General features: G+C 33.6%; 2 long non-coding RNA genes across 2 annotated transcripts; one reads left to right on the forward strand and one right to left on the reverse strand.

Moving 5' to 3' along the window:
• Positions 1-1507: 1507 nt before the first annotated feature.
• Positions 1508-46698, reverse strand: LOC136274841 (uncharacterized). The gene is made up of 5 exons (XR_010713266.1): positions 46622-46698; positions 28998-29047; positions 2439-2510; positions 2052-2192; positions 1508-1597 (listed from the first exon to the last, which is right to left on the reverse strand). It is a non-coding gene; the product is annotated as an uncharacterized lncRNA (long non-coding RNA).
• On the forward strand, positions 4540-6968 carry LOC136274840 (uncharacterized). Its single transcript, XR_010713265.1, has 2 exons — positions 4540-6452; positions 6870-6968. It is a non-coding gene; the product is annotated as an uncharacterized lncRNA (long non-coding RNA).
• Positions 46699-72089: the final 25391 nt, after the last annotated feature.

Consider the following 72089-nt stretch of genomic DNA (forward strand, 5'->3'; position numbering starts at 1 on the left):
CTACTTAATCCATTTTTACTCATACTAACAATCGTCTGCTTTTGCCCTGTTGATATTGTCCATTTATTCATACGTTTTAACTTACCAAATTTCTTGAAAAGAATCTATCTCCTAGTAGAACAAGATGAAATTTGTTCAAACTCGATAATCCTGACAATGGTAGAATGGTTGGAAATTCCTGTCTGTTTACTTCCGACGATCAACAATACCCTGTAAATGATACCCTCTGGGAGCCATTTTGTATGACGTATTTTTTATTCTAAGAATAGACTAGTGGAACCCTTATTGCAAGTGACGTCAGTTATGACGCTAATGTATGGATGCGTGTGACTGTCAAAACTTGTTACTCTACAACAACTGAAAAATCAAGAAAGGAAATTTGTGTATATTTGTTTTGATTTTACGGCGGCCATTTTGCCTACTGTATTATGGCCAGGTACTGTAGATCGATCATTTGTACGACTTGATAATGACGATATACGACATACATACGTTTCCAAAAAAAATTTACCTAACAATAATCAAAGAATTGGACAATAATTAATCAATGAACTATAACCACTATTATAACAGTACTCTTTATACACACAAGGATATACACAAGGAGTGAAATTGCCACATAGATCTCAGCCTTAGGGCAAGATTATTAACACAACCTATTGTATAAACAGTAGTATTGATAATTGCCGATTACGTATTTTAAGATTGAATTTGACCTTAAAATATTTCTGATTTATACTTTCCACTAACAACTCTTTACTAATAAAATAAATAAATTTAAAAAACATCCCCCGGACCTACTGCAATATTTTCTTCCATTCAAATTTGGTTTCAATTTTACTGCGCAATGTTATCTTATACTACTAGTGATACATAGAACCATGAAACAATGTGTTTATAAAAACGGAACGGTAAAACTTTTAATAACTGTTGTTATTATTATGTATTTAAGTGTTAACAGATGAGTGAAATGATAATTATTAAAGATGAACAGTGAATTCAACAACGTAATTTTCAATCACACAGCCAACTCAAGATTATTAAAACCAAGATTTTAAATGCTATTTTTAACAATTTTCTGACCTCGAGCCTACGACAAGTCAAACAAGACGATAAGTCGGGTGATCTGCTTCAGAGAAAAAAAATACCGACTAATCGTCGGAAAAATACGGTACCTTTGATGAAACGGGCCATGTAAATTGCTGTCCGTTCCATCATCAGCTGCTACCAAGGACAACTTCATTTCTTCTCCTGTCGCGGACTGAAAAACAACAAGTGGAACTCTTCAGTGTTGCCTCGTGACTTTGAATTAAGCATGACAGAAGAAGACATGTGCTTGTTAAAAGACTGTGTAAATCTGACTTTAAGACTTAATAATCTTGATAGAATTAAATATCACACTTGTACACAAAAATCTGAATCTGTTAATAGGGCATATTTAAAATCAAATCCAAAATGTATTACAAGTAGTAGAAATTTTGAAAGTAGAATACATAAAGTTGTGCACTCACTCAATCAGGGTCATGGAAATTCAACATTGGAACTTTGTGAATCTGTAGGGGCACCTGTTGTAAAAGGAAGTAGAGTGGTCCATCATCTAAAACAACAGCAAAATAGGCAAAATTACTTTAAAATGAAACAAAAACTATTAAAATATAAATTCCAAAGAAAATTTCATAGATCTAAAAGATATCAGCTCTATGATAAAAAGTCTAAAGACACTTATAGTAAGTCACTAACAGATCCAAAGTTAAACAGGAAGTAGCTAAGTGGGGAGGGGGGGGGGGTTATCATAGGTGGGTGGGTGGGGGGGGTGTAGTTAGCATGTTTGAAATGTTTGTTATATTATACCTATCATATGAATTTTGTATTACATTTAATGATTGCTCTGTTTAAATAATGTGCACTTAATGTATGGTAATGTGTGAATGATGAGAGTGTGTAAAATGTGAAATGTCCTTTTATAGGGTTCTCAGTTCATGTAAATATGTTATATTTTTCATTGTTTATCTGATTAAAATGATTGCAAACAATTATCTTGATTTTCTTACCTGTCTGATGTACACAACAACGAGGACTGAGACTGTTGATTGAAATACGGGTATACAGGTGTCAAATTTCACCGTTGGTGACAAGACAGCATCCCGCATTGTTTATCCGCCATTGTTGATCTTTAACAAGGGAGACAACTCCTGAAATTCGAAAAAATGCAATTCAAATAAAAGTTCATGTTTCTCTTTAGGTCTCACACAAGGAATTAATTTCACTATATGTTACAATATAGCTTTAATTCAGTTACGGTAATTAATTAACTATACTCTCAGCATATAATTCATGAACGAGAAATTTTAGTTAAATGCTTCAAGAAAAATTTTAGATCAGAAAAATAACGCCTTATGCGGTTTCTAAGAGAGATAATTGAGAGTAAACATAACTACCCCTAAATACACGTGGGTTCCACATGTTGACAAACAGGCTCAGCACCATCCAGGAAGTTGCATCATGCCCATCTAAAAAAATAATTCCATTGAAATTAGTGTGACAATTCCAATAATTCTCCTCGCCACTGAGTCCAAAATCAATACTATAGGCCTAAAATAAGGTGCCAAAAAAGGAAGAAAGAAAAGAAATTGTCTCCATATATATGGAACTACAATTGACTAAGTTCAGTTTGATTGGCTATTTCCATGCGTAAGACCTCTAACACGATTATAAATAAGGTTTATCATGAACATTGTTTATCCTTTCCAATGGTGTATCACTCCTAATGTATCGTGCACGTATACTGTTCTATCGTGCATTAATCCTATCTGATCATGCGTGAATCCTATTCTATTGTTTATCTTGTAAAAAATAACTTTGTTGGTATTGAACAGCTAGATTATAACCAGCCTGGAGAAAACAGTTGATATATGTTTATTTTCTTCATTCAGAATCGGGTATTATTTTTCATATAAAACATTAAAAAATCAGTTTTCCATTTTCATTATGTCATAAACTTTTTTTTTCTTTTATTGTTTTGTTATCTTCTACCTTTCTTGTCAGGGCTAGTTGACATAATAATTATTCTGTAACATCATGTCTAAGAACTCTCACATGTCACTTGAAGTTACACTCTACTTGAATTAAATGCTTGTTTTGATAGATGTTAAGGTGGAAGGCTACATCGTCACAACATGTCTGACTTCCGTTCGAAACGCCATTGTGTTCCGGATTGATAACATTATGTCGTGGTACAAAATAGCTATACACCGTTTAATTGAACTCTTCTAACTAAGGAGATAAGATAGGAAATCACCAAAACGCTTAGAAAATATGTCAATTTTCTTCCTGTTTAAAGCTTTTAACTAACATTGATTATCAGCTGTTTTGTACGGAAAACGTGGAATCTAAATTATATACAGTTTCCCTGCTCTGCTGCTATATTGGCAATACATTTTTGTCATGTCATCTGCAACAGACGATCATACATATGTGACGGATTATCGATATAGGTAAGCAGATGTCAAATTTTCATTTAAACTATATATGTATGATGAATATAAAACGAAAGTACCGTAGTACGATCTCTTGAATTGATTCTAACTTTCCAAATTAAAACATAGGTAATCACAGATTACAAAGCTCACCGAGACGAGGCATCAACTTGATGAGGCATCACCTTTAAAACCACCTTTATCATATGATATGAAAATCATAGTTAATGATCTTGGATATTCATGGATACTGTTTTGACACAATATCGTATATCATATGTAAAAAATTGTATGATAATCCTATGTTCATTTCATACATTATTATAAGATACAATGTTTATCAATACAATAATATAAAATATGATATTGCATCCAATGATACTTACAATATATATCATTTAATACAATATAATACTGTAATAAATATTGATGCAATATGATTTTGTAACATATAATATGACATTGTATCGTGTTATACATTATTGTATTTAATCACATAATACAATATCATAATATCTAATATAAATACAATATAGCATTATTTGATACTATATCATATCACATAATACATCACAATATTGTAACATATGATATTATATTGTATAATATAGTATAATTTTGTATTGTATGATATTGTATCATATTTGATACACAATATTGTATCATATGATACAATATAATTTGATAAAACATTGTTTCATATCATATGATACAATATCATCTGATACAGTACGATATTATATAATACAATATCATTTTATACAATATCATATCATATGATACAATATCATATTATACAATATCATATTATATGATATCTTATAATATCATATAATACAATTTCATGTATTATATAACAATATATTATATAAACCAATATCATATTATACAATATTTTATCATACGATATGCTATAATTATAATATACAATATCGTATCATATGATACAATATCATATATTGCAATATAATATGAAACAATATCATTCGATAAAATAATATATTATACAATATCATATTCTACAATATTGTATAATAATATACAATACTATACATAACAATATCATAATACAATATCATATAATAATGTACAAAAAAATTGATACAATATCATATCATATCATATAACTTTTTACAATATAATGTATGATATTACATTGTATCATATAAAACAATAGTGTATCATATCATAGAATACTATATCATAGGAATCATGTTAAATCATTTAACAACAAACACATCTATCAAGCAGGTTTGAGTGAGGTAGGAGAATTTTTAGCATCCTTGATAATGGAGATCAGGCTCTGCATCTGAAGCTACCTCTGCAATTCATTTATATTATAGTTAAATCAATTATGCAAGCTATTATCTATAAAACATGTAACCTGTTCCAAAAAACTAAACCTCATCCAGCATCCGAAACCTATGGCTCAGATTCAGCATTCAAGCCTGTCAGATGCATCAGTATCATGAGATGCATCATCCCTGCAAGTTTGGTGATGTAAGGACCAGTAATAACTAAGATATAATCATCAGAGGGCACCTGCTCTAAAAACTTTAACCAGCTCTTAAAACCTTAACCTCATCCAGCATCCGAAACCTATGGCTCAGATTCAGCATTCATGCCTGTCAGGTGCATCAGTATCGTAAGACGCACCATCCTTGCAAGTTTGGTGAAGTTAGGACCAGAAATAACTAAGATATATTTTTTAGCATCCTTGATAATGGAGATCAGGATCTGCATCTGAAGCTACCTCTGCCATTCATTTATATTATAGTTAGATCATATATGCAAGTTTGAAATAGTGCTATTACCTACATATATTAAACATGTGACCTGTTCCAAAAAAACTAAACCTCATCCAGCATCCGAAACCTATGGCTCAGATTCAGCATTCAAGCCTGTCAGGTGCATCAGTATCATAAGACACACCATCCATGTAAGTTTGGTAAAGTTAGGACCAGTAATAACTAAGATATGATCATCAGAGGGCACCTGCTCTAAAAACTTTAACCAGCTCTTAAAACCTTAACCTCATCCAGCATCCGAAACCTATGGCTCAGATTCAGCATTCAAGCCTGTCAGGTGCATCAGTATCATAAGACGCACCATCTATGCAAGTTTGGTGAAGTTGGGACCAGTAGTAACTTAGAAATGGCTATCAAAGGGCACCTGCAACAAAAACTTTAACCTGCTCGAAAAACCTAACTTCATCTAGCATCCGAAACCTTCGGCTCAGATTCAGCATTCAAGCCTGTCAGGTGCAAAAGTATCATAAGACACACCATCCATGCAAGTTTGGTGAAGTAAGGACCAGTAGTAAGTAAGATATAATCATCAGAGGGCACCTGCTCCAAAAACTTTAACCAGCTCTAAAAACCTTAACCTCATCCAGCATCCGAAACCTATGGCTCAGATTCAGCATTCAAGCCTGTCAGGTGCATCAGTATCATAAGACACACCATCTATGCAAGTTTGGTGAAGTTTGGACCAGTAGTAACTTAGAAATGGCTATCAAAGGGCACCTGCAACAAAAACTTTAACCTGCTCCAAACACCTTAACCTCCTCCAGCATCTGAAATTCATGGCCCAGATTCAGCATCCAAGTCTCTCAAGTCCATTAGTAGGTCCAGATGCATCATTCATGCAAGTTTGGTGAAGATAGGACAAGTAATAAGTTAGATACAGGACCTGCAACAAAAACTTTAACCAGGTCCGGACGCCGACGCCGACGCCGAGGGTATAGCATAAGCTCCCCCCGACTTCGTCTCGGTGAGCTAAAAAAACATTTGCAGTAAAAGACTTTCATTGAAACTTTGACATTAAACTAATGTATTTTGATTAACATAAATACAGCTAGGTAGCAATAGCAGTGGAAGCCCGGATTTGCAAGCCAAATGAGGGAAAGACAGAAGTCTGAAAAGGAGCATGTTTTTCATTTCCACACATGCATGTGTATCACTATGGACATCTAATGTATGTATTAATATACGTATGGTTGTTGTTTATAATTGCTATTGTATATAAAAAAGTAAAAGGCAATTTATAATATAATTAACTACTTATATTTTGTTTTAAAGAGTTAAATATATATAATGCATTCATCAAAAGTATAATTTTTCAGCTTCAAACATTATCAGAAGCACTACCAATCTTATATCTACATATTTAGCATAGACTTGTTCCTTTTTTTAATTTTTCTTCGTGATTTTTCTTAATTAAAAAATTGATCCCAAGATATTTGAGACCATGTAAAATAAAGAAAGACAACTCTTAAACAGGATCTTTCATACCAAGATTTTTGCAATAATTAAGTATTTCCTTTAATTTTTCAATTTCATTCAATTTCTTTTCTTCATCCCATTGACCGACGAATATTGATTATATTTTCAGGCTTTTGTGGGATTTTGTCCAGCAGTTTGCCTTAAAAGAATTTTTTTATATTTTAGTTTCATATTTATGTGGATTCCAATAAAAATCATACAAACTTTATTCATGATTTTTTTGTTTTTCATTTCTAAACTTAATAACATTTCACTTTCATAAGAATTTTAAAACAGAAATGTTTAAAATTTTGATAAATAAGGGGTTATCTGGAACCAGACTGATATTTTAAAAATTCTCTAGAAAATAGTGTACTGTATTTTGAGGTCTATTATTGTTGAATACTGTGCCTAGTATTGGTAACAATTGCATGCAACAAAAATCTCCTACACTTATTTGGTGTAGAGATCCACCTTAATGACCATTAAAGGAAAGCATAAGTGTGACTAAGATTTAATCAATTAAAAAGTCTTAAATCGCTGATCCCCACATTATATACGCTTTGCAAAAATAAAAAAAATACCCCGTCCAGTCCAGTGCTCATATAAACTAATTTGTTTGTCCGTGCCAAAAAAAAAACACCTCTCCACTATACCTAAATTTCATAGATTTCAAGATAGCCTTTGACAGTATTCACAGAAACACACTTTGAAAATAGTAAGAGCTTATGAAGTGCCAGAGAAATTTGTATCCTTCATCAAGTACATACACATTTTGTATGTGCAGTCATTTTAACTAACAAGGAGACTGGTTCTCAGTCAAGTCAGGAGTCAGATATAGATGGATTATCTCTGCCATTTTGTTTCTGATTGCCATCAACTGGGTATTGTAGAAAACAAGAGATGAGGCATTACTTGGTTTATAGTGTCAATTTTAGAGGACCTCGATTTTGCCGATGAAATTGCACTACTGTCATCTCAACAAGACCATATGCAAGAGAAATCATAATTATTTAGCCATTAATATGCCATTCAAATTGGCCTTGAACTGAATACCAAGAAAACTAAAAAAAAGGGTTCTGAATCAATACTTTGAATCTGAAAAAAACATAGGTAATCACAAATTACAGATAATTTATTGTATCATATACAATATATGATATTATATATAATGCAATATTGTATAATTAATATGATACAATAATAACAATTATATCATGTATTGCAATATCATATGAAATAATATCATGTACAGTAATAAAATAATAAATAAACCAATATCATACAATATTGTATCATAATATACAATACTATACATAACAATATCATGATACAATATCATATCATCAAAAAATTGATACAATATCATATCGTATCATATAACTTTTCACAATATAACATTTCATATTATATTGTTAGTATCATATTAAACAATTAGTGTATCATATCATAAATAACCATATCATAGGAATCATGTTATATCATTTAACCAAACACATCTATCAAGTTAGTTTGAGTAAGGTTGGAGATTTTTTTAGCATCCTTGATAATTGAGATCAGGGGCTGCATCTGAAGCAACCTCTGCAATTCAATTACTGTAATGTCTCGTGTATAACACGCACTCGTGTATAATACGCACCCCCAAAGTTGACCAAAAATTGGTAAAAAAACAGCAGGTTTTATGTATAACACGCACCCAAAAAATGACAAAAATCAGCGACCACCATTCTCTCCAAAATTATCGATGTTAAATGATAATATTAAAATCCAAGCGTAAATTCTGTTATTTTGTGATCGGAACATAGCAAATACAATGAAAATCGACGGCCGCCATTTTCCCAAGAACTATCGATGTTTAATGATAATTTTATAACCCAAGAGCAATTTTTGTAATTTTCCCACAGAACTATCGATGTTTAATAATAATTTTATAACACAAGCGCAATTTTTGCCCAAGCGATATAAGTGTCAGTGTCTCATCTTAAAAAAACACAAGCCGTTTTTATCGTAATGAAACCCAAGCGCAATCACTGCAATTTCGTGATCGGAACTTAGCCCAAGCGATATTAGTGTCAGTGTCTCATCTAAAAAAACACAAGCCGCTTTTTATCATAATTAAATGGGCGGAGTTACAAAATATGTATTGTTTTTCGTTCTTACAATTTTACATAAATATGGGGGGTATGATTTACATCGGTATCAAACATCATCTGAGAATTTAATGATGGGTAAAGAAAGAGTTTCCTACACGACGGAGGAGAAGTTGAAGATCATCAAGTATGCTGAGACGAAAGGCAACTGAGCTGCGGGTAGATAATTCAATGTCAACGAGGCGAACATCAGACAGGGGCGGCTGAAGAAAGACCGGCTTCAACAACTCCCAAAGAAGAAGATGGCAGAGAGAGGCAGAGAGAGGCAGAGAGACCTTCCACCCACAGATGGAAGAACAGCTCAACGCCTGGATCCAGGACATGCGGCAGCAGGGGGTTGGCGTATCCATGGGAGAAGTAAAGATCAAGGCAAAGATCATCGCCAAACAGATGAAGATTGCGAACTTCAAGGCCTCCCAGGGATGGTGTTACAGATTTTTCCAGCGACACAAACTGTCAATGAGAAGAAGAACGCACATAGCCCAGCGCCTGCCTGAAGAGTACGAGGAAAAAGTCACAGATTTCCAGCGGTTCATTATACAGCAAAGAAAAAGGAACGACTACACCCCTGATCAGATCGGGAATGCTGATCAAACGCCACTAACCTTCGACATTCCCTACACCACTACAGTCGCCACCAAAGGAGACTGAGAACTATCAACATTAAGTCAACGGGAAATGAAAAAAACAGATTCACAGTCATGCTTGCGTGTACAGCCGATGGAGGGAAGCTGCCGCCATACGTCATCTTCAAGAGGAAAACTCTGCCTAAAGAGAAATTTCCTGACGGAGTGATAGTTAAAGTACACGAAAAAGGATGGATGGATGAAGACCTGACGCACGACTGGATCAAGACTGTATGGGGGAAGAGGACAAGACCCAGCGAGCCAAGCCTACTTGTACTGGACGCCTTCAGATGTCACAAGACAGAGAAGACAAAGAAATTACTAAAGAAGACGACACCAGCGATCATCCCCGGAGGAATGACCGAGGAATGACCAGCATACTGCAACCACTAGATGTGAGCATCAACAAGCCCATGAAGAACAGTCTACGGAGAAAATGGAACGAGTGGATGCTGAATGGGGACCATAGCTACACCAAAGGGGGACTACGCAGGAAGCCAGATCTCCCTACCATATGCCAGTGGATTCTAGATGCGTGGTTGGAGCTTCCTAAGAAGTAGTGTGGGATCTCCAACGCCATGGACGGGATTGAGGACGACCTGCTTTGGGATGACAAGAGTGACAATGAGAAAGAAGAAGACGAGGATGAAGACGACGATCCTATCTACGCAGACAGCGATTTCCCATGGACAGAGGAAGAATACGAACATGTATTTGACAGCGACTGTGAGAAAGAAGAATTCTACGGATTCACAGAAGAAGACGTGGCGATGGGTCAACAATGAAATAAACGAAATAATTGTTGAAAGCGTATTAACCGTACATGTACATCAAAGCTAGAGCTGAGTGTTTACGAGTTACATAATGTTTGAGTGTGTCGTGTATTATATGTATACAATCAAGATATTCCTTGTCTTACCTGTTCTTATTGTGCTATTGTTATTACTAAATAAACAATGATCAAGTATAACGGTGTTCTATGTGAAGCGGAGCATATAATGAGTCCTATCAGTGACACTGTCTATTTAATTACCGTAAAACGTTTTAAGTTGAATTCATTATTCAATAACTAAACTTAAAAGAAATCGAACATAAAATGGGAAACAAAATTTTATTTTAAAACTTCTTTTACCTTACTTACCAAAGTTCATGTAATATCACTATACTACAATATATCGTCGGGCACGAGACACAAAATATGCTACCGAAAATTGTTGTGTAACTATTGATCACGCATTAGGTGCTTTGTCAAAATGGTGATCTTGAACATAACACAGGAGCACAATAAACAACAAAGTTTGCTAAATTTATTTGTTAATGTATGTTTTTTTAAAGGATTTGTAAATTAGATGTTTTAATCGACCCGATCGTTAATAAGATGTTTTAATCGACCCGATCGTTTTGTAAACGGTAGATCACAGTACATGACATGATATGGGTTGTCTTAGTGTAGCTGGGGATAGCTGAATATGTCCTAAAAAAAACGGGGTAGAAATTAGGTCCTATGTATAACACGCACCCCCCACTTTTGTGTAAATTTGGGGTGAAAAAAAGTGTGTGTTATACACGAGACATTATGGTAGATTATAGTGAAATCAACTATTCAAGCTATTATTTATAAAATGTGACCTGTTCCAAAAAACTAAACCTCATCCAGCATCCGTAACTTATGGCTCAGATTCAGCATTCAAGCCTGTCAGGTGCATCAGTATCATAAGACGCATCACCCATGCAAGTTTAGTGAAGTTAGGACCTGTAATAACTAAGATTTATCTTTTAGCATCCTTGATAATGGAGATCAAGCTCTGCGTCTGAAGCTTCCTCTGCGATTTATTCATATTACAGTTTAATCGACTATGCAAGTTTGAAATAGTACTATTATCTATGTAACATGTGACCTGTTAAAAAAAACTTAACCTCATCCAGCATCCGAAACCTAGTCTGCCTCAGACTCAGCTTCAAGCCTGTCAGATGCATCAGTATCATAAAACGCACCATCCATGGAAGTCTGGTGAAGTTAGGACACGTAATAACTAAGATATCATCATCAGAGGGCACCTGTTTCAAAAACTTTAACCAGCTCTTAAAACCTTAACCTCCTCCAGCATCCAAAACCTATGGCTCAGATTCAGTATTCAAGCCGTTCAGGTGCATCAGTATAATAAGACGCACCATCCACACAAGTTTGATGAAGTTTGGACCAGGAGTACCTAAGATATAATCATTAGAGGACACCTGCTCAAAAAATATTAACCAGCTCCAAAAACCTTAACCTCCTCCAGCATCCAAAACCTTATGCCTCAGACTCAGCATTCAAGCCTGTCCGGTGCATCAGTATCATAAGACGCACCATCCATGCAAGTTTGGTGAAGTAAGGACCAAGAGTAACTAAGATATTATCATCAGAGGGCACCTGCAACAAAAACTTTATTCAGCTCTTAAAACCACCTCCAGCATCCAAAACCTATAGCTCAGATTCAGCACTGAAGCCTGTCTGGTGCATCAGTATTATAAGACACACCATCCATGCAAGATTGGTGAAGTACGGACCAGCAGTAACTTGGATATTGCTATCAAAGAGCACCTGCAACAAAAACTTTAACCAACTCCAAACACCTTAACCTCCTTCAGCATCTGAAATTTAGGACCCAGATTCAGCATCCAAGTCTTTCAAGTCCATAAGTAGGTCCACATAGCCACATATCATTCTTGGCCAAGTAGTAGTTACCCCATATAATATTGTTGGTTATGTTAGCGTAGCTCCCGAGTGTCGTTATGACCACGCCCAGCGGGTATCTGCACATAATCAACAATATTACATGGGTTAAGTTACTTGTACCATATAGTTTACGATTATTCATTATATCTTATTACCGTAATCCGGTGAATATAATACGCAGTAGTGTACAATACGCACCCCCCACTTTGAGCCTGAAAATGGTGAAAAAAGCTTGTTGGGATGTATAATACGCATAAAAAAAAAATGACCAAACGGTAATCCTGAGTATCAACAAAGCAGTTACACTTTGTATGCACGCTCAACTTCATCGCGGGAATACACTACCGGAAATAAGAAAACAATATTTTCTTAGATACGGATTTATTGTAACTAATACATCGCAGTAATATCTTTAATTCATAATCAATGTTTTAAAAAGACCTAGTATTAAATATTCTAACGTAAATAAAATCAACTACTTTTAACAAGCGTTATATAATTGTTTAGTCATTACAATCCATGTGAAGTGAAAAACGGACGATGTTCAGGTATGGAGATAACGGACCTAATTAAATTCTTAAATGATTCCGATGATGATCAAAGTGATCAATTATAGGTCTGGAACATAATAAAATATGTGCACAAATAGTTGTGTTGTGTATAGTACACTTATAGCCTAAGGGGGATGTCTGAGATACTCAAGGTGTCAAGCGTTAGCGGTGGGGAAGCACAACTGTTTCAATGGCTTCAATTAACGGAATAGGTTATAGAATTATTTATATTCATAATTATTTGCAATAAATCAGTTAGCATTACATGAAAATGGTTAAAAATGAGCCAAATGATGTGTAAGCTGTTTTCAAAGATCGGTTACAAATAGCACGTGGCCATCCAAGTCCGCATTCTATTAATAACATCTGTAATGGCGGCGTACACGGAGATAAAGAATAGGCAGTTCAAATTAATTTTTAAAGGCCATTTTGAAACAGTTTATTTATTAACAGACTTCAAGTATACATTTTCTTTAATTACATGCTATAACAATGATTTCCTAAGGGTTAAATAATAATATATATGTGATAATGAAGGAATGTTACGATGTATAGCGGGGTATCGGTCCTGTCTGTGAACAGCATAGGTAATACGGCAGTATGATACCCCGTGCTTCAGCTAGGGAAAAAATATGTCCAAATCCTATAGGGATGTATAATACGCACCCCTTTCTCACGGTAAAAAATGCTGGGAAAAAAGTGCGTATTATATTCACCGGATTACGGTATATATTCCTGTATAAAAAATGTATCCCCCAATTGTGGCCCCACCCTATTCACGGGGTCCATGATTTGAACAAACTTGAATCTACACTATCTCTGGAATTGCTTCCACACAAAATTGAGCTTTCTTGGCCACATAAATTTTAAAAGAATTTTTTTTCAAGATTTTCTCTATATATTCCTGTGTAAAAAGTTTATCCCCAAATTGTGGCCCCACCCTATCCACGTGGACCATGATTTGAACAAACTTGAATCAACACTATCTGAGGATGCTTCCACTCAAATTTGAGCTTTCTTGCCCTAATAGTTTTTGAGAAGAAGATTTTTAAAGATTTTCACTATATATTACTATGTAAGACTTGATCCCCCCCTTGTGGCCCCACCCTACCCCAGGGGACCATGATTTGAACAAACTTGAATCTACACTACCTGAGGATGCATCCACTTTAATTTGAGCTTTTCTGGCCTAATAGTTTTTTAGAGGAAGATTTTTTTAAAGATTTTCTCTATATATTCCTATGTAAAACTTGATCCCCAATTGTGGCCCCACCCTACCCCCGGGGACCATGATTTGAACAAACTTGAATCTACACTATCTGAGGATACTCCCATTTTAATTTTAGCTTTTATGGCCTGATAGTTTTTGAGAAGAAGATTTTTAAAGATTTTCTCTACCGGGTATATATTCCTATGTAAAACTTGATCCCCCTCTTGTAGCCACTCCCTACCACCGGGGACCATGATGAACAAACTTGAATCTACACTACCTGAGGATGCCTCCACACAAGTTTAAGCTTTTCAGGCCGAATAGTTTTTGAGAAGAGATTTTTGAAAAATACCAACAAATTTTCAATAATTCTCAATTATCTCCTCTTTAAAGAGGGCATGGCCCTTCATTTGAACAAACTTGAATCCCCTTCACCTAGTGGTGCTTTGTGCCAAATTTGGTTGAAATCTGCCCTGTGGTTCTTGAGAAGAAGATGAAAATTTGAAAAGTTTACAACAACGATGACAACGCCGATAACGACGACAACGACAGACAACGGACAAATTGTGATCAGAAAAGCTCACTTGAGCCTTTGGTTCTGAATGAAAATGTAGGAAAACAGAAAAAACAATATTATAAGCCGAAAGAACGGAGTGCGCAAGGTGAACGCTTTGTGAACACACGGTGAGCACTTTGTGAACGGTGAGCATGAAAGGAGCAGAGCAGAGAGCCAACTGAATGCACTGTGAGCGCATAAAAAAAATGGGAAAGTAGAACGTTTCTAGGGACTGTAACATAATTTTTACTTGCTTGCTATGAATTATTTAAGCGTTTAAGACAATGTCAATAAATTCCAGATAGTGAATCCACAGTACACAGTGAATTCACAATACACAATCTCTCTCTCTCTCTCTCTCTCTTTCTCTTTCTCTCTCTCTCTTGCATTAGGAGTAAATGTTACATAAAAATATTCCTTACATGACAAATGGATTTTCTTTTTTTATTTAATTGAGAAGATTATACTCCAGCAGCTAACTGCTATAAAACACCAGGTTTTGAATGAAAATATCAAAGCCTTAATTATTGAAAGAAAGAAAATATCCATGCTGAATAAAGCACGCAGACTATAATAAATCGAAATCCATGATTGATCAGTATCTTTGTTAAAACCAATTACTGTACTTTAGTCACATTCATTCATCAATAATTTATTATAATATCAGATTATCGGTATAATCCTATGCTTTTCCCCCAGTAATGTCTCCCTGTGAAACACTGCAGACACTTAACATTACTTCATGCAGTTTAAGATTGTAGAAAAAAGAGCTTTGAAGACAACGACATATTTGATTGCGCCCATGAGAAAAGGGTGCTAAAATTATGACATTTTTGACAAAACAGAGAAATAATGTCACAAACATGACGTTACGTCATAACGTTGTCTGAAAAACGTAAAATATATAACCTGACATTTTCATCGCATATAGTTTTTATACCTTTTTCTAAATTTAGTTGTCACATTATTTTAAATAATCTCTTATCATACTCTATTTGCACACAAATTTGATTAACTACATGTATTTCTGTTTTTTCTCGATATTAGGTTATTATTTGCTCCAGCTTGGCTATGATTTGGTGAAGTTTTACAGAAATATTTTGCTATTAATTTTATGTCTGCTTCACCCATTTTTTTTATAGCGCATTGATATTTACATATTTGCACCACAAATAAAAAAATAATCTTATTTTTAATGAAATTAAAAAAATAATCTTATTTTTAATGAACGAAATCATTATTCAGACCATATACTGTTGATTCATTATTTTACGCGAGTACTTAATTCCGCGATTCAGCAAGCAGTTTTCCATCAACTTGCAAGAACATAAAATCGCAAAGGCCGAGTTTTTATCATAGTTTAATGTAGGTTACATATTGTCTAAAAATAAAAGCGAGATTTTAAAATTTGCGAGATGCGCTTCTCACGATTTTACGCGGATATTAATTCCTCTCGTTTAAATACATGTAGGAACCTACGCTAATAGTATGTGGATTAAGAAAGCAAAAAAAAAAATGAACCTAACAAATAAATGTACTTGAATCGTCTTTATTCAGCAAGTACCGTTGCCGGTATTGTTTTTACTTTAAACTTATTTTCCTAAATCCTTTTTCTGATAAATTGCTAAAAATACAGTTTCTAGAAACATTTCTGGTTAAACAAGCTGAAAGAACACAGTAATAATCTATCTTAAGATAAGACAGATGAAAGTCTGCAGTTCTGCACACATCTCACTGATTCGGTAATTACTTGTATTGTTTAATTTCTCATAAGTTTAGATAACTTGTGTTTGTGTTTCCTCACGCACTCTTAATATTAAGTAAAACGCTGTATTTACATGAACAAAATGAATCTGATATGCTCTTAAAAAAACACAATTCCTTGTTTTTATTCTTAATGTGGTCGAGTCTAATTATTTCAAATCTACCCTTTATCTACCCAATATATTTTTATGAAATATCTTGCATGAAGTTTTACTGTTATATCAATTGTTTTTTTTAGATAAAAAATTAACGGCCCCTATTTCCTATGTAGTCTTGAATGTTATCAAATTTTTAGAAGGCACTATGGGAATTAGTTGAAAATGCGCTAAATCTCACTTTTTCCGCAAATGCCCATGATTTTTTCGATGGATCGATTTAATGTTTAGAACTGGATCGTGAGGGGTTCAGCTCTGTCAGTATCTATATAGCTATGATTCACACCTGTTTTTTTTATGAATTAGAGAGGCACAACTTGGTGTGTATATTAAGCCCAAATCAAACAATTAAATGCTTTCTCTGGTGATTTATGCACAATATGAAGGTGGCAACATTGCAAAAAAAAAAATAAAATAAAATAAAAAAATAAATATAATTAACATAACACGCCCTAGTGGTTTATGTAATTTTTTTCTGCGAGGATCGCTACCATCATAACCCGAATGAATCATCAATGAAAGTATTTTGTTGTTTTTATTTACATCCTCATTTTAACAAATTTATGCATTGTTCGTAAAGAGTAGGTAAAATTAACTAAAACATTCTTAATGTACTTTAATATGTTAAATAAACGGAAAGGGTAAATCATCTTAAATGGGAGGTTGAGTCTGACATCATCAAGATTCTTTCGTGCAGTCCAGATTTTTCCTAGCTAGGTCGATTAATGTTTCGACCAATTGATAAACATAGCGTGTATATTTCAGTCCTGTCAGTTTCAACAGAGCTATGAATTACAATTAATTTTCTTTAGAAATAGAGGGAATCATACTTGGTTGATGTGATTATAAACAAAGAAGTTAACTCAATGTACAACTTAATAAAAACACCATTTCATGTTCCTATCGGCTGTGTTTTTTGTTAAAAAGAACGTTTTAAATATAAGTTTTCTTCTATTGCTATGTAAATATTTAAGTTTTGTTTTTAATTCTTTCCTTATGATGTCGATTTTGTTTATAATACTGTTGTATGTGTTTTAAAGGTGTTAAACAGTCAAAATCTTTAGTGGTCCGATTCAATGTAATGAACACGAGTGAATTTAAATATGCATAACATCACTATCTGGATGTTGGTTCCTGAGAATGATTCAGAAATGATGTAATTATACTCTTACACTTTTAAAAGAAATTAAAACTTCCTATTTCAAGTTATATTATATTTTAACAAAGAGCCAGAACAAAAATGGTCATGGAAAAGAACCAAATATTTAAAAGGAAAGAGTGATTTCTATTACCTCCTAATTATACATTGACATGATTTCTAAATATACGTTACAAACAAAAATTAGACGATAAACAAAATTGTACATTATGTTCATGCATGTTTTTTTTTAATACAAGATTCTTTAAGTCGCACGCATTATGCTTAAAAAAGTGAGAAACTGTTATCGTGCCAGTACCTACGGTGTCGCAAGAGTTCGGTACATTTTTCCAAACATGAGTCATATTTAGTGATAATGTATTACTAAAAATGTATGACATAATTACAACTCATATTTTTACTACCATATTTAAAATTATTGACTCGCTATTTTCTGCTATAATACTGATAAATCATGATAAAAAAAACCTGTATAATATTATAAACGTTGAACCTACTTCATATTTTTTATCTGAACTTATTTTTTAATTCGATTAGCATTAATTAATCAATAACTTTGTAATCATCAAGATATTTATTTTCTTGTAACCATTACTGAAGAACTTGAGAATATCAGACGGTTTCACGATCCCGTCCGAACCTTGGCTTCATTTTCACGATTATTTTAGTCGATAGGGCGGATTCATTAAATTATTTACGACTTTGATGAAGTGTGTAAGATTTACAAACTAGAGCAGAGCTCGTGGCAAAGCCACGAGTAGGTCTTCCGTTGTCGCTGCTGGTTGAAAATATATGTGATATGGTGTCAAACAATTATAATGACTAAACTTTCAGTTCTGCTTTTGTTATAAAAACGTGTTGTGATTGAAAGCCTGTATATAAAACGTGTTTTGAAAAAGAAAGGAAGAAAATGTTTTAGGAAAACTATTTGTTGAACACAGTTTGTGTAATCGTTTCAAAAATTCTTTAAAAAATGAGATGTTTAATGGCGAGTTAAATTTTCAAAGGGTAGCAAGCATTGTTATAAACAGTATGTACTCAAGATTCATATCAGGAATTGTATATTTTTTTAAAAAACCAAACCCGCCTACAAAACACGTAACCTTTTCTATGGGATAACTTCTTTATTTAAATCTTTATAAATTTTTGAAGACTATGTGCAAGTTTAGAATTATTACGTGCTGACAAAATTTAGTAATTTGTCAAAATTGATGGCTTCTCTGAACTTTTCTACAGGGAAATGTGTGTCGTCTGATATTATTTAATGATACGAGTAGACTTGGAAATTCAAAAAACATTCAGCTAAAAAAAAAATCAGCGGGAGAATTTATGCAAAAGCGAGCATCTAAATTTTACACCAGATGGTGCTGTTTCATAGAGACACTGCTATGTAGCTTGAATTAAATAACCTTATTTACAGAAATGAATATAACTTCTCTCGACAATGTAATAATATGCAAAATCCTTATTTTTATGTCAGTGGGTTGACTAATTAAATTGAAAAAAAAACTTCAATTGCGGTTGCATAATTGGAATTCTGGGAAGGAATTAGACAGTCCGTGTTAGAGAAATTCGAAGAAGTTATGAAACTGGTCACTTTCTATATCAAACTGTGCATTAATGTATTAAAGGACTATCATGGGTATCGTCTGTACCCACGGTCCGGAATCCGTATGTGCAGTCATACATTGTATGTACATCGATACACTTTTACCTCCCCACCTACAGCCATACAAATCAGGGTGCAACCGCATAGTATTTTGTTTTCCCTTGGACTGAAATGTCACATTTTCATTGGTTTAAACATAGCACGTGATTGCCTCATATATCTCTATATTTGTTCTGTGAGAAATAATATTAGGCAATATGGCCGTCATTGGTCGACGCTTCGCTTACTCATTTCGACATTTCATAGTATTTTATACATAAACTGCATGCTGTAAGTTCTTAAAGTATTTGGAGTTGTTGCCCTTTGAAATTCTTTAAAATTAGAGTAGTTGCCCTTAGAATATTGACGTCACATTGTTTTGTCTGGAGCAGAACAAAATGGCAGCGACGAAATTTGCTCAAATCTCTGCAGAGGAAAGGGAGAAAACATTTGAAATTAAATACCAACAAAACATTGTATTAGTAAACATGGGTAAAGCAAAGATTTTGAAAGAGTATTTGAAAGGTGAGATGAAAATTTTGAAGAGTTTAAATGAGTTAAATTGGACGAGATGTAAGACGTCTTGTACATGGCTTTGCGTAGATCATCGCTATTTGTGAATAAATATGTCGCTTGATAGTCCTCGAGAAAACAAAACACTTATTAGGTTAGTTACTGACTCACTACGGAAATATATTGGGTTGATCAATCTCATAGATGGCGAGGCGAAGCCTCGCCATCTATGAGATTGATCAACCCAATATATTTCCGTAGTGAGTCAGTAACTAACCTAATAAGTAATAATAGTTCTAGAAACTATTTATCTTGTATTTTAATATATTGGGTATTTATTGTTCAGCTAAAATTAGTATTCCACTGGCTGTAGCTAACCTTGTAAGTAAATTAAGTTGCATTACAACCTCATAATACACAACTTCAATTAGAAGTTTTTTTTTTATCAATTTTCATACAATTAGCAATAAATAAAATCCCCAATAACGCACATCTATCTCACTTAACGTAGCTCGCGAGTTTACTGACGTCACAATAGGATTTGGCGTACAGAGTTGACCGTCATAGCAAACTCATACATTTCTTTTGAAAATAACAAATGATCTTAAAAACATAAAATGAAATATTTTAAAAAGCTAAATTGCACACTTTATACAAACATTTATAATTATCAAGTGCGAAAAATTTAAAGATGTGACATACATTGTCGCATTTAGGTCTATAAGGTATGAGTGTGCGTTGGAACTATTTAATCTGATTTATGTTTAGACAAGTACATTGTAAAAAAAAATTGAACCATATGCATTAACTTTGGTCGTTCTGTATATTCAAATACTGATATAACTATTAAAATTATTTTGGCTTTAGCTAGTTATCCTATATGATTACAAACTTATCAATATGCCAATAGTTGTATGGTAATTGTTTTTGCAATGAATGCATGCTTGACTGATTTAGTTTCATGAAAAGAAAAGATTGAATTAACACAGACTGACCGAATAAATAAACCGGTGGGAAAACGAAACACGTTGAGGAGAAAATGTTACACATAAGGAGAAGTCACCAAAAATGTTTTTCGACAGATCTGGATATCTTTTCGCAAACTTTAAAAAAATCCAGCGCGAGCACTTGTCAGCGGGGCGGGAGGGGGGAGGGGGGGCGCAGCAATGAGTTCGCTTCCACACTGAAACGAACAACCCTGTAGAAAAAACTACAGAGTGATTAATATGTGGCCGATAGAACCTAATCTTAAGTTGTTTAAAACTCATGTGAATATTCTTTAATATAATCATCAAATGCCTCAATTCAGGACAATTCAGGACATTCTTTTATCGTGCTAGCACCTACCGCAAACATGTAACATGGAACTTTGATTATAATTTGACTTGGTTTTTAAACTACCTTGTACGCTATCGCTTAATCAAATCAATGCTTAATCAACAAAATAAATTTATCTTTTCATCTTAAACCTATATAATACCGGTAGTTGAAAACATAATAAAATATTTTATAGTTCTGTCCGTACAAAATATGAAACATGAACGCTTAATAAGGTATATGTAGAAGATCAAGAGCCGACCGCGGATCACTTGCCAACTCGCGCTGGATCTCCTCGGCCATGTGCGAGGGATGATCATCATTTAATATTTGTGTAGGGGGGGGGGGTGTTAAATTTTTTTAGATATACAAACCAACCATTAATTCATGTCTGACGATGTTTCCGATTTGGAGTAATATCGTTCATTAATATTCACTTACACTCAAATTTTTAATAAAATAAATACAAGATGGACAAACTTAATAATAAACATAAATTTAAAACAGTTCTTGTATTTACGGCTATATAAACTCAAACACGTTCATATTCATCTAAGTGTGCGTCGCGGTGTGCGAAACTTGTGTATTAGATAACCATTTACCGCTAGGTAGTGCAGCCGTGGCTGATCTCCTCGGCCGTGGACGAAGGATACATTACGTAAAGGCACAACGCACAGACACGCCGGCTCAGAACCCAGGAAGATTTGAAAAGTTTGCAGTATAATGACCATATTCTATCAAATAGACAGGGCTCGACATTAACGCTTGTCCGCTTGTCCGGTACCAGTTAAAAAAATATACGGACAAGTGAATATTGCTTGCCACTTGTCCGACTGGACAAGTGCATTTTTATGTAAAGAAGTCTCCAACATTTTAAAAAGTAAAGAAAGTTTTGTGATAAGTATATCGGTAGTCCCGTTATAAGTTTATCGATTAGTTATTTTGAATTTCGATCCCGACTTCAAATTGAAATGCAGCTAAGCCGCGACCATGGTGACCGGTTTTCTCGGCCGCGGGCAAGGGAGAGTTTCGTTAACTTGGCCAAATTGCCGCGTGAACTGGTCAACACATATTACTTTTTACCCTCATATTATGCAATACCTGAACACAAAAACAGTTTTATGAGATCAATAAAGTCACAAACAACATTTTTTGCAGCGACGCCCATATCGAAAAATTTACCGTTTTTAAGGGATCTAGACCCCTCATTTTAGGGGCTAGCCCCTTTTTTATGGTATCAAATGAAAGCTCTTAATATTCTGCACAACTTTTGTTCTATGTGTGACTAGAAAAAATATACAACTAACAAGAGGCCCAGGGGCCACATCGCTCACCTGAGCAACAATTGCCTTAATTCTGATCAAATTAGCATTACAGTATCAAAATATCTTGACAACTAAGTACAGTAGATCTTGCTAAAAAAAATAGAAAATCTGTCAATTTTTATCCACCTCTTTTTTTGGGTAAATACCAAGCCCCTTTTGTTGTTGTACCTGTAAGAAGATTTTTCTCTATTCCAATTTACCCCCCCCCCCCCTCCATTTCGTGGCCCCCCTTTTCTCTAGGGAATCATGGTTTCATCAAACTTAAATCTGCATAACCTGTGCTTTCACACTAAGTACTGAGTTTTGGACCGAAAACTTTCCCAGAATATTTTTAAAGATTTTTCTCTATATATTCCTATGTAAAAATTCAAACTGCCGTCACGGCCCAGCCCTATCACTAGGGACTGTGATTTTGCAAACTTGAATTTACACTATCCGAGGATGCCTCTACACAAGTTTAGGCTTTTCTGGCCAAATAGTTTTTAAAAAGAAGATATTAAAGATTTTCTCTATATATTCCTATGTAAAAATTCATCCCCCATTGTGGCCTCACCATACCCCATGACTATTATTTAAACAAACTTGAATCTTTACGATCTTGGGATGCTTCCACTTAAATTTGGGCTTTCCTGGCCTTATAGTTTTGAGAAGAAGATTTTTAAAGATTTTCTCTATATATAAAAATTTATCCCCCATTGTGGCCCCGCCCTACCCCCAGGGACCATGATTTGAACAAACTTGAATCTACATTATCTGAGGATGGTTACAATTTGAGCTTTCTTGGCCAAAAAGTTTTGAAAAGAAATTTTTTTAAAGATTTTCTCTATATATTCCTATATAAAAATTTATCCCCTAATTGTGGCCCCACCCTACCCCTGGGGACCATGATTTGAACAAACTTGAATCTACACTATCTGAGGATGCTTCCACTCAAATTTAAGCTTTTCTGGCCTTATAGTTTTTGAGAAGAAGATTTTAAAAAAAAAATTCGATATATTCCTATGTAAAACATGACCCCCCTCTTGTGGCCCCATCCTACCCCTGGGGACCATAATTTGAACAAACTTGAATCTACACTACCTGAGGATGCTTCCATTTTAATTTGAGCTTTTCTGGCCTGATAGTTTTTTAGAAGAAGATTTTTAAAGATTTTGTCTATATATTTCTATGCAAAACTTGATCCCCTAATTGTGGCCCCACCCTACCCCTGGGGACCATGATTTGAACAAACTTGAATCTACACTATCTGAGGATGCTTCCACTCAAATTTAAGCTTTTCTGACCTTATAGTTTTTGAGAAGAAGATTTTTAAAAAAAAATTCTGTATATTCCTATGTAAAACATGACCCCCCTCTTGTGGCCCCACCCTACCCCCGGGGACCATAATTTGAACAAACTTGAATCTACACTACCTGAGGATGCTTCCATTTTAATTTGAGCTTTTCTGGCCTGATAGTTTTTTAGAAGAAGGTTTTTAAAGATTTTGTCTATATATTTCTATGTAAAACTTGATCCCCTAATTGTGGCCCCACCCTAGCCCCGGAGACCATGATTTGAACAAACTTGAATCTACACTACCTGAGGAAGCTTCCACTTTTATTTGAGCTTTTCTGGCCTAATAATTTTTTAGAAGAAGATTTTTAAAGATTTTCTCTATATATTCCTATGTAAAACTTGATCCCCCCATTGTGGCCCCACCCTACCCCTGGGGACCATGATTTGAACAAACTTGAATCTACACTATCTGAGGATGCTTCCACTTTTATTTGAGCTTCTCTGGCCTAATAATGTTTTAGAAGAAGATTTTTAAAGATTTTCTCTATATATTCCTATGTAAAACTTGATCCCCCCATTGTGGCCCCACCCTACCCCTGGGGACCATGATTTGAACAAACTTGAATCTACACTACCTGAGGAGGCTCCCATTTTAATTTGAGCTTTTCTGGCCTGATAGTTTTTTAGAAGAAGATTTTTAAGGATTTTGTCTATATATTTCTATGTAAAACTTGATCCCCCCATTGTGGCCCCTCCCTACCCCTGGGGACCATAATTTGAACAAACTTGAATCTACACTACCTGAGGATGCCACCACACAAGTTTGAGCTTTTCAGGCCGAATAGTTTTTGAGAAGAAGATTTTTGAAAAATACCAACAAATTTTCAATAATTCTCAATTATCTCCCCTTTAAAGAGGGCGTGGCCCTTCATTTGAACAAACTTGAATCCCCTTCACCTAGTGGTGCTTTGTGCCAAATTTGGTTGAAATCTGCCCAGTGGTTCTTGAGAAGAAGATGAAAATGTGAAAAGTTTACAACGCCAACGCCGACAACGACGACAACGACGACAGACAACGGACAAATTGTGATCAGAAAAGCTCACTTGAGCCTTTGGCTCAGGTGAGCTAAAAAGTTATTGAGCAAATATATTAGCAAAATTTTACATTTTTGGAAACATAAAGGACTATATATGGTTTGAGCCTAAAATGGCCCCCTAAAATGAACATTGTCATTTTACTGTAATTCTTTGTTTTAATTATACAAATATACATTTGAAGTTTTTTCATAATTTTCATTTTGATTTTAGTGCCCACAATTTAAAAATATGACATCATAAAGTTTACCTTTTCTCGCCATTTTCTCATTTTTAGCATAAAATGGCTTGTTTTGAGGCAGTTTTTCTTTAAGGAAACATTGAGCGACTACTTGAACAAACAAAATATTTTCACCAAAGATGTATCTTTCCAATACTTATAAGTGACAAAAAGTTCGTTCTTGTTCAAAGAATCGCTCTATATTTCCCATTCGAAAAAAGATAAGAAAAATGTCAATTTTTGGTTGATTTTGATTGAATTATAAAAATAGCGTCACCTCTGACGTCATATACTGCCAGTGAGTGCATATAAATCAAATAAATAGGTGAAAAACATATTTCATGATAACTCTTTTATAAAATAACACAACAAATTAATGTACCTGAATCATTTTAAAAATAGCGAATTTTGGGGGCCAAATTTGACTAAAATCATATATAGTTCTTTCGATGTAATTTTTTAAGAAGTAAACATGGGTAAATCAAACATGTAAAACAAGGAGGACAACGTTCAAGATGTCTACATTAAAGATTTGTAAATTAAAACTACTTGCTACGAATCAACTCGGAGCCTTTGCAGGTACACGAGACCCACTTAAAAAATATTCAAAGGGGAATAACTCAAAACCGGAAGTAGCGATTTCACAATATTTTGTGCTATAGTAGGCTATTGCCATTTCCAATAAACCCTGAAAATTTGAATAAAATCTAATGACAATCAAGCGAGATATTACAGTTTAAAGAAATGTCTAGAAGAAAAAGAAGATGAAAAATAATAATGAAGAATTTCCAACAGAATCAGTACAAGGTCTTCCTTTGGAAACGGAGGACCTTAATGATTTTGGAATGTGTACATGTAGGATACATAAAGACTTATTGTAAAGCTTGAATACAGCGCACTGACGGTGTATTTATATGCATGCATAAGCTTTGGATTATGTGTAATGGACGGTTGAGAGTTATCGTAAACCGAAGGTGAAATATAAAAATCAAAACACGGAGTCAATCTTTGCATACTGCATGTTCTCTCTATGATACTAGACCTAGGTATTTGCTGTGGAATAGTCACACACAGATGAAAAGTGTCTGGATGTTATTTTTCAGGTGTGGGCATGCCCGAAATGTGTATAAGCAAAGGGGGGGGGGGGGGCTTAACAATTGTAGAAAAACATTCACAGTAGTTCGAAAAAAATGTGTGTAGAAGCGACCGGAAAGTAAAAATATCCCACATACACTAAAAAAAATACCTTTTTAAATTACTGGTATGTGAAATTTATCAATATTGGATGGGGATGAATATCATCTGATCCAGGGAAGGGGCGCTCTTTTCCATCAATAAAGTCGAATGGAAAAAATCTTTTGAACAGAAAGGGTGTTTTTGTAAAGGGCATGATCCCAGCAGTAGTAGAATTAAACTACTTTTTACTTATTGTGTTTATCTGTGAATATACAGGTTAAAGTCTAGTTACCGTGGTGAAAACTTCAAAAGAATAGTTCAGTGCTGCTACTATAATTGCATCAATAAGTTGACTTGTACAATGGATCATGATTAAACAAAATTGTATAATACGTTACCTCTGATATTGTTTTCAAAATTCATTACTAAAGTATGACATATTTAATAATGTCACAAAAATCTCATAATTTATGTTGTTTAAAGTAGATCCAGTGTTCTGTGACATCACACTTTTTTGTAAAACTTTGAATTCTTTAAAAATTGTGCAAGATAGTTTTATTTATTTTATGTGAATATAATCACATGGATGTAATTAGAATTATTGGTAGGTTAAAGATATTTTTGCACTTAATTTTATTCTAAATTTCCAAATTTTTATATATTTTATCTATGCAAAGGGGAAATAACTCTTTTTCTGACCTTTCTCTCAGTTGTATGTCTAAATGCTATAGTTTTTCTTATTCCAATGATTAATTTTAAAATATTTTTGTAATTTTAGTTTTCTGATAAAGTTGACATTAAAATTAAACAAGAAAAACAAATTTCTGCCTACAAGATTTTACTTTAAACAGAAAAAAATACATTTTTCTAATGCTAAAGTATGCTTTAGTTTATGTTTATCTGGCATCTCAAAAAGTGTGATGACATGTATATTTTTTCTAACAATTGATGACATTTAAGTCTATTAAGTCGAAATCAGTTCGGTTTTTCAACTTTCCTCAGAGAATTTTACGAGTATGGAGCTACCTTAAGAACAAAAGCTTCTAATATATTTTAGCTATTGATTGTTTATATGGAAAAGACTGTGTTTATGTAAATGAAATATGTTCACATAGAATATGCCACTAACTAGTTTCTCGTTGATATCCTAAAATAAACTGAAACTAAACAACCGCCATTTTTTGGAATAATCACTTTTCACTGGCAGACAACTGCGCTGACAGTAGAAATAACAACAAACCTTTGTTTCTGAAATAAATGAATAGCATAGATGCAAGCATATAACTACATGTATAGGCAGCAATGTGAAAAGATACTGATAACAAAGTGCTGTATTTTACGTTTATTAAACGACTCATTCACAGTAATAATTGTTGACGTTCCGTATGTGAAACACGACGTGATGATTTTCCTATTGAAAAAGCATCACTGTAAATGGGCAAAAAACTCTACTTAGAATAAGCGTATAGCCATAAAATTATAGATTTGAGAACTTTAAAATGTGTTTAATTCAATTATGTAAAAATCTAAAAATGTGCAAAAAATGTCATAAGCACCCTTTTTTCATGGGCGCAATCATTTATAAGAATCGCCGTAATATTGACCTTCACCCCACTCATCCCTGTATTTTAAAAACCTAATTGTATAACTGCTTTTTATATCATTTTCATAAATAATTCTTTTTATATAAGATAATTTTTTTTAAAATTTCAATTGCTAAATTGCTTTTTCTGCCTAAAAACCCTGAGTTTGTGTTCAATGAGTTGACACAGCTTCACAATGCAAGAATTTAATGAATTTCAAGTCATGCCTAGGTTTATCATTTCATGGCCTTTCTTTGCAAAAAATGACATCTGCCTTGCATTTTTTTATCAAATTGTGCCATATTGTATACTCTGATTAAAAAACACACAATGTTTACATTTTAGTAACTTAGGTATAATTGATACTCTCCCCTGAGAGATTCACAACAGTTACACATTAGTATTCTTGGCTATTGACATTGTCTACCAAGAGGTTTATATGGGTCAGACTCCCGAGATGATCACAATAAGTTCACATTAGTACCCTTCGCTGTTGATAAAGTCCCCTGACAATATCACAATAGTTACACATTTGTAAAGTAAGCAAATGATAAAGTCCTCTGTGATAATTGGAACAGTTACTCATTAGTACTAACCTTTACACCTTAGTGCCCTGAATACTGAGTGTCTTCTGAGAGGATTATAACAATTACACATTAGGACATTGCATGGGCTATAGATAAAGTCCACTAAGAGGATCATAATAGTTACACATTAGTAATAGTTACTCATGAGTACCCTAGGCTATAGGATTTATCCTTTGAGAGGATTACAACATTTATACATTAATACCCTATAGGCTATTGCCCTGCCCCTTAAGTTTCTTTGGGGCTACATGCATCATTCCACATTTTTAAATATTGGACATCTAGATTTGAAGGAGTTAAAACTTAAAAGTTAACACACAATGTAAAATCTGAGCGCATAATGACGGACGAAAACCAATTGCAATAGGTCTCCGGAGTCATTTTTGGTGACCTAATAAAGCTACTTTTGGAGATTCATGCAGGCTCTAGAAAGAATCATCGCAGAAAATATTTAGATAACTCTCTAATGCAGGTTATGTATTTTTTCTGCAATGCAAACTAACTTCATTCCAGCATGAATCACCAAAAATAGCATTTCTTTTTTTTAAATGAAATCTATAATTTCTACTCAAAATATAGTTTTTGACTAATATATCTCAAATCATGACAGTGCAAAAATCTACACTATACCTTTATCAATACTGTATGGACTGGACTGGTTTGAATGATTGTAATCGCATCTACAATATACAATTGTGTAAAAAGTAAACTTATACTACCAATTAGACTTCATTTCAAGGGTGTTATACAATCATACATAGACCATGACATCATTACTTCAACATTCTTCAACCTCTGTTACTGTTGTACTAAACAGTTTTAAAGTTAACAGTAGAACTCGGTTCAGTTATTACAGAGTCCTAGGGAGCAAAGGATTTACTTCGTTATACTTCGTTATATCTGTCTCACTTTCAAGATTTTTATCTAAATTAAAACTTTGATAGAACCCCCCCCCCCCCCCCCCAAAAAAAAAAAAAAAAAAAAAAAAAAAAACATAGGTAATCATAGATTACAAAGCTCACCAAGATGATGCATCATCTTTCTAAGAACAACTTGATCATAAAACATGAATTATGAAAATCATAGTTAATGATCTTATACTAAAATATAATACAATATCAAATCAACAGATCATATGCTATGATATATCATATGTTATTATATGATTGATTAATTCCTAGCTCTCTGATTGGCTCATACCAAACAATGTAGAAAAAACGGAATGTTATGTTCACCTGCACGTGAGGAGGTCAATATAACATTTGATTTTTGCTACATAGGACTAAAAATAGATTGGTGATTTCCAAACTGATATGATTCGTTATCGTTATTCTATGATCCAATGAAATTTCATGTTTCTCACTGCATTCAGTTGGATCATTTGCAGGCGAAACAAAATGGCACAATTTGCATCACTTGATGAAGAACAATTCGATATACTTCTTACCAATAAAGATGCCGACAATAATCAAAAGGCAACAAAATTGGCAGTTAAAACAATGCGAAGTTATTTAGGCAGCTGTGTCTGCCATGTATGATGTTTAATCATTTGAATTTCTCAACAAAACAGATTCATTGTATTAAACAGATATTACAAGGTTAAGAGGAATGACAGTGTTGAATTTAGAGCTCAGTGCTATATTATTATATAGATTTCATCGAAATAAGAATTTGTTTTCGGTTTGAAATAACACATACTTGTTTCCTTCAAGCCTTTGATGAGACTGCTTAAACACACTTTTTGTAGTTTCATGTTGTTTGATTTACTTTTAGTACCTTTATTACCTTTATCATTTATCACAGTGCCCTTTATATAATTGAGTTGTACTTTATATACGTGCCATCTAATTAGCAAACAAATTATGGGAAAGTGCAAGAACAGCTGATTTAAAGAAATGCACAAGAGCAAAATTAATATCAATTATATAAACGTGAAGGGTGTCAATCAAATTCGCAATGCAACTTTAAATGAAAACATGATCGCAAGTTATTCTACGAAAAATTACGCAAAAGCTAGGTTGCAAATGTTTTAATCCATTATCTTGTAATTTCGCAAGATAAATCGAAATATGATCAGTGCAGATATGTGGGTATAATGGCTATCTTTGTACTTCGACCTACTGATAGAATAAAAAATTCTCTTTATACAGGTGGACAGACGTGTCTTTATGATTGTTTTGCATGTCCACTTCACTGGAAAATATAATGCACATCTATCAGCTGAAAGATATGGGCAGGACATGAATTCTGCACAGACAGACAGACAGACAAGGTGATTCCAATATACCCCCTAAAATTCGTTTGCGGGGGCTATAACAAAGTCCTATTTAACAGGAAGTTGACGTCTGATTGGTAATAAAATATATACCACGATATGACATGCCTAAAAAAATAGTGTGTTAAAATGTCAAGCATCTGCGATAAATAGTTGCTGAGAAATCTGTGACGAAAATGGTTTAATAATTCTGGCTTGAAATAAACAAAGTCATATTTAACAGGAAGTTGACGTTTTATTGGTACAAAAATATATCCCACAATATGGCATGCCTAAACAAACAGTGTTTTAAAATTTCAAGCATCTGCTATAAATAGTTGGAGAAATCTTTAACGAAAATTTGTTTAAAAATTTTGGCTAAAACAAAAAATCTGTCATTTAACAGGAAGTTGATGTCCGATTGGTACAAAAATATATCCCAAGATATGGCATGCCTAATTCAAAAAGTTTGTTAGAACTTCAAGCATATGCGATAAACGCTTGCTGAGAAAAATGCGACAGAAATGTTTGTTACGGACAGTCAGACGGACAGTCAGACACAAAAGGGTAAAACAGTTTACCCCCTTCTCCTTCGGAACTGGGGTATAAAAATCTCAACTAGCTTTTAAGGCTGCAACCAAAGAATCAAAACTAAACAGGAAGGGAGAATTTCACATTACCCTACTATTGAAAAGAATGACTTAAAACTGATGTACCAATCATCTGATTTAGAAAACAACTTAAAACTCCTGGAGAATTTTTTGTAAATGTTGTTCTTTATTTTGGCGGTAAAGGTCGTAAAAATTTACAACAGTTCAGGATCTCAGATTTCAGCGCTGGGCATGATGCGGATAAGAATCTTTACATATACATGGACAAGGACGAACTCAGGTAAAACCATCATCTGGAAGCCAACACAGCTGAAGGAAGAATGTACGCAATGCCAGGTTTGTAAGCTATTTATAATAACATTTTTCTAGATATAAGAACCTATAGATGAATAGAAGTTAATTAAGTATCAGAATTTGGTCATTTATATATACATTTAGGCCATATTTACGATTTATTATGGTAGTACTCCTAATACATTATACATAAAATATTCAATGTCTTCTAAAAGTTCTCAAAATTTACATGATATTTTATAGATGATGATACAGTGAAATAGTTCATGAAGTACAAAAGGCATTTAAATCCAAAGTGTGATAGATTTTTCAAAGGCCACAAAGAACATTTAATGTAAATTCACATATTTGGTACTATAACATACCTCTGGGACACAATACTCTAGGAAACATGATGTCAAGGATACCTGAAAAAGCAGGCTTATCGCATAGGTACACTAATCATTCAACACTGGTACACACCCTGGACTCAACAGGTTTGTTTGCAGGTCGACACATTATGTGCATCACGGGGCACCGAGCAGAGTCCAGTCTTAAAACCTACTCTGTTCAGATTAAACGAGATTAAACGCAGGATGTCGGATAAAATATCAAAAACTCTCCGTGCTGAAACTTGTGTGAAAGAGGTAAAGGAAGGAGACCAATAACCCGAAAATTTCAGCACTAATTTTGATGTGTCAGAAGTGGAACTGAAGGTGTCATCAAATTCTTAGTATGACCATGTTTTGACTGATTTGTTGGACGATGACTTTAATAGTGTTTTGAGTAGTTTGATTTACTCATGGAATCATATAATAAAACAAGTGAAAAGCTGTCAATGTGACAGCAAACCGGGTTTTCTTTTATGTGAACTGTATCCATAATCCATGTCAACCCGAATCCAGTGAAATGGAGTCACCTATATGCAATATTTTGACAAAAAATGTTCAAAAGCCGGTACTTTTTTCATAAATAATCAGAAATCAATATCCTAGCAATATGCACACCTCTGATATATGTACAATAAATCTGCAAAAGAACAACTTCCTATCTTGAAAACTGTAGGAGGAGTTATCCGTACAATGTGGGTACCCTATATGCAATATCTTGCCAAAAAAATGACTATTTAAAGTTCAAAAGCTGGTATTTTTTTCATAAATTATCGGCAATCAAAATCCTAGCAATATGCACACCTCTGATATATACATGTACAATTGATCTGCAAAAGAACAATTTCCTATCTTGAAAACTGTAGGAGGAGTTATCCGTACTATAAGGGTACCCTATATGCAATATTTTGCCAAAAGATGACTAAGTTCAAAAGCTGGTATTTTTTTCATAAATTGACAGAAATCAAAATCTTAGCAATATGCACACCTCTGATATATGTACAATTGATCTGCAAAAGAACAACTTCCTATCTTGAAAACTGTAGGAGGAGTCAGTGATTTTGCATGGCGGTAACGCCATGCAGAGAATTTCCCCCGCCATGCATCACACAGTGCCGCCATGCTTCCCGCTATGCATGTTTTTTTCAAAGCAAAATTCTTTTTCCAATTATTACACATCTTAACTGTAATTAGTAGATATAAAATTGTCGTTTCTCCGTTCAAACTTCAGAAAACCACTTGCACCCGCAGCGAGGGCAGTTAACTTGGACATCGATCTCAGCAAGGGTGCACACGTGGTTTACTGTTAAAGGACTTAGCTTATGATTGAAATATATCAAAACTGATTTTATAAATTGGTGATTAATGCATAAATAGAGACGTGATTACTTCTTGTTTTAATATAATATGCATTTTTTGTCATCTCCGTCATTATCGAATGTTGTGGATTTACATGTTCACTCGATGGTGTTACAGTGGTCACAACATTTGTTGACAAGCCAATCGTGTTAAATCGTTCGTGTAACGTGGGTGATCGTGCGTGTAACGTGCGGGATCGTGCGTGTATCAGGAAAATTGGTTTGCGTTTTTTACCGTGCGTGTTCGTGCGTGATCGTGCGGTTTTTTCGTTTTGAATTTTTTTTTACGGAATGCCAGGATTTATTCTTAAATCAAAGACAAGTAGTTTTTGTAAAACAATGTGAATTTAAAACGTTTTATTATATAAGAACATTGACAGTTGTTAACATTCATTCTCTCTTTCGTCCTTACATACATTTTTTTTATTTCTATAGCTCATTCAATCCTTTGTTCGGTCGAGTTAGTTTTGCTTAATTTTATAATCAGCTTATATCAAGCATCGATTGTGTCTTGACAAATACTTTCAATTATATTAGCAAAAGCGACACGTTGAATGAAAGCGGCCAAGCTTACCCATTCCCCGTTTTAAACTAAACGATTATTCCCAACGTTTTTCTTTCAAATGAAAATACGATACGCATTATTATCTAGTATATTGTATACACATTTGTTTGAAAACAAATTTATTTAGACGCTTTAAAATTTAGAATAAATTGAAATAAATCAATTATTTACTGTAGATTATGAAAATATTGGATGTGAAAAATCGAAATTCTATGGAACAAGGTAACAAATTTACCTGTATCAGGCATAATTAAATCGTACGTAAGAGAATTAAATTACAAAAACAGTCAACTCGTATGTAAATAATTTCGTGTAGTTTATACATTATCTTCATTTCAATTACACGTAATTTTCTTTAACTTATGATTGAAGTTAATATTTGTAATGGAGACAAAAAATTAATTTGTGTGTGAATCCTTTATATTTGTGTATTGATGTGTAAAAGTGTTAACTCGTAAAATACAAAACAGTGCATGACTAAAGTACATAACGCTTTTCAATCACACACACACATTAAACAATACAAATTAAAGTAACACGTTTCCTTAATTCTAATCTTAAAAATTAATTTTGATTTTGCGTGTTTAATGGTGTAGAATCGTTCGGTTGCGTGTTTTATCGTTTTTGTTCGTGTATCGTGAAGATTCAGTAAGTTAGTGATCGTCCGTGTATCGTGCGTGATCGTTCATGTATCGTGCGTGATCGTTCGTGTATCAGAATCATGCGTGTCGTTTGTCAACAATAACGTTGCTACCACTGTAGCTTGGATTCGATATTCTCTTTATTTGCCGCAAGGATATTGATGTACATAATAAAGAAAAACAAGAGGCCCATGGGCCACATCGCTCACCTGAGGAACAATAGGTATGATAAAATCAGCTTAATGTAGTCATAATACGAACTATCTGGACAATGTACAATAATACATGTAGATACTGTATAAATAAAATCCATTTTCCCCTGGATATTCTTATGTTTATAATCATTAGTCCCTTTTCTAACAGGATGATTTTATAGTCATATCATATGTTGAGTATTACAGTTCTCAAAAAGATCCCTAACAATAGTTTATATATGGGATATAAACGTACATCAAACTCTGAACCTTCTCGTGAGGCCAAAGGATTGTCCTGGGCCAAAGTCTTAACAATTATAAAGAATCATCTGGCTGATTAGTTTCTGAGAAGATTTTTAAAGATTTACCCTATATATTCCTTTGTTAAACTTTGACCCCCCCCCCCCATTGTGGCCCCACCCTACCCCTGGGGATCATTATTTTCACAAATTTGAATCTACACTACCTGAGGATGCTTTCACACAAGTTTCAGCTTTCCTGCCTGATTAGTTTCTGAGAAGAAGATTTTTAAAGATTTACTCTGTTTATTCCTATGTAAAACATCGACCTCCCATTGTGGCCCAAACCTACCCCCAGGGGTCATGATTTTCACAAATTTGAATCTACACTACCTGAGGATGCTTCCACACAAGTTTCAGCTTTCCTGGCTAATTAGTTTCTGAGCAAAAGATTTTTAAAGATTTACTCTTTATATTCCTATGTAAAACTTTCATACCCCCCCCCCCCCATTGTGGCCCCAACCTACCCCTAGGGGTTATTATTTTCACAACTTTGAATCTACACTACCTGAGGATGCTTCCAAACAAGTTCCAGCTTTGCCGGCAGATTAGTTTCTGAAAAGAAGATTTTTAAAGATTTACTGTATATATTCCTATGTTAAACTACGATACCCCATTGTGCCCCAACCTACCCCTAGGGGTTATTATTTTCACAACTTTGAATCTACACTACCTGAGGATGCATCCACACAAGTGTCAGCTTTCCTGGCTGATTAGTTTCTGAGAAGAAGATTTTTAAAGATTTACTGTATATATTCCTATGTAAAACGTCGATCCGCCATTGTGGCCCCATCCTACCCCTGGGGGTCATGATTTTCAGCTTTCCTGGCCGATTAGTTTCTGAGAAGAAGATTTTTAAAAGATTTACTCTATATATTCATTTGTTAAACTTCGACCCCCCATTGTGACCCCACCCTCGGGTGAGCTAAAAAGGTTAAGTTTACAATTCAATAAGTTGGTTTCCGGAAGAACAGACTTTGAAAATTTTCGTAATAAATATTGACAATTTTTTTTACTTTTTTATTCTTTAGCTTTTAAGATCTGTGTACAAACATAGAATTGTGAGCAAATCTCTGTATCTTGCCTAAAATTCGAAGCTTAACACTCAAATATGGTTAGTAAATAGAAATTGTAAACAATTAAACACAAGAAACATGCACTACATGTCTAACAAATAAAGAACACAATTTAGAATGGGGCCTAACAAAAAAATATGTTTGTTTACGGTTTCCCGACCGACCCTATATTTAATTGCCGACCCTAATTGTTTTTATCCATCGTTAGAAATCCGGAAGTCACACGTGGGTTCGTTTAACTTTTATATTCATCTTAATCTGTCAAGCGTTTGAAATCGAAATCGAAAGTGAAAAAAAACATGGCGTCAATATCTACGTCCACATGTTCTCTGCAGTTTGAAGAATGCGCACACATAAAGCAAATGCAGTTGATATTGGTATTGCAAAATAATATGACATTTATCCAGATGTTCGATCGATAACATGGGGGAAATGAAAAGGTTCCCGATTTTGAAGTACGAGGCAAACAAAATGGAGACAAGATAGTTTTGACCACAGGAGTCGGCGATTTTATCAATTTCTTGAAAATAAATGAGAAACAACCAAAATCCTACCAGTGAGCTTCGTGAGCTTCGTGAGCGTAGCGAGCGAAGCGACAGGATGGCAATGAGTTTTCTAGATTTTCTTTATTTCGCTTTCCAACCGATATTAAACACCAGACATCCGTGGTGTTATCTTATCAATTTCTTGCATTTATTTCCCTAAAATTATCCTCCAAAATCATTTTAAATCCATTTTTGCACATCTCGATCATGGCCATGTTTGATGCTTGTGGTGTGCAATATCATGTTTTTTAAAAAAATAATGGGTGTCTGTTTTGTAGAAAAACTTCGCATATCGAGCCATTTTCAAGGAACATTCTGCAAAAAAATATATAGTCTGTTGCACTATTGATACTATTACTAGGTCAGGCGCAAATCGAAAATTAATCCTCAGGGGAGATCTCTACTAAGCACGTTAATTGTTGCAACAGCAGACATAAACTATTTTTTTGTATTGTCTTATTTATTTCTAGAACACATTTTATCCACCAATTAATGAAGATAAAGTTTAAAATCAATAAACCTCTAGATTTTATATTTGATTACAAGTACCTAGATTCTATAAAATTGACTATAAATACGAGGCACGAATTTTACTGCGAAACTGAACGGGTCAAATAAAACCACGTGGTCCAAAATTTAAATGACAATAACATTCGCAGGGGTGCATATGGCAAACAAAAGTAAGCATGACATAATGGCAAAACAATTTTGTATTATCAGTTTTCGAGGGTTGTTCGGAAATTATTGAGACATTTTCTCTTATTCTTTTAGGAAAAGAGATAAACTCTTGAAATTTCACCAAAATGTAAATCAGAATAGAGTTTATCAATGTAAAAAGTTTCTTTTCCATGGCATGAATAGATCATTATTGGTAAGTGGATCAACGTGCCTGCGTCCAGTGACCCAGCGCAACCGCAAAATTTTGGCAACGTCATTTTAACGCTTCTCATTGCTCCTGTGTTTAAACACCTTACAAACGATCGGATATAAGAATTATTTTTTATTTCTCATCTTTGTTTTGATTTCAAGATGTCATCATTTACTTTTTCTCTCATTCTTGATTTTTATTTTGAGTTCTGTTTACCCTAAAATCAAATTACTGTGAATGTCTCCTGCTTGTTTTTATTTTAGAACTGTTGACAACAGTTAGTGGTAAACAGTACTTGATATTAAGTCTATTTGTCTTAATTCTAGTTAAACAATCACTGAAAATAATATGATGAACTGAAGCTCTGTATCCCTGGTTATCGTATAATTTTGGTTTAAGGAACTGCGTGGCCTTAAAGGTCTTCTTCTGAGATTTCCACCAGTTTGATGTATATTTGCTGTGCCGTCTTAAGGTCAAAATTCAATGTAATGTCCTCATATTTCTATAGCTTGGTAAATATATTTGTACCATATCTGTATTTCAGTTGAAAATTAGTGAAACGTAATCAAACGTTAGTTGCAAAATATAGCAAAATGAACATATTTAATTTGATTTCTTATATCATTAACTGTAATTCTACGGACACTTTGAAATGGGATGTTCATGTTTTTTAATCTCCGAGATTATGCCTGCACCAGGTACCCCGACCACTGACTTGTTTATCTACCGTTGTAAACAAAATATTTAATTAACTTTCAATATTACTTTGTTTAATTATTTGTTTTGGATTCTTCAATGTTTATGCCAATTTTCGTCCAAATTTGTCACTTAGAAAGGGATAAGGGATATATTCGAGTTGTCTCAATAATTTCATGTATGTGACGTTTCTGAAGTTGTGTAAAAAAAAAAAATAATAAAATAAAAAAAAAATCCTACCTACCGACCCTATTTTTTTTCAGCATGTAACAGTAAACAAACATATTTTTTTGTTTGGCCTGAATTGTATTTCAGTACCCCTACATCAGATTTTGCTTAATTTGCGCAGGTAAACAGTTAACGTAACAGTTTGATTTACCGAAGTCTCTGATTGATTTGATACGTAAAAATCACGAAACACAGACGATAGTTTCCAGGTTACAAAGCATAAATAATGAAAACGAAACGAAAATCAGAACAAGCTAACACCAACGTCATGTGTGAGAACTGTCAACGCATTTAAATATTTAGCCTCAATTTACTTCACAAAATCGGCACCAATATATTTTTCATGTTTCAAAATTTCCCTTCATACGCGAACTGTTGCACAACAAGTAAATTCATCATAGTCAGATCGACCCTTTTTCGTATTATGTCCTGGCTGCTTTAAACAAAGAACCTCGTTTTAGAAGTATTGAATACGAGTCTTGGTAAAATGGGTATGCAAACCCGGGCCGTGGCAAAATAAAAGCCGGGGCACATCGGCAATCGGCAATTCCAAATACGCAATATTTACAGCAAATACAAATATACTAGTCCATCAAATATCCTGAAATTTTAATGAGATTGGCAGATTAATAACTGCCAATCTTTTGTTTTGCCCAGGCCAAGTCTTGCCTACCCATTTTCCGGATGCCGAACCCGAAGCTATTAAACTGATTGAAACACGCCTTTCCTTTATTATTATTTTCGTAATAACTCAGATTTTAAACAGAATTACCCCTTAATTTTTGCAATTTATATTTTCCTTCCCATAAGGATAATTTATGCTAAACTACGTTGAATTTGCCTCGGTAGTTCTTGAGAAGAAGATTTTTAAAAATGCACCCCTCTTTTTCTACAGTTTCAAGGTTTTCTCCGCTTTGAATACAGATCGGACTTTTATTTTTGCAATTTATATTCACCCTCCAATAAGGATGCTTTGTGCCAAATTTGGTTGAAATTGGATAAGCAGTTTTAGAGAAGAAGTTCAAAATGTAAAAAGTTTACAGACGGACAGACGGACGACGGACAAAATGTGATCAGAATAGCTCACTTGAGCTTTCAGCTCAGGTGAGCTAAAAACCTTAACCTCCTTCAGCATCTGTAACCTATAGCTCAGATTCAGCACCCAAGCCTGCCTGGTGCATCAGTATCATAAGACACATCATCAATGCAAGTTTGGTGAAGTACGGACCAGCAGTAACTTAGATATAATCATCAGAGGGCACCTGCAACAAAAACTTTAACCTGCTCCAAAAACCTAACCTCCTCCAGCATCTGTAACCTAAAGCTCAGATTCAGCACTCAAGCCTGTTTGGTGCATCAGTATCATAAGACACACCATCAATGCAAGTTTGGTGAAGAACGGACCTGCAGTAACTTAGATATTGCTATCAAAGGGCACCTGCAACAAAAACTTTAACCTGGTCCAACAACCTTTACCTCCTCCAGCATCTGAAATTTAGGACTCAGATTCAGCATCCAAGTCTTTCAAGTCCATAAGTAGGTCCAGATGCATCATCCATGCAAGTTTGGTGAAGATAGGACAAGTAATAGCTTAGATACAGGACCTGCAACAAAAACTTTAACCAGGTCCGGACGCCGACGCCGAGGGTATAGCATAAGCGAAAACTTGGTATAGTATAGCATATATAGCATAGTATAGCGAAAACAATATAGTATTATATTACAATATCATATTACATAATACATCATAACATTAAAACATGATATTATATTGTATAATATAGTATGATATTGTATGATACTGTATCATTTTTGAAACATAATATGATATTGTATCATATGATACAATATAATTTGATACAACATTGTATCATATTAAATGATACAATATTATGTGAAAAAGTAAAATATATAATACAACATTATATTAAACATATTGTATCATATGATACAATAATATATTTTACAATATCATACAATACAATTTCATGTGATGTGATAATATATAGATTATTACATGGCAATTTTTATATCGCATTCTATATTAGCCCGAGGTCGCTGTATATCAGCCCGAGAGCCGTCAGGCTCAAGGGCTGATATACAGCTAATGAGGGCTAATATAGGATGCGATACTGTAAAACGAGAAAATTTGGCGCATACGTATTTTAGCGCAAACGCTAGTGCCAGTACATTAGCGCAATTATATTTTAGCGCATGCATCTTTTCTTTAAAAAAAGAATACAAAAAATGTTGTTGTTTGATAAACGATCACGCCCAAAATTTAGTTCTGTGTTCACTCAAGCACGTGAACACAACGACTTTGATTTCTATCTCGCATGAACGGTAAACTGTCGTTGAGAACAATACACTTACTTTTGTGTAAATCTTCAGTAGATAGATACGAAAACTTCATTTATTGGCGATGATGTGTAATTTTTGTTGGTAAACAAATTTGAGTTATCGGACTTTGAATTTAACGTGTCGACTTGGATACCTCTAAAGGAGTCCCGAAACTAAAAGTGAAATCGAATGCTACATTTACCATGAGCCTCGATCACCATGAGAGAATCTTTTTCACAGTAGTTTTACATAAAAAACACAAAAATAGGTATCGGCTTGTTATCTTTATATCCACTTATCAGAGATCAAAGAAATTATGATCAATCATGTATTGTCAGCGTTAACGATCGCCACGCTTAATCACCTCGAGGCGCTAAATGGAAGTGGCATGGAGAGAAGCCCAATTTTCAAGGTGCTAATGAGAGATATTAAAAAGCAATTAAAACTGAATTTAGGCACTTATACCCGATAACCCATACCGTTTACCTGTGTAATTGTTTAAACAAACAGAATCGACAGCATCTGATATTTAAATGAACACTTCTATATAGCCTTAAAAATGGACTGATGTTATTGTTTTGCAACTTGAAGAAATTTGATACATATGGAAAATCGTTGGCGCACTATTAATTTTAGTGCTCAGAGGCAGTTGCGCCAAAGGCGCTAAAATTTGTAGTGCGCCATATTTTCTTGTTTTACAGTATAAAAATTGCCATGTTATGATTTTTATATCATATACTTAGAGAAAATATAAAAAAAACAATAAAAAAACATAGTGATAAATGATTATTGATAACAAATATCTCTATATTCCATCTCTGATAAACTTTCCTGAAATTTTGCGCCATCTGTTTGTATACAAGGTTGACGTCGACGTAACTATTTGACTTCATACTCGAAGATCGGAGTTGAACGGTGCATACCGAACTCTACGTCACAATAGCCGATAATTAACGGAAAGGGGTGTGATATCACATCCGAAGATTGCCGGAGAGGGGTGTGATATAAATCTTATATCACACCCCTAGGCGAATTTTTTGGTTTATATCACACAGGACGGAAATGGGTATATTTTCTATAAGTATACGATATATATCGTATTGAAAACCAATATCATATTATACAATATCGTATGATATGATATTATATAATATTACAGTATCATATTATACAAATTCATGTGATATAATTCTATACAACAGAAACTAATATCATATTATACAATATTGTCTGATACAATATTATAGAATATACACTATTGTATCATAGGATACAATATTATATTTTGCAATATCTTATGTAATAGTATCATGTGATAGAATAATAAATTAATAATACAATATAATATTATACAATATTGTATCATAATATACAATACTATACATAATGATATCATGTTACAATATCATAACATAAAATATAAAAAAAATTGATACAAAATCATATCGTATTATATAACTTTTTATAATATTACATATGATATTATATTGTATCATATTAAACAATATTGTTTCATACCATACAATACTATATCATAGGAGTCATGTGATATCATTTATCAACAAACACATCTATCTATCGAGCAGGTTTGAGTGAGGTAGGAGATTTCTTTATCATCCTTGATAATGGAGATCAGGCTCTGCATCTGAAGCAACCTCTGCGTTTCATTTATAATATAGTTAAATCAACTATGCAAGCTATCATCTATAAAACATGTGACCTGTTAAAAAAAACTAAACCTCATCCAGCATCCGAAACCTATGGCTCAGATTCAGCATTCAGCCTGTCAGGTGCATCAGTATACATAAGACGCATCTCCATGCAAGTTTGGTGAAGTTCAGACCAGTAATAACTAAGATATCATCATCAGAGGGCACTAGCAATTAAAACCTTAACCTGCTCCAGCATCCGCAACCTATGGCTCAGATTCAACATCCATGCCGGTCAGGTGCATCTGTATCATAAGACACAACATCCATTTAAGTTTGGTGAAGTTAGGACCTGTAATAACTAAGATATATTTTTTAGCATCCTTGATAATGGAGATCAAACTCTGCATCTGAAGCTTCCTCTGTGATTCATTCATATTACAGTTTAATCAACTATGCAAGTTTGAAATAGTACTATTATCTATCAAACATGTGACCTGTTCCAAACAAGAGGCCCATGGGCCACATCGTTCACCTGAGAAACAATAGGTATGATAAAATCAGCTTAATGGAGTCATAATACAAACTATCTGGACAATGTACAATAATACATAATATATACTTTGTATCTACAGTACCTGAGGATGCTTTCACACAAGTTTCAGCTTTCCTGGCTGATTAGTTTCTGAGAAGAAGATTTTTAAAGATATACTCTATATATTCATATGTAAAACTTCGACCCCCCATTGTGGCCTCACACTACCCTAAGGGGTCATGATTTTTACAACTTTAAATCTACACTACCTGAGGATGCTTCCACACAAGTTTCAGCTTTGCTGGCTGATTAGTTTCTGAGAAGAAGATTTTTAAAGATTTACTCTATATATTCCTATGTTAAACTTCGACCCATCATTGTGGCCCCACCCTACCCTCAGGGGTCATGATTTTCACAACTTTGTATCTACACTACGCTTGACTGATAATGACCTTCAGTAGTCTTGATCATCATGATGTTTAGGCTTTACAGTGAGGATAGATAAAGATAAGCGTCTGAGTGATCACCCTAAATACAAACATTCGCACAAATTTGGAAAAAAAAATGTGTTGGCATCAGGAATTGTTTAATCGCCATGTGGGCCCCTGGAATTGCATTTTCAAATCGCCCACACGAAAACTTAGTTGCAAATGGCGAGTGGGCGACTGTTAATTTCAAACCCTGTTACACAGTTCCCACGACACATCCCTTGCTACAGTGAATTGTATAAAAAAAACAGTCCCCTGCAACTTAAGACCATTGCATGACCCTGATCTAGGGGTCTGAATAAATTTCACATTTTAGGTGGGCTTCATGAATGGACATTATAACCAACAGTTTGGGTTTTTTTCCAACATGTGTGAACAGTTTTGAGTATTTGAATTTTTTTTGGCATATCTGCATGGCTCTGACAATGACCCCCTGGTGGTTGTCATTTTCACAATTAAGAATCCTCTTATCCTAGAGATACTTTAATTCAAAGTGGTAACAAATGGCCCTGAAGTTATCAACAAGAATTTAAAAATGTTAAATTGTAAACGCACAACGTACATCTATGGGCGAAGACCAATTGCAGTAGGCCATCTGAGTGACTCAGATGACCTAAAAGCAATACATGTAAAGGTGAAACGATATGGCATTATATAGAGCATATATTAAATTAATCGGCACACATTAAGCGCCCATGATAAAAAGTGGTTTAGTCATGACTAATACTTTTAGACTTCACAGTTTACAGTGATTATGATATGAGCATTTAATATAATGTAGTCTAAGATTTAATGAACTTGAGTCTCGACATTTCAAGATATAAGAATGGATTCTAAAGGCTACCAATTATTGGGACTAAAAAAAAAGAGTACGACTGCTTGATCGGTGCTTCATTTGTTGAAGTCAATTTAATCAGGCCAAAAAAAAAATCATTACTGTTTCCTGTCGCCCGACCGACCCTATCTTTTACCCTCCGACCCTAAAAGTTTTTTTGTGATCATGATGGTGATCGGTAACTTCGCCAGAATTTCCTCAGAAAGAGAAGTGAAAGTGCCCGGTCTTCTAAATTCACAATCGTGTAATCTGACCTCAATGGCAAAATAATAATGGTAAACTAATATACAGACATTTTTACTGCATAAATTAACCTTGTGGTTATAGTATAACTTGCAACTATCTTATTTTCAGGGATTATAAATACGGGTGATGCAACAACATTCTGTGCATTGGAAATTACAAAGACGATGTTAATTACTTTGAATCCTGATATAACAGTTAGTTAATAACCTGTTATTAGTTAATAACTGCAATAAATGTTAAAATTATCATAAAACTGATGTCCATATTATCTTGAAAATTAAACAGATCCACTACATAATAACGTACGGTAGTAAGTGGGTCAAAGGGTTGGACTTATACCCCAAATACACGAAAGTACAGACACTGATTTGATATTGACATTAAGCTAAAACAAAACAGAAATATTTATCCAGAAAAGGATAAATACATTCATACACATGTAGATTAAATTTTGCAAATAATATTAGCTTTTATTTTTAATTTTGAAAAAATCGATTTTTTTTTGTTGCAAGCACTACATGCATCAATAATACAAAGACCTTTGAAAATTTTGAATCATCATTAACATACTGTGCACTGTGAACTTACTTTTTTTTCATTATAACACACATCCTTGAAGTTTTTAAAAATAAAATATTTTTTAAAAATAAAATTTTTTTCCTACCTACCTACCTTGATTATTTTGGTCAGGTGACAGGAAACAGGAATATTATTTTTGGCCTCATGTCAATAAAATCACAACTCAAATTATTAATATTCTTATCATCCCTTCAAGATCAAACTTATAAACATTTGCAATGAAAGTTATCATAGGTATATTGGCAATACAAAGTTGTTCATTCTGAGCTTATTCATTGACCTTTGTTTTGAAACTCAAATTCTTGGCTTGTGAAGTAACACAAAAATCTAAAATAATTATAACTTGGCTTTGTTTGTGTACAATAATCAACCTCATCATAACATACCTGTTAACCCTCCCGCATTGCGCGGGAGACTCCCGCAAAACGGCCTAAAAATCTAAGATCCCCCGCATCCAACCTATCTCCCGCGCGGGAGACAAATTTCTCCCACAATCGTATTTGTCTTCCCCATACCCCCCCTCCCAATTCTGAATCTTTACATGCAAATTTCATCAACCATTGTGGGTTTTTCTCTGATTTTGAGCTTTAAAAAAGCTGCTGTGTAGCTTGAATATATTAAAAGCCATCCAAGTACTGTCTACCGTGATCATGGTATGACAATTTATAGTCCAGTTTACTTTTTACGAATACTTCCGGTTTTGACTTAAATCAGTTAAGTATTTAGTTATGCATAGGCCTTATAAAAAAAATAAGTGAAAGCTTAAAACATCTTGATTTTACTCTGTAACACCAAAGAAAACAATACACAGCCAGTGGTGTCACTTAACAGGTGCACAGGTAAAGCACCCAAGCCACGTGCAGTGAGTCGTGACTAATTCTGTCTGGCCAGCACCGTAGGTAAAACTCAAAGTGAGTTTGGAACACTGAGTGTTTATACAAGCTACCGATAAAAGTGAAGCTCGAGGAAAAAGTGTCAAAGCATTTCACAAGAGTTTTTAAAGTTTATAGTACCGGTACTATGATTTACAGGGATGCTATAGACATTACAACAGAGATCATTTTTAAATGACACGGGAGAAATACATGTTGTTTTGTGAATTAAAAATCTTTCCTATATATAAGGCAAAAAATAATTTTAATGAATATTATTTACTGGTATTTTCTTAACTGGGTTTCACTGCATATTCAAAATACGCAAAATAAATTTTCTGTGTTTACCCTAGATGTCAGCATGCAGTGATGGTTCAATACTCAACAATAAGAAGACTTAATACAAAAGGTAGCACTATTGACTTCTTGTATAGTACCATGCAAACAAATTAATAGTTTTCTGAAATAATTTTGTGATGTTCGTAATACGCGATTCGTAATGAGCAATCCATCACACATTAAAATAAAAGAACGACTGGGATGGCGACAGCCATTGCATGCTATCAATTTGTGACGTCATATGACACGTTTAGCCTAGAATCAACTTGAATATGCAAAATTCGGTCGAAAAAAGAAACCTGTTTAATCAAGCCTAACCAAAATAAATAATACTATTGCACAATATCAGTATTAGTACAGGAAATACTCCCTACCTTCCAAGGGTCACCTTGAACCTGTTTGTCGAAGCGATGAAATATGTTCAGCTTCCCCGCCATGTACATTCGGAAACCTACGGTTTTTTAAAAAAAGTTCCGAAATTCCATTTACCAGTACGAGCCCGATTTAATTACCCCAGTCATTAATTCAGTCGTTATCACAATGTAGCATTTGACCAAACATTATAAAAAGTAATTTTAAAGAAATGACATTACATATCTCTCTCTCTCTCTCTCTCTCTTTCTCTCTCTCTCTCTCTCTCATTTTTAGTCTGTCTTTTTGCTTAGTGCTTAAACATTATTTAATATATTTGTTATTGAGGAGTGAATTTTTACAGATTCTCAGTTTATGTATTTTTTATTAACCACAGGCTCCGCCCGCTCCATTTTAAAATTTTCTCTTAATGAAAAAAAATCCTTGTAAAATAATCCGCCGGTGCCTGAGTCGTGACGTTATATTTTACATTTGCTAGAACCTCAACATATCAATGCAATATACACATTTATCATCAATGAAGATCTTATATTTTCAAAAAATAATCTGAAGAAAAAAATCTTTTTACTCTGTGTGTGTTTGTTTAATTGGGGGGGGGGGGGGGGGTGTTTGTTTTTTTTAAAACAGCCTTTATAAAGGTAGCTTTTTCTTTCAGAAATAATTCATTCATTTATTCAATCATTGATGTCAGGCTTAAACAAATAAAATATTTTCATCAACAATTCGTCTATTTAAAGCTAGTTATAAAGACTTTAAAATTGGCATTCTTGTTGAAAGTTGCGCTCTATACATGTATTTGATTTTCCTCAAAAAAGAGAGAATAAAACTTGTGCAACCATTTGACCGATTAAAATGATTGAGTTCTGCAAAAAATAGCTTCACTCCTTATGTCATACAAAGTAAGATACAGGTATATAGACGAAAAAATTGTCATGCTATGTACTAGTATGTATATATCCTCTCTCTCTCTCTCTCTCTCTCTCTCTCTCTCTCTCTCTCTCTGCATGTTTGTGTTGTAAAGTCTCATCTGCATGTCTGTCTATTCATCTGTCCATCCATCTGTCATCCCCCTCTTTCTCTCACTCTTTTCTTGTCTACTTATATCTTTTACTTGCTACCCATCTCTCTCTCTCTCTCTCTCTCTCTCTCTCTCTCTCTCTCTCTCTCTAGCTCTCTCTCTCTCTCTTCCTCTCTCTGCATGTTTGTGTTGTAAAGTATCATCTGCATGTCTGTCTATTCATCTGTCCATCCATCCATCATCCCCTCTTTCTCTCACTCTCTTTTCTTGTCTACTTATATCTTTTACTTGCTACCCATCTCTCTCTCTCTCTCTCTCTCTCTCTCTCTCTCTCTCTGAGACTCTCTCTCTCACACACATACATACACACACAAACGCACTGTATCTCTCTCTCTCTTAATTTTTTTCTCTCTAAGTCTGAATGTCTGACTGTCCTTATTAAATTAAATGCTGTTTCTGTTCATGTTTACACTTATTCCTATCACATTTCTTTCTTTCTTCTTCTTTTCTCTGTCTTGGTATGCCTTGGTCTCTCTCTCTCTCTCTCTCTCTCTCTCTCTCTCTCTCTCTCTCTACATGTTTGTCTCTTATAAATGTCTCTTTATTTGTTACCTCTTTGCAACTGCATGCCCATCTATTCATCCATCTGTTTGTTTCTCCTTATCCTTCTCTCTCTTTCTCTTGCTCCTTTTTCTTGTCTACTTATATCTTTTACTTGCCATTTATATCTTCTCTCTCTCTCTCTCTTTCTCTCTCTCTCTCTCTCTGTATGTGCATGTATGTTTAAGAAATAAATGGCAATTTAAAAAGTTCATTGGGATATGAACTTGGTTGGTCACATGATCAAATCCTGTATAGCTAGGAGGGCTTCTCAGAAGATTTGATCAAGTACCATCCAAATTTATATCCTGGTGAATTACTTAACATTGCTAACATTGTATATATAGTTTTGATAATACCAAATCATTAAAATGATGTTTTTTGTTTACAAATTTATGCAATTGTCAAATGATAAGCATGTGCAATTATCATGAAAAAGTTTACACAGAATTGATTAGTTCATATAACTAAAGGAAGCAATTTGTAAATGTAGATATTTACATTTCACATTGTGTGGAAAGCTACTAAAGATATAAGCACCATTACACAGACTGGGTACCCAAAGTTTAAATGATGAGTTCCCCGGTCGACAGTAAATTATGCTTTGGAAAGTGTCTACTGTCAACTGAGAAACAGGTTGACTGTTGACAGTAGACACTTTCCATAACAGGTTGTCAACCCTCAACCTGTCCCTCAGTAGATAGATCAATAGAATATTTCATGGAAAGTGTAAACTGTCAAACCTCAACCTGTCCCCCTGCATGTCAACATGAAATTGTTTCTCTGTGTTGTACATGTTTATTTATTACTAAACATTTCTTGTTATTTTTTCAGCCTATTGTTCTATTAAACATGTATGTATTTCCCCCTTCCCTTCTGCTTTCTGACTGCATCTGTCTGTATGCTCTATCTGTCTGTCTCTCTGTCTTTGACACTCTCACTTTTACAGTCTCTCTCTCTCTATCTCTCTCCCTCTCTCTCTCTCTCTCTCTCTCTCTCTCTCTCTGCATGTTTATTCCTAAATACCTCTGCATATATCTGTCTTTCTCTAACTCAGACTCTCCCCCTCTCCCTCTCTGTCTTTCTCTCTGTCTCATGTCTGTTTCTCCCTCTCTCTGTTCTCTCTCTCTCTCTCTCTCTTTCTCTCTCTCTCTCTCTCTGCATGTTACTGATGCCTGTGTATAAAAGCTCCATCTGTCTTTAATCAATTTGATCTGTCTGATATGATCTGAGTATAATCCATTTCTCTCTCTGATATTTTTATTTCAAATATATGACGTTGTCTTAATGTTTTATATGATGATAAATTGAACAATTTTTATTTCTTATATTTCCAGATGGCCTGATAATCTATAATACTGCAGCTTAGCATGCACAAATATCAGGCAGGTTATATATAAAACATTTTTATTCAATATTAATGATTAATGTTAATCTTTAAGATGATCAAGGATGACGATAAAATGTACATATATTATGGTTAAAATCAAGCTAAATAAATTACAGGACTTAGTTATTATCCAGTATGATTATCTATTTGAAACTATTGCTAACAGCATTCCACTGTCTTGGTCATTTCACACAATGAAAATCTGTTTAAGTTTTTATTAATTTTTTTCATGTGTCTTATTTTTTCATCATCCTCTCTTGGGCCCCCATTCTTTACTTTTCCTCTGTCCCTGGCTCGATAATTGCCACATGTGTGTTTCAGCAGAGTATCATATTTCTAGTCTGACTCAGTTATAGCACAACATTCCAATGTGATTAAATTCATGAACTAGGCTAGTTTCACCAGACACAAGAAATGAGTTTATGCCCCCCCCCCCCCTCCCAAGAAAAAAAAAACAAATTTAATGTTAATACAGCAATAAAAATATAGTTCTACTGACAATAGAATGCAAGTTCAAAGAAAACATTCATTGATCCTATTGAATATATGATAAAAGATGGAAAGAGATTTACTTTGGCTTTAAATTATTAAAATGTACTTTTTGTTAAGTTAATTTTGTTAATTTATATATTTTGATAAAAAAAAAAAAATTAAAATAATTTAAAGCATTTAATCATACATGTAATTGCATGCTTTAAAGTTTACTAAATTAATACAATTTATTTCTCACACAACATTAGAAACTACCCATGGATCACAGTTCTTTCTGAGTAATCAAATCATAATATTTCCTTATTAAACACCCGAATAAAAAAAATATGCGATTCACACTGAATTAGCAATTTAGGTTAAAGATGTTATCTCATATTTCACCCAGAGCAAGCAACATAACTGATGAAACATAAGTTTATATGTACATGTACATGGGAAGAATAAATGGGTCAAAATATACACTAATTATTAATTATCAGTAAACCTGTTGATCTCACTATCTTTTTATTAATTCTTTTAGGTCAATATTATGCATGTGCTCTCTCTCTCTCTCTCTCTCTTCTCTCTCTCTCTCTCTCTCTCTCTCTCTCTCTCTCTCTCTCTCTCTGGAATGAAAATGATAAAATAACAATTACAATTTTATGATTTCTAGTAAAGATCTAAATTGTTTTTCAACCTACATTATTTGTTTGCAGGCATAAATTGTTCATGTGTCTATAATATGATGCATTTTAAATATCAAATTATATAATAACACATATACCAATGACAGTGAAAAAATTTGCAAATTTACAGCAAAATTCATCAGTTTAAATAGTTGACTCTGCTGGCATGAGGAAAACAAACTCCAATGTATTACAGAGATCTATTGAACTAAAATTCAAGCAGCAAGGACAACTTCTAGCTATAGTAGATGCAATTACCTGTTGCAAAAATTGGCAATTTGTTGACATCTTTAAATGTGCATCTTTTAATATGACCTGAAATAAAAATAGCTTTGACCTAAACCTATATGAAGTTCATGTGCCAGCTGCAGCATGCATGGTTAGATTGACTGTTTATGGTGTTATAGTACTGCCTAATTATCTTCATATTTTGATCATAAAAATATACATGTATTTGCATTCACAGTATTTATCATCCACCAGACACTGCAGTTATATATTAATGATAATATACATGCATCACTGAATTAAACCTTTAAGACATACATGTTACTGTGACAACTACTTTATAATGAGTACAGTGGGCTCTTAATTCCAACAATTAAGCTCTCAAAGAAATCATCGTTCATATCTAACAAATTAATAACTGTTTATAAATACATGTTCGTTCAATAGTTTAACCATTTTTGTAATATCCATTTTTATGCACTTTCCATTCTAAACTGCTACACAGTTGTAAATTGTTATACATGTACTTGGTAAGAACCTCATTAGTTGCTAGAACTTGTGTTTGAACTATTTATATATTATGTTTATGCAATAATTTCAAATATGTTCAAACCAAATTAATATATGTAGTCCCATTATGATGCTGATTTTTCTGTTATGAAGTCTGATTGCAACTAATACCACCTTATTCAGGTTTTGTTCTGTAACAGTGTAATTATAAAATTTCTATACAATGTCAGTATTGTTGGTCATTGTTTTCGACATATAAGGAATTAATTTTACATAATATAAACCTGATCACAATTCATAATGTCGCTAGACATTAAACAAATATAAATAGACTTTATATTGTGTTCCTTTAATTCTTTATTATTAAACTGTATCACATGGTGTACATGCCTGAGTCATCTCTTTTTTATAATTCCTGTACATATGTACTAACAATTAAATTTTGCTTGCATGATATCTATTTTGAACTGATTTTATGGTAATATAATAACAGTGGGTATGATATTCTAACACAATGAGTTCATGGATACACATGTACACCAAAGTTGAAAGTCTCGACATCTAAGAAAATCAACATCATGTATTGCTCAGGTCCAGTTCCCTTGTTACTTGAAAACCAGCCTTTATTCCCACCCAAATTCAGATATCTAATTCCATTGATCAATATGGCTGGGTGTCTCTCAATATGACAGTTTTAACAAATACATTTTATGCTAATATTTCAAACTTTTTACTTACGGTGTTATGAATCATGCATGTCCAATCAAATTTGTATGGGATGTACCCCTGGATCTAAAATCAAGGGTGTATTAGAATTGATTCTGGGATTAAGGGTCACTAAATTAATCCCACTTCACTTTTAATTAGATCGACTTGGATAATAACTGAATTTCTATGTATTGAATGGAATTTAAAATCTCATAAGTCTTCATGCAGATCATTATGTAAACATCTCATTTTGCATTTAATTCTTTTCTCTCATAAACTTTAATGTCATGCAGTGACTTCACAAAATTTAACCTTTAATGTCTTTAGCAAGATCTTTAATGAAACTCCAATCTATTCAATGCTGTTTAATCAAATTGGGTAACTTCATTTGGGTTATAAAGTAGGACTGAACTCCACTAATCATACAAATGCATGTGCTGGTAAATGAAAACTGTTTTCATTTGAATCTGAGATTCTCTCTCTCTCTCTCTCTCTCTCTCTCTCTCTCTCTCTCTCTAACACAAGTTAGGGTTTTTTCCCATCAATTAAAAATAAATGAGAATACCTATAAGATTAATATTCATATAAACATTCCAAGTTAAAAATTATACATGCAGGCTAATATTTGATAGTGCAATACATTGTAGATGTATAAACAAGGGGCACCTAAAGGGAATTGTTTTGAATTTTAAGCTTTGTCACAGCCTTGGATTCCATTGACTTCATCATAATGTGATTGTGCATGTTTGTTTTATTCTATTGAATTGAGAAACTGTTATCTTTAATTGATAAGATTGAAAATCCAAAGAAAAATCAGATAATAATTAATTAGATATGCAAAATCTATATGTAAATGCAGAGTTTCAATGATGTTTTGTGTACTGTGAGAACATTGGTAATTAAAATTTAGATTTAAAAATGATGTTATCCCTATACATTAAGAAAAGGCTATACATGTATGTGACTGTACCCATCTTTTAGTCTTCACAACAGCAACCACATGTGCATTTCAAGAGTTATTTTTACCCACCTTAAGGATTGTTTTTTTTTTGTTTTTAAGCATCAGGATTTATGCAACCCATGGTTGTGTTCATTTATTGTATGTTTATATCAAATTTGAACACTATCATATATTTTCATAATTAGATATAATATATTTGTTCCCATCGTAGATCCTTCATCAGAATGGTAGATGGTAGTCGTCTAGGTTATATCAATTTACCTTGGGGGGGGGGGGGTGTCATACTTTACTGTTGTTGAAACAAAAAGGTCTGTAGGACATATTGATCCCTCACTTGAGTAATAGATTTCTTTATGTGTACATACAAATGCAGCTGCAAATTTATCAACAAAATTTATCAATATGGGTATAATATACAGGAAAATCTCAATATAAAACTCTTATAATCAGGAAAGAAAAATTAAGTTGTGATCAAATGAATCGACATTATGCTATGAATACCGGTAAGTGACTGCGACTCTCGTTACCAAATAAGATTAAATGGAATTTTCACTTATTATAATAAATGTTTGCTTTCTCGGGCAAAAAAGTAAATATACATGTAACTTCCTTTTTTGATAGTACAAGACATCTGAACCCTTCTTTGCTATTTATATGGGGTGTATTCGTTTCCTACCTCCAGAACTAGTTTAGGATATCTTCAGTGTATGTACTTGCTATTTTAAAACTAGATGATAGGAGAGACATAAATAACAAAATATTTATGTCTCTGATGATAGAGATTTACAGGAGATCTCCGAACCCCAAACGAGCAAATTAGGATTAATGTTGCAGCTCTCCATCCACTTAATCAAATACACTCATTGTCTCCAGTATATTTCAAACTTGCACAAACTTGCACACGAGTTCTTGGCGAGCTACATGCCGATGGGGCCACTTCGACCTTCGCACTTTCGCCTTTAGGTCGAAGATGCGAGAGTGCGAAGTTGCGAAGGCGAAAGTGCGAAGGTGCGACGGCGAAGGAGCAAAAGCGCGAAGATGCGACGGCGAAGCGCGAAGGTGCGAAGGCGGAGGAGCGATACTACTATCGCTCCTTCGCCTTCGCAACTTCGCACTCTCGCCTTCGCAACTTCGCACTTTCGCCTTCGCCTTTTTTGATAGCATTCAGAAAGTCTCGGTCAATTACATAGAATTTGATGCAGGCACCGTTCTCGCCAAGGTTTTCCGATTAATCCATGTAATTATTGGTACGCATGCGATAGGCCATTGTGCTTACTATGAATGTTTATAAATATTTTAATATGTATATGTAACATATATGTGTACCAGTGCTGGCTATGCCTAATCATTATATACTCCGTATAAAATGTAATGTCCACCAGAATGTATACATATGCACTTCCAGACTCCTGCCACTTACCAGCTGTCTGTTTACCGTGGATCAAACACATGCAGAAACATTCTAATTTCATTATGCGACACTCCTTGCTCATGTATGGATCTAGAGGGGGAGAGGGGGTCCGTCCCCCGGAAAATCCAATATTAATAACTTCACACATGCAGTAAAGGGGGATAGAGGGTCCGGATCCCATCCCCCGGAAAATGAAATTTTATTAATCATACATAATAAAATCTCTAAAATATGTCTCGGACCCCTCCCCTCTTAGAAAAATGTGGATCTGCGCAGGGTGTTGAAAATAAATTCTAAAAAGTTCATCGTCTACCTCATATGTCCTTTTATACATCTAAAATTGTCTTTAAACGATAGAGAGCTCCACAATTATAACAAGGCGAAGGCGAAAGCGCGAAGATGCGAAGGTGAGAGTGCGAAGTTGCGATGGCAAAGGAGCGATAGTAGTATCGCTTCTTTGCCTTCGCAACTTCGCACTTTCGCCTTCGCATCTTCGTTGAATTTCGGATGCATGTTGAGCAGAGATCGTGTATATGCCTTCAAAACTCGCTAAGCAACTCTTAAAATGTCAAACTACTTTTTCAAACGGGGAGAATCGCCGACATACTAGTAATACAATAAATCGGCGACATGCACACAAGACTGGACAACAACAATTCAATATGTCTTCGACATTTGTTCGAGACTAAAACTTGCACAAGAATTCAAAACCGTTTTGAATTCTTGCCTCTGCTTGGCGAGCAGCGGCGACATGAAGAGACATTTATTCAACATGCACAGAATTATGTTCGAGTCCTTCACGACACCTAAAGAGTTTATAGAGCTAGAGATTATTTCATGTACTCGCTATAAACTCGTAGCTCCAAATCGTGACAGTGAGACCGGGGCTATAAGACTCCCTGCATGTGGTTTGGCCGCTTGTTAGGACATTAGGCTCCTGTGTTAGGACCTGCTGCACCATCGTTAGATGTCAAGATACCTAATGCATCAAAGGTATCCAATGTTAGGGCATTAATTAGGCTCTGTGATTAGGGCCTTTATGTAACTAAATCAAATTTAATTCTTCATCCTACATATGTAACACAGCCAAAACAAAAACTGATAATTTTAGGATAAATTTAACAATTTGTTTAAAAAAAGATATACAATGTAAATGAAAAAATGACAATAACAAACTGTCAACCATTTCAAAAATCCATAAAACGAAATACAAATTCACAGTAGTGCAACACGGACCTCAAAAAGTCAGGTGTCATGGAGGAGTACATGAGCATCCCCTGCGCGGGATATATATTAAAGAAATACTCAAGTAAAGAATGACTGGATGATTTCTCCCATGCTGACCGGTCACACCCGCCGTGTGCTCTTTGTCGTAATCGAAAAAACAACCGGAATACTCCGTAGACAATGAGGTGATTAATTATGGTATAACAATTAGTATGAAAAACGTCAGTCAGCATGCAACCCAGTGGAAGATTGTATTTGCTAACAAGGTCGTTGTATCGACCATAGAATTTACGAAAAGATTACTTCAAATGAGACTGTCGACAGTCCTGTTTTATCAACTTGTGTGTCAGTAGCTTGTCTCGCCTTAGAAACTGTTCATACGAAGAACATGCCTTTATGTATAGAATTAACTGAGAGACAAAAACACCATATGCAGGTGACGAAGGTATATTACTACATAAGTAAGGAAAGTTGACTATAGAAAGTTATCGCGTTTATCATTAAGTTTTGTTGTTAGATTACCATCAATGTCCATTTCCAGTAAAATATCCAAATATGAAACAGATGACACAGACTCTGTGGTATCTTTTATTTCAAGTTCACTGCATGGGATACATCAAGTCTACTAAGTATGGAAATAACGATTGTTAATTGATAATAGGTCGTCGATATACCTGAATGTTGAGTTGAAGGCCACAGTGAGTGATTAATTTTTTCAGGTACAAGTTTGAATAAATTCTGCTTCATAAGAATACAAAAATAGGTCTGCTAACAATGAGGCACAATTGGTACCCATGAGAATTCAAACGGATTGTTGGAAGACCTTATTTCCAAACACTACATAGATGTTGTCTATCATAAACTCAAGCATCTTTTAAAGTTACATAAGTTACAATTACATTCACATCTCTTAACACTAGTCCAGATTCCTTCATCAACAGAGAGGCGAAGATTTGTAGTTCGAATTCTAACTAGTATTTTTCTTAATCTATTGGGGAAAAAAATAAAAAGCATCGTTCACATTCAAAATTTTATTTGATTTATAAATATATATATAACTTTCTGAGATGATTCTTAAATATCATTATGCAAATCTTTCATGAAACAAAAAAAAAGTTGGAATCTTTAGAAAAAATAAGGAACTCTGTTCATATGCATAGAAGTATCATTAGATGCATATTTCCTACCCCCCCCCCCCCCCCCCCCCGAGGTATGCAAACAACTTTACAGATTACATCTTTGCCAAAGTAAAACAAAACCCTGTTTTACTTTATCCACATATTAACAGGTATTTACAATATCTTTGATAGCTACAATTATCCCTCTCGATCAAATATTCGAAAGTCTGCATCTATACATGTATTTTTCATATCAGATAGAAACATTAGGTATTTGGATAGCATCAGGGTCATCTATGTTGGTTTCTGGGTACAATATCAACATTTCTAATAATATTAACAACTTCATTGTAATGAAGTATATTCAATTATAAAAAAAATTAACTATAGACCGAATCTTGCCACACTAGGTTTGCTTCCCAGCTTTTGAATGATCTTTTTCTTACGTTTTGTAGTGCAGTTATACGTTATTCATATTTTTAGAATTCATTAATTGCACATAAATGTTTTCACTTTTTTCATTTCATCAAACCAATATGTTGATAAATCAGTCCCAATACAGTCTGTGTATAGAAGGAGCTTTGAAAAAAAAAGATATGAAATGCACTACATGTACCTTCAAATGACACGACCAGGTCATTAATTTCCACAACATGTATTAAAAAATTAATTCTTCAGTTTTTATGCATAATAAAAATGTTGGTTTTCCGTGTTCTACACAGCATGTACATGTATATTGAATTATAATAAAATGATGCTGAAGACACCAACCATTCATTTTTATATGCATGCATGTATATGGTATTGTGGATGTCTATCGAAATATACTCAATGAAATCGATGATTGTGTCAATGACATTGATTATTCATTTTCTTAATCGCCTTTTTTGTTTAATCCTTATAACTAATAAATGTATGCATCTGAGCATACACCAAAGAAGTTAACTGAAAAACATATGTTTATATCATGATTGTTCTGAAGTTTCCAATTTATAAGTAAAAAGGAAACGGTCTAAATGACACGCTTATTTTATCATATCTTTTGTTCAACCTTAGTGTGCGTATAACTCTTCAATGTAAAATAAACAGTCGCCATATTCAGTTTGTTCCTAAGACATCGATTCACCTGCCTACTTTAAAGTAGTCATGTTCTATATTTTATATGATAAAATGAAATATATCAGAAAGGACACTTTGATAAAACTATAATCATGTACCAATCATTACTAAGTATCTGAAATGTGTATGTATACATTAAGATTTAGCATATTGCCCGCAAATATTTATTTTAGAATAAAAATTAACCTCCTATTATACTGCACTATATATCTATGAAAAAATAGACGGGCGTTGATCCTATTAACTTGTAATGATTGCAATAACATGCATCTTAAGATATGTCATAAGATAGTTTTACAGTAAGAAAGTTTTGTGAATTAGCTACATGATAGAGAAGATAGCTACATGAAAGCAGAGGATGCTCACTCCTCCTTGGCACCTGAGGCCCGTTTTACAACGGCTTCCTAAGATGTTTCCTAAGATAGAACTTAAGATATGCCTAAGTTATAACCTAAGAAGTTCCTAAGATTTGTCATAGCTGTTTCACAACACTTTATTAGCGTAACGCAGTTGACTAAGTCGTATATTAAGATACATTGTAAGCCAGTTTTTAAATCATTTCGTTAATTCCTAACTTACTAGTATATCGATCATGTAAATTCTTTTCAATATGTTACGGATATAAACTTTTTAAGTAAACGTAAAAACACATTCCCTTCTTCACCTAGAAACAAATTGGGGAAAAAATTAAACCGTGTAAATAGAGTGTAAATAGTGTAGTGCCTATGATGTTAATTGAAGAAATATATGTATATTTTGATAGTTCTAGAGTTTTCAGTTAAACCCCTGTCACACCGGAGCTGCGTCTTAACGGCGATCCCGCTGCGTCCTTTAAAAAAGTAAAACGCCAAGGTAAACGCAGTAGAGTCTCATACAGCGCCGTATCAGCGCAACAGCATCTTCGTCCGTCGCAGTGGGATCGCCTTGAACGTTTTAGAACGCCATGCGACGGCGCGCACTTTGAACATGCACAAAGTACGCGCGGTGGCTCTGCAGTCTGATAAACACGCCCTAGAAGTGTAGTGAGGTCGCCGTGACAACGCCGTAAGATCTCCAACAGCGCCACGAGAGCTCCATGGGCGTGCTTAAGAAACGCAGCTAATCGACGTGTAGACGCAGTGATAAGTCAATTGCGCTTGCACGGATACCTCACGGAGTCCTTTGGGATCTCACTGCGTCTCTATCGCGCTCTCACTGCGCACACACAGCGTTTGAACAAGTTGTTTTTCATTTTGCTGCGTTCACACAGCGCTCCCAAAGAGCTGTTGCTGCGTTCATCACGCTCTCGTGACGTTTTTTCTGCGTTTATACTGCGCTCCCACGGCGTTTCTTGTGCGTTGTCATCAAGACCACGAAAACTCGAAATATGGCTGTTGTACAATAGCAAGCGATGTAATAATTATCAAACTGGATGTAGATGAAAAAAGTAGCATTTGCTAATATTCCAAGACCTATCAATGAACGTAGATGGAATTCATGCCATTTGGTTCTGATGTTTTCACATCTTTTCTTTATCTAACAACTAATAACGGATCTTTTTTGTAGACCTGACTACTAAGAGTTTTGTCCTAGTCCTTCACAGATTGGTTAGAAGTAGTTTTGTTTCAATTACAATGTACCTTTTCATAAAATCAAAACAATTTTTAAATCATTTATTTACTAATTGTAAATTCTTGTTTGTTTCCAATACAATAGTACAAATTGATATTAACCTACCAAGAAGTAACGAACGTCTTGTGCACGCAGTCAGCGCACAGAGCACGCCGTGGACGCGCGGTAAAAACTCTAGAACGTCATGAGCGCTCGGCGGAAACTCAGCGAGAGCGCTAGCGCAGTAAATCGCCAAGTAGAACTCCGTAAGAACGCCTCAGTCGCCGTCAGGACGCCGTGACATCTCCACTTGTAAAATTTTCAAATAAAACTGTACATTTTTTCTCAATTTTCCTTGCGATCCTTCGGCGATTCCATTTTACAACGCCGTGAACACGCCGTGGGGACGCAGCTTGGTGTGACAGTGCCTTAAGAAGTAAAGTGAATGATTTGCGTATTTTTGTATTTTCGTTCAACTTTAATGTGCATGTAATTCATTTCAATACCAAATAAGCAGTCGCCATATTGAGTTTGTTCCTTAGACATCGATTTAGCTGTCTTAAAGTTAAGACATACATGTAATTTAGGAATTTCATAAGATAAGACAAGAATAATGAAACAGATAAGTAATGAACTTAGGAAAAAGTTTTTTCCTAAGATATAACTTAGTCCTAAGTATGCTTTGTGAAACGGCCCCCTGATCCTGCCTCTGAGGTTTTCCAGAGGTCCGTGATTGCCCTGCTTTCGACTATTGATTAAATACCGAATTGTCCATGGATTTTTCTCCGTTTTTCCCGATCATAATATTTCCCACAAATTACGACATTTTCTCCGATAATGACATTTTTACCGATATAATATTGGGCTCACGGCGGGTGTGACCGGTAAGCAGAGGATGCTTACTCCTCCTAGGCACCTGATCCTACCTCTATCTATTTAGAGGTCCGTGTTGCCCTGCTTTGAATTTGTATTTCGTTTTATGGATTTTTGAGATAGTTCAAGGTTTGTTATACCGTATTTATTGTTTGTTATTGTGTTTTACCACTTTACAACTTCCAGATCAATCCGAATGCTCCGAGACAACGACTTTACTCAATTTAGACATATAACTGGAAGCAGCAGACCAGACTGGATATGAAAAATTCCTAGCGACGTTCAGGAAGTTACTCTTTGTAAATTTATTGTTAAACTTTGGACTCTCCAAGACCTTCCCCGCACATCTGCAGTTTATGTCAAAAATTGTTCACAAATATTTTTGAACATGTTTCTACTTCTTGTGATGGAACCTTTTTATTTAGAGAAGCCTGGTGGCAAACTGTTATAGAAAATTTCGACATTAACTCATCTGCTGACCTATGTGGACTTAGTAATAACGACATCTATTTGTTTCTTTTAGGCGCAAGGTCACTCTCCGGTCTTTCATTTACAGATTTTTCTTAAAGTTTGCACCTTCTTAATTTTCGGCTAATTAGGGATGCAACAGCATGTTATTATAGAATGTCACGTGTAATATCCTGTCCATACACATAAATGTCACAGGATTACAGTGTTATATAAATAATAATACTTTATATTTTGGTATTGCCTTATAGAGTGTGTACACCTGTAAACTTGTTGGTAATTACGTATTATATGTACTGGATCTTTGCATCATAGAAGACCTATATTATCTCGTTTTCTCTACAATTGTCTATATGTTTGTATTCTTGTAAATATGTTATGATAATCTCCTTTGAGAGGAAATAAAGAAAGAAAGAAATGTATGACATATCTTAGGAACTTCCCAAGTTATATCTTACTAGGTATCTCTTAAGTTGTGTCATAGGAAATCTTTATGAAATGGGCTCCATTACTATAAGGTGCCTCAATATAAATGTATTTTTAAAATTTTACCATTCAATAAAAGCGAGCTATCGTCATCTTACTCAGGTATGCAATGCTCTGCGACAGAGTTTCAAACAGTTCAAATCATTACATTTCATATCGTTCATCATGCATTAAATCAATTTTGAATTGCGTCTCAACAACTGCTTTTGCCCCTATTTATGGAATAAAATGTAATAAGATACAAGTATCTCCTATTTATAAGTCTTTCTGATATAGTAATGAAATATCATTTTAATCTATCAATTACATTTTTATAATTTTTTCCATTTCAATCCGATCGCATATAGTTCACCGCTAAATATTCCCTTGATACATGTACAATACAAAAGGCTAAATTACATAAAGAAATTATAGATTTGAAAGGAAATGGGAAAATAACAGAGAGATTTTCAAAGCGGGGTGTTGTACTCAATAATTTTTAAAGCACACGTAAATGTAAACACAACAGGAATAAGGAATCATAAGTATAATGGGGTGATAAATTTGGTCGGGGCGTGATCAAATCGAATAAACCCCTGATAGATTTGATCACGCCCCGAACGAAATTATCACCTCATATCAAGATGATTACTAATTACTTAATAGATTTGTACAATTTTCAGCAGTTGTACGATTAATATTAGAATACTCAGTATGCAAACCTCGCTTGCGCACCAATACTACGTCATTTTTATGTATTGGGCTGTATGGTACAAAACCAGTTCGTAGTGTTATCACAGAAAAAGACAGTGGAAAATGTAAATATTCATGTATATTAACCACATTTGTGCAATGTAAATGTATAATGTACCCGTATATCTGGTAATTTTTGCGATGATCTAATTTTCGCTTTCTTCGGGATCTCTTTTAAGTCGCAGATTTTTGAATACGCAGAAATTATACTCTATATTATTCTCTATGAGAAACTTTTTAAATCGCCAAAAAAAAAAAAAATGACCGGCGCAAATTAAAAATGCTACAAATTTTCCTCATTTTTGCAAATTTTGTGACACGCCAAAAAACCGGATATACGGTATACGTACACATTAATTCAACTTGACCTTCGTAAACAGAAAAAGGATATATACTGGCCGTGCGTGTTTTCCAAATATTAGAAATAAGTCGGTCAGAAGTTATAGACGGTGGGTGTTTTCTATTGTTTGGATTAAGTAATGCTGATAGAAATTTGTGTCTGTATTAAAGAATTTTTCATCCAATGAAGTGGTACAAAATGTTTTACTCTTACAGAATCGCAATAAAAGGAATGGTAATGACAAACATATACTTGTGGGGAAAATGTTCATCTAAACAGCTTGATGGTACCCATCTTTATTAAATATTTAATATCTTTCTGGTAATCCTGAATAATACAATATGCTCCAAAAGTATTTTGTTTAACTTTTTTTATTTTTGTCTTTAAACTGAGCTTTTTCCTTCAAGTTTTTTGTTTAGAAACATTATCACAAACCCTTAGAACTTATGCTTTGTGTTGACTTAAAGTAAAGATCATACAGAATAAAAGGGGTGCTTTTTTCAATAAAGTATAAAGAATATTTGATTCTACACTAGAATCAGGAGAATTCGTACCCTGGAGAGCCCGTACTTTGGAAAACATTTACCCTATTGATAACTTTATATTTTCCTGTTATCAATAGGGTATACTGCAGGTAGATGCATTTTAAGTTTACATATTTAATAACTACAATCATTTCATAGCACTGTTTTGGTCTTTTATATAAGGGAGAACCTCTTTCTCGATGAAAGAATACATGTGTATAATTATTTTTTAGTTAATGAAAAAGAAAATGAGATATTTTTTTTAAATTGTATTAAGTGTTTTCGTTTTTAGAATGGAATTATTCAAAAATATCGAATACAATCAAACATTAGTAATGTTTTACTTTTCCTAGACATACATCTAAATACTTACTTAAAACATACCTGTATAGACAATCTTTATTGTCTAAAAACGCAATGTGTAATTTCTGTAAATACATATATGTTATAATTGTATTTCAGTGGCAGATATGCACAATGGGCCGGGTGTTTCAATATTCATTTTGTTTTACAGTCATCTAATTTGTTATAGCACATGTCACTATAATAAATTATTCACTTTATTGCTTATTTACTTCATATAAGTCCGTAATTAATTCGTGGCCAAAGTCGCATATTGCATTTATAAACAATGTACTTTTTGCGACTGAAATGGCTCTATGATGAGAGCATCATATGAAACGTAACCTTATAGAACTAGGCTTTTTAGGTTGTGGGTTCGTTGCCACCCACACTTTCTGAGTTTTTTCTTATCGTTTGTTAGAATATTCAAAACTGAATATAGTTCGACATTGTCCTTTTGTAAACTTGTATTATAATTTTGCATGTATCAAATACATTTATAATTAATTAGAAATTGCATTTACGACTAAACCAAATGGACATTTGCGCTATCGTTTTCACTCATTTTCTTGAGTAATTTTTGTGAAATCTAGAACAAGCAACCACCGTTTCTCTATGGGGGTTGTTCGCTGGAGTAATTTACAACCTCACGAAAGAATTACAAATTGTTGAATAATAATCAAATAGGATACGAGTTTATATACCTGTTAAAATGTATCATATTTTCTTTGATTAAAAATAAGAAAATAAAAAATAAAAAAGAAAAAAAATCAGAAATATCATGTCAAACCGAATACTCTAATGTTCTGTACTTAATTGTCAAATACTAACTGCGTACTAAAAAAGCCCTCCGCATTTTCATGACTAAAATTGATGAGGTTTGTTCTTCACGAGTAAATTGAGCCAGCTCTGCTCATCCAAGCTGTTTGTACATGTATATCTATGTGTTGTGCTTCTTGTACCTTTTTATGGTTTAAAAAAATATAAATTTTAAAAAGAAGAACTAATACAACGATGCGATAAAAATAAAGAGATTGTCCTCAAACGTTATATGCAGAATCATACTAACTGTTGTTGTTGTTTTTTTAACAATTAAAAGAATCAATGATATTCTTGTTAAATAGTTTGATTATTGGTTATTTTCTTAATTTCTTAATACAAGTTTTCATTTTTAATTTTTTCCTCCATTTTAAAAAAATCAAATATACTCTAAAACATGTCAGATTGACGAACAATTAAGGTAATGTAATCTGGAAACAGGAAAAGGATCTTATACCGTCCGGGAGGGGAGGGGATATATCTAATGTTTGATGAAATAATATGCTAGGGCGCTTCTTTTCCACCCGGAGGGATATTGCACACCAGGACTGCGTTTTACAAAAGAACTTACGACTAAGTCGTATATATTTTTTGTCTCATAGAATGGTCTTTAATGAACACAATTTATATAAAACCATTTATGTACAACTGTTTTGATACCCATAATTATATTTTACAGCAATTAGAATAAACCATTGATCAGTGAATGATTAAATAGCATTCATTAATTTGGTCGCAAGTCATAAGTGCTTTTGTAAAACGCAGCCCAGACCCATTTTTCTGTGGGAAAGACTATGCGGGAATGAGGGTGTGTGTGTGTGTGTGTGTGGGGGGGGGGGGGGGGGGTTATGCTTTATCACTGGTACCAACAAGTTTTCTGGAAAAATCTTTTTATTCCCAATGGAAAATGTGGAATCATTAGATTTCGTGGTTGCTCAATGATTTTTGTGGAATACGTGAGTATCTCTCATCCACGAATTAACATCCTCCACTAATTAATAAGTTAGTGTTAAAAAGTCATACCGGTATTTCCTATATAGAAGAATACACGAAATTACGTTCCCATGAACCAATAAAATTTAAGCAATCCACAAAAATTGGCCCCCACAAATTTTAATCAAATGGCAATACATGTAACTATAAGAATGAACATCTTAAATAATATTCTAGTTATCATTCAAAGTAAGTATGTTAGATAAAGATATTTCGTCTTCCTAAATCATTTTGTTATGGCTGGGATTAGTTTTTCACAATACTTCTATTTCATTTTTCTACAAGTCAAAGAGGAGATAACTCGTTGGGGTCATGTAGTAGGACCTACATGCGTTGGAATGTAAACAAAGAGAGAGAGAGAGAGAGAGAGAGAGAGAGAGAGAGAGAGAGAGAGAGAGAGAGAGAGAGAGAGAGAGATTGATTGATTCATTATTAATCATTAAAATAATTATTGTGGAATTAATCGGAAAGTTGTTCGAGCAGTAGTATAAATCACCTAAACTGAAGTTATGAAATTTTAAGATCAATCGTTTTGATATTTTCAAAATAATGACGTGGTATTAATTTTTTTCAAGACAAAATCCAGTATAGAAGTTTACGAATGGTGCTGACAACAAAGTGCGCTATAATTAAAGAAATTTTACTTAAATGGCAATTGTCTAATTATATAAAAACCATTGTATTTAAAAATTGATTGGTTTATAAAATGAATGTTTCTTCATAAATACATGTAGTTTGATTACTTTTCATTTTAAGAAATCAATTACACAGTAAAACACACTGACAGACGATTTCGGCGATATAATGTAATTTGTTTCTGCTTGAATACTTCATCCGTGGTTCAAAGAGAAGATAACTCAAAATAACTCACTGGGTTTATGTAGTACAGACGTTGGAATGTAAACAAGAGAGAGAGAGAGAGAGAGAGAGAGAGAGAGAGAGAGAGAGAGAGAGAGAGACAGAGAGAGAGAGAGAGAATATGAATTATTGATTGCATGTTTACATGGAGCAAATGATAAAAAATTGCATGACTATTAATTATATGTTATTTCAATGGACAATTCGCAGACAATACAAAAATGATCGAGTTGTGCGAGTTTAGGAGCAATGAATTACAGATCTTGAGTTCACTTATTAGGTAAATTTTGTCAAAGTTGAAAAATGAGTAAGTACCTGGTGTTAAGTCTCTCATTCATACAATCCAGACTAGGATTTGAACCTAGATACCCCATAAAAATATGGTTGCTTTTCATTAAGCTACCTGGATTTGAAATGAGAAGGAACTTTACCATCAGATAAATTTAAAGCAAATCGAGACATGTCTACCACATACTTTTGAAATCAAAATTTAAAAAAAAGATCTAACGGATTATAATGTTGAAGATCTTACTGTATATGACATTGTAAAGATTTGTTTTAAAACAACCAAAGATTCTTGTGTATAGTGGCTTCAAATTTGAACTTTACACAAAATTCTTCCAGTTGGATACTACCTTAAAAAATCAATATCAAAACTACTGACAGATGTGTTTTGTAAAAATAAAGTGGAAACGATAATATATGTTTTTAAAATACATACCCTGTGGAATGAACTTAGTTTATAAATTTATAGAAGGACCTCTGAAAGAATTGGATTTAATATGTCTAATATTATAATTGGCAAACTTCCATCGTCGTTTCATAACAAAATCGTTAATTTTATAATTCTTCATATGAAACAATATATATTTTATTGTCTTATGTCAAATAAAATTCCATGCTTGGTTTCCTTTGTCACTTAAAACTAAATTACAATATTGAAAGGTATGGTGCAATACAAACTTGTATATTCAATATTTTGAAAAATTATGGGACATTTGGAAAGGTATCTGCTGCTGACATCTGTTTTATTTTTATTATGACCATTTTTTCTATTTCTTATTTTTTTTTGTTTTTTTTTTCTCCACGTAGGCAAGTAAACACAAAGTAATATGGTTAGGTGTTTATTCATAAGTGTGCGTAGTCTGCTTTTTCAAAAAGAAAGAAATTATAAAAATAAAACCAAAATAAAAAACACTTCGTGTACCTTTAATGTTGATTGTTGATCTAAAAATCTTTATCGTTTTGAATTTAGTCGGCATTCCCCAATTCTGATTGTCTGTGTTTTCCATATGTTTAATGACATCTGGTTTTTCTCCGTTATCAGTAACACAGCCGCTGAGAGAAGCTAACATGACCTTGGCTGTAAAATGTAAACAAAGCTCCTCACGAAATTGATATGATCAAGAAATTAACCACAGTCTGTATCTGTACTGATATTAATTAGATGAAACAAAGTAGTTTGATTAAAATATGTATCTTGATAAACTATGTCGTGCCAATACACGATATATTTTAATAAACCTAATTACATTTATTATATTAATACGTCTTTTATATAAAAGGATATAGACATATGTAGTATTACAAGAACAATTTTGATTATTTTGTATTTATCTCTCAGATTTAAGAATGTGCATGGGCTAATCATCTTTTAGGAGAATTTAACAAAAAAAAAATCAAACTGAGATAAGTCATGGTACTATTCTCATCTCTTTGTGTTTTAAAACAAGCTTGGTTAGATTTGTTCAGATCTTGCGGAGTATATTTCAAATATTCTAAGCACCCACATTTTCAGTCAGTTAATTTTTTTTTTACAACTTTTTCATGTTGACAAACAATGAGCAAGTTTACTTACCACATATCCACACGCGACGTTTTCGTTTAGTCCAACACAGAATGAAAACCGACAAAAATATAATCCGTTAACCTAAAGTACAGCTCTCTTGTATTCACTTTCTTCACTGACACATCTTTATTACAAGCCGTAATCGTGTACAGATCGGTAAAACCATACTTAGCCGAACATAACTATCGCCATTTCTTTCTCCTTCTCGTTCACATTATTGGGTCAAGCATGCGTAGAAGCTTAAAATTATATACAAAAACAACACAGCTGAAAATGAGCACTAAAATTTCTGTCGACGGCGATATCTTTTGAAAACTAGATACATATGCATAGCGCAGTACCTCAAAAAAATAAGTCATAATATTAGCCAGTTGCTCTGAGCTTTTTGTTGACATATGTATCAAAGTTTAGAAAGAAATCTTCAAAAAACCGACGTTTGCTCCTAAATGACATCTCAGACGGAATCGCTCGGCCGGAGATATATACTCCCTGAATGGGTACCCTCAAAAACTTTACTGGCTTTAAGTTATTATGCATCAAATATTTATTTCAAAACTAAAATTTAACGTCTGAAAGAACTCTCCTTATCATGATTAGAGTTTACCTGGTGTCAGTTCGCGATTCGCCGAGTTAGAGCGATTTAAAAAACCCGATCGGACATAGGTGCAAACCGTTTTTTCGCCCCAAGTCCCGTTGGCACCTAAATGACACGTCAGACGGTTTCGTTTGCAGCTATGTGATAACATTCGGTTATATATATATATATATATATATATATATATATATATATATATATATATATATACATATACATATATATATATATAAATATAAATATATATATATATATATATATATATATATATATATATATATATATATATATATAAGGGGAGATTTTTTTTTTTAAAGGAGGGAACTACTCCATGAAAAGTGGATTTTCTATGTGTAAATTGATTTTTTTTTTACCGGGGGGGGGGGTGGCTCTATGATAAGTCAATTTTTGTATGTATGTTTAAGAAAAAAACTCTACTGCAAACAAAGGGGATGAACTGACGTACGTTACAATCACTTCAAAAGAGGAGATAGAATGCAATGAACATTTATATTTAAATCTTTATCATTCAACAACATTGTATCTGAGATTGAACTATTGTTCTACTTATAAATAAATAAATAAATAAATAACAAATCTTATAAATTATGAATATAGTAAATTTACTGTAAAAATAGGGATGTTTTATTTTATTTTGCAATCAAATTCATTTACATTGTTAATTTTATTTTTATTGATTTATCATAATTCATTGTTTGATCACATGCTGCGATCGCCTCAACGGTCGCACCGTAAAACATATTATGTTATTGAATTTTAAAAAAAAGCATGTATTGTTATACAAACAAACAAAATAACACTAACAGCAAAACAAATAATAAAAAAATAAAATTATATTATCTTCATCAGCTAATTTCCAACCCTGATTAATATTGATGAGTCGCCAAAACTAATAAGATATTCGAAAGTAAAACTCTTCCCGAATGTGCTGCATTTTTAAATCAGACATTTCATCAGTTAGTCATTATTAATGTCCCGATAATTCTATATTGTTTGCCTTTTTATAAAATCAATCGATCGACACTGTGATAAAAACACGCTGTTGAAATTGCAGAATCAGATGTATTCTAGTTATATCAACATCCGTTGATAGGCAATTTGTGCCAATGAGAAAACAAATTATTTGACATTGACAAAAAAAACCCCCATAAATCACAAACTTCGTGATAGAATCATTAAGCTACTGAATGGTCTGCCTCTCTCAATGCACTGATAATCACGTACTTTAACATACTTTATGATTGATAAAGATAATCCCATAAATGCATACCACATTTGCGGAGTGCAGGTCTACACTCGAAATGGATTTTCATGTTTTACAGAGTTGGTTTTTGCATAAAACTATCTTACATGTTTGTGGTAAGTAAACTTAAAAACAGTTCATTTGTTGTTTTTTTAATTTGGTACATAATTGTCCTTTGGGAAACAAAAAAAATATTAAAAATATAAAATTTAAAAAAAGAGCATAAAATGTAACCACTCCTTAAAAGATACATTTTAAATACAAATTAATGTGGTGTGGTGTTATTATGTCAAAGTTTGACTTTTCCACATTGACATTGTTTTGCATCCTTATTGTTCACCTAACATTAGAATAACACAGCTATACACAGCAAGCAAATAAAATCAAAAGCTGCTGAAAGTTACATTTTATGTTGTGGTGAAACTCATACTATATCCCATTTTGACGAACACCACAAATGGTGTGTACTTGTTCATTTGTTTTCATTTAATGCAAACTAATGCATTTAAGTGTCATTTTTATTTCCACTCCAAGTTCTAAACAATTAATGAAACACTTTCTAAAAATCGCAGTTTGATAGTTTTTTCAAAGTGCGTTTTTGGAACCAAGTCAATTCACTTTGAAAAAAAAAAATTATATCGCTGATATTAACACACTTTGAAAAAAAATGTTTTGCAATTAGTCGAAATGATTGATACTTTTATATGCGATAAATGATTGTTTCAAGCTTGTTAATCTTAATGCGATATATTTAAAAAAGAACCGAATGCATTCTCAGCTGCCTAGATCAGCAGTTTTTCTATTAGATTTATTTTTCTTTTCACATAAGCTTACATAGTTTGACAATTTACGCATAAGAACAACTCTAGAGATTTAAATTATTACAAAATGACATCAATTTCATCGCTGGGCTACTGCATTTTCCTTTAGCTGTGTATGCAGCAAGTTTACTTCTTGTCTGGACAATTAAGTTATGCTAGAAACAAAATATTGATTATGACGATCATAATATAACATATTTCAACTGGCTTCAATTGCTTGTGCTAATTAACAAACTTGATGAAAAATATAATACGATACTTATGTTTATAAAGAAATATTATCTTTAAGAAAAACAGTGCAAGAAAATAAAATAATAAAGCTTATTTTAGCTTTATGATAACATAATCTTTGTCAATAAAGCTTTTTTATAATGAAGTTATTTATTTGATTAGAATTTGAAAAGAGGGTTTATGTTGAAACACTTAAAGATTCTTTGACATACCAATGGAGAAATGCAGCTCGTTTTTTTTTCAATACCACTGTACTTAATTTACAATTTTTAACATAGGTTATTTCTTTTTCCGATCTTAAATGTTTACTCCAAGTTGCTAAATATCATAAATGTGGAAGGAGAAATGAGGGGCAGGGAACCTTCTTCCTGTATTCATGAAAGGTTGTACTCGGAATTGGCATGTATCTTTGATTAACCCTCACTCCCACATCAACCTCGTTCTTATAGACGGTAACTGAGGTTCATTGGTATTAACATATTATCATGCTATCATGATAATAGAAATCCATTTACAATTAGAACACAAGGACATCATGATGTATTTGTAAAGATGGTTTTCTCACAAGAACCCTATTGATTCTTAATGAAAATGAATGAGCAGAATATATAATTCCCGGTGTTATTTTTATAATAAAATGTGTCTGCATTTTTCACTAATGACAAAAGGCATCGTCAAAAATGTTGAAGTGACCATTTTTAGGCCATAACATTAGGGACATTTTGTTTCAGTTAGAGAACTTTTTGAACATTCGTCATTTATGCAAATTGTCAATATTATTTTAAAAGAAAGGATATACAATTATCTTGTATTATCAATGGTAAACAGATACATATGTAAATGCCTATTTATTTTAATATTACTGTTTTTAAAAAAATGGTTTTAGATGCCACATTAATTATAAATTTACCGAAAACCTTGTTACATGTGTACGACTGTATATTTTCTTATATTTCATCAGTTATTTTGTGTTATTTAGTTTATTTTTTGATTTTGCAACTATCAACGAAAAACAATGATATGATGACGTCGGCTTTGACAACACTCACACCGCAAAATAACACTACAAAGAACACCAGCAGTCTTTCCCCAACAACTGTCCAAAATGCACTCTCCACTTCCTTTGGGACATCAGCCGATAAAGATGCTCAAGATAACAAGTTGTCGACAAACACTGCTGAAATTACTACAACCACGAGTTCATCATCACAAATGGATTACAATATGCAATTTATGGA

This window comes from Magallana gigas, chromosome 4 (assembly GCF_963853765.1).
Source record: "Magallana gigas chromosome 4, xbMagGiga1.1, whole genome shotgun sequence".
Taxonomy (NCBI): domain Eukaryota; kingdom Metazoa; phylum Mollusca; class Bivalvia; order Ostreida; family Ostreidae; genus Magallana; species Magallana gigas.